This window comes from Podarcis raffonei, chromosome 6 (assembly GCF_027172205.1).
Source record: "Podarcis raffonei isolate rPodRaf1 chromosome 6, rPodRaf1.pri, whole genome shotgun sequence".
Classification (NCBI taxonomy): Eukaryota; Metazoa; Chordata; class Lepidosauria; order Squamata; family Lacertidae; genus Podarcis; species Podarcis raffonei.
The window spans coordinates 21,595,999-21,668,087 of NC_070607.1; the positions used below are offsets into that span (position 1 = coordinate 21,595,999).

Below are 72,089 nucleotides of genomic sequence, written 5' to 3' on the forward strand. Positions count from 1 at the left end.
TTTTGCTGCTGCATCACAAAGTTGAATTAATTTAAATTTAAATTAATTTAAAGACGCTAGGTGTTCCCTCACCCCTTTATCTATCTTGGGCTGAAGCTCTTTCCTTCCATCATTTATTCTGTTATAACCAGGTTGGGTACTACTTTCCTTTTAGCTGAACATAGAGCAGGCATAGACAAACTTGGCTTTCTAGATGTTTTGAGACTACAATTCCCATCATCCCTGACCACTGGTCCTGTTAGCTAGGGATGATGGGAATTTTAGTCCCAAAACATCTGGAGGGCCGAGTTTGCCTATGCCTGACATAAAGGCAAAGTAGGTTTGAGCAGTTACGCTTTTTCTCATGTCTCTGAATAGCATTTCTCTGTCTCCTCCACACAGATAACCTATTACTTTCTTGTTCATCCTCTTGCTTCAAACATAGCTGAATGAAACTTAATTTTAAGTAAACAGGTGTTGGTTTTATTCGGTCATGCATTCTTGAATGCGTGCATTTTTATTTGCATTTACAACAATTCGTGTTCTCCAATGAATTGGCACTTGAAGCATTGTACAAAAAGAGGTAAAAATGTAAAAACATTATCAAAACCCTCCATTAAAAGCCCATTAGACAACAAGTTAAAATACAAAAGCATAGCCTAGTCCAGCAATTAAAATCCACAGGGTTGGATTGGGGGTGGGGAGGCAGGTAGAGGAAGCCAAACGTATTTATAATTACAGGATAATTGCCCAAAAACCTAGAAATGTCTTCTTCTTCTTTTTTTAAAAAAGACATTAAAACAATCATTTTAACAATCAATTAATAAACATCTTCACTTCCTGTTCAGGGGAAATAGCAATGGGCAGCATGCCTGCAATCATTATTTCCCAGTTTCTTTGAATTTAGCGGAACATGCTTTCATGCAAACTTCTTAACAGAACTGCCTGGAAGTGGAGATGTCCAACCCCTATCCACCCCTGCGCACCCTGTAAAACATACTAAAAAATACCAAAAATCTTCCTGAACAATTTCTGCAGACACCTTGTCCTAGTGGGACCTGCAAATTTACCTTGAATTTTGCTTTGGGCAAAATTGGATGCCACTTCCCCTTCTGTCCCCACCCGATCTGCCTTCAGCCCAGCACTGGAAATGGTTGAAGTTGCACGCTACATTTTCCACATCACTGTATTTCTGGAGACAGTTGTGACACCCTGAAGGAAGGTGAAACAGACCATTTGAAAAAACCACTGGGGGGGGGACACGAACTGGTACATTGGTTTTGTGATAATGATTTGACACTGCAAAGGGTTTGGATGCAAAGGAATTAACAGTGTACGTGGCTCTATAATTTATTGGGTACTTTACTGAATGGTTGTATTTACTGCAAGCATTCACATTGGCCATTGGGGAAATATTGACATAAAGGTCAAACACTGAGTAATGACAAATGAGGAATAACTGGTTCAGGTTTAAATAGGGAAAGGTTGCATTCAGCATGGTTTTCTTTTTTTTAGTGCTAGTGCTTAATGAGCTGAGAGTGCTGGAGGATGCTCTGAGCTCACATTCACTGTCAGGTTTGTTCATTCATCAAGTTACACCGTTACAGGTATGCCGTGTAAGACTTTGTAGAAAACATGGCAGTTATCAGATCACTAGAAAAAGGCTTGTCTAGGCAACTTCAAAAGGAAGTGAAGGGGAATGGAAAATTTCCATCCTTCCCACCACCCTACGTACAACTGCCCTACATGTTCACTATGACAAACACTTCCCAGATGAAGAATGTGGCCTCACCCCACTATTGCAGCTTACCTGCATTGTGGGGCAACATCTTCACCAGTAAATGGAATGGCAAGGAGGAAAGAGTGGGGACATCTTCTTCTACCAATCCACCATCTTTCCAACCATAATTGAAACCATTGCCATGGGGTGGTCAGTAGGGTACGCTAACCTTTTTCCAAAACTTGCCATTCTTCTGACCAGTTTTCTAGCCCTTATCTTGTGCTTTGAGCCCCAAAACCCATCCCAAATGGAAATAAAGACACAGTGGAGACAGAATTTAGTTTAAATGTTAATGGGCAAATTTTGGCCACAACTTTATGAAAATACACAATGTGACTGGTATTGGCTTAGGCATTGGTATCAAACTATATCTGGCTCCTGCCCCACCCTGCAGGGAGTTTGGAAGGGTAAACAACCAGCAGGGGGATCTCCGTCAGTGTATATTGACTGGTGCTCACCCCTGGGGGTCCCGGGGGTCCTGGCATGGCCCTAGTTCCTAGCTTCGGACGAGATCCAGACCCCCAGATTCCTTTAACGGAATACCCTATTGGAGGGGCAGGTGATGGCCGCACCTCCCCTCCCCACATTCCCCTAAACCAATGCCTAACCGCCAAACCTTACAAAGTTGTGACGGTTGCTAAGAGGTAGGTAAAAACCAAGTGGCCACAGCCAATCTGCCACATTGGAAAAATTCCTACCTGGCCCCCATTCCAAAAACAGACGACCAAACGAAGTCCAAAGCAAGGCCAAACATGACCTAATTAACTGGTGGGTGGGCAGGTGTTTGGCAGCGCGAAGCAAAAGGAGGTCCGTACGTTGCGCTACCAAATGGATACCCCCAACCCCCAACCTTGCCACGCTGCTGATTGGCTAAAGGTCATTGGCATAACTGTGGCACCACTGGCTTGGATTGGGGCAAGCCCTGCCCACAAGCTGGTTAGGGAAGAGTTTCAGGGCCGAGCACAACATGGACCCTCTGTTAGGAGGATCCAACTTACTAAGAAGGATTGTTCTCGTTCCTCTGTGTTTGAGATGGGAGGTGAAGGAGAGAACGAATTAGGCATTTTCCTGTCTGAAAAACTTGATCTGGATCTCTGTATAGCCTTATCCTGGTTTGTAGTCCTTGGTCACATGGAAGTGGCTTTCAGACAGTTAGGTGTCTTCCTTTGACCTCTGGTTTTTGCATTTGGAAAGCTGCTGCAAAGCCTGAGTTTGATGTTTCTCATCTTATTGCCATTTAGGGTTTCTGCCAAAAGTTTTAAAAGGTACCTTCCATTTAGTGCTCTGCTGATGCCTGCAGATATCCATTACCAGCAGAGAAGTGCAGTGACGTAGCATGTGTTGCCAGCACCCATGCGTAGGGGGTGGGCTGGGGGGGTGGGAAACAGATGTGCTTTCAACTGCCTAATGGCATCTGCATCACCAATTCAAAGGAAAATAAATACCGTATTTTTTGCTCTATAAGACTCACTTTTTCCCTCCTAAAAAGTAAGGGGAAATGTGTGTGCGTCTTATGGAGCAAATGCAGGCTGCACAGCTATCACAGAATCCAGAACAGCAAGAGGGATAGCTGCTTTCACAGCGCAGCCATCCCTCTTGCTGTTCTGGCTTCTGAGATTCAGAATATTTTTGTTGTTGTTTTCCTCCTCCAAAAACTAGGTGTGTCTTGTGGTCTGGTGCGTCTTATAGAGCGAAAAATACGAATATAAAAGAATCTTCTGGACAGTCTGGGAAATGCTTCATGATTAAATAGAAAAGTTCTAAATTTGAGGAAACACATCAAATTTGTTATTGCAACTAAAGTAATTGGTTTCTCATGATCTTTTTGCCTTTATCTTTAATATTTAAATTGTTGGTAATTTTTCTCTCTCAAAAATGTCATACATTTTGAGTCTTTTTGTAAATTTCCCTTTTTTTCTTTTTTATGTGTGGCTTTTTCAGTCTCCTCTCAGTTATTTTAAATAGCACAACTTATGTCAGCCACCAAATGCCCCCTGTATTCAAGAGCTCAAGTAAAATGGTACAAAATTAGAGTTGCTAATTAAAAATCTGTGGGGTTGGCATCTGTTTAATATATATACTCTTTCCACAGCTCAGTAACGGACCACCTCGAAAGTGGCAAAAGGTCCATGTTAGCCTCTTTAAACAAAGTAATTATGAAGTACAGGAATATGGATGTAAGTCTGGAACCTTTCCAAATGGAGCCATAAAATATGCTAAGTGGTCCTGAGAATTAGAATGCTGTAAAAGTCAACTTTACAACACAGACTGTTTTAGGAAGGAATTAACTTTGTGACCCTAAAGGTTTTTAATGCACCTAGCCAGTAGGAAGAAAGTCACTAGATAATGAAAATCTTACATGAACACCATGAGAGAGTGACAGATCCACTTTCACTGGTATAGATTAATATAACACGTACAACCTAATTAAGGAATATTTAGTTAGCTGAGGAGATCTGTACAATGTTACATATTTGAGCAAATGGGAAATACCTGTGGTTTTGATTGGGCACTTGTTGGAACTGTACCTGATTCTGAAGTAATGTTTTAATTAAGCTACTTACTTGCTAATAGGTCAAATTGTATTTAATTAGTTATGTCATGTTTACTTAATCAAAGCAATTGAGTTATTTAATAATTTTAAATATCAGCATAACCCCAGCATTATAAGAGAGCCTAATACTAGAATGAGTGCCAATTTATTGTACCACTGTTAAACATTGCTGCTTTTTTTATAGTATTATTGAATAGTATGGGTGAGAGTCAAAAAATAATGAACTGAAAAAAGAAAATTTCACAAGAACTAAGAAGAGCTTGGTGGATCACTCTCCTCTCTTGAAGTTTGCAGCAACTGGTATTCATAAGCATATCTATTGGAATATCATGGAAGACCTTCATTATTTTGAGGAGTTTCAGGTGGCCTACAACAATGCCCCTTGCACGCCGAAATAAATCCTGTGGTACTGGATCTTTAATTCTGTTTGTTCCATAAAATGGTAGTTTTTAAGGCTTAGTTAGATATCTGGAGATGCCAATCTGTTGAAATTGGCATCTTTTGCTCTGGGAAGTATTGGAGGGAACATTGGCTACCCTTTGAAGCATTTAGTCTTTCACTCTGGTGGAGAACTGGTGTGTCACCCAAACACCAGGTATGTAACCCCAACAGTACAAAGTTATCTTTTACCCCAAATGCTGGAAGAGGTGGCTAGTACCTTAACTAGTTTCTTCAGCGTGACCAAATAGTATATAAGCCCTAATAGCACCCTTGCTTAATGAGAATACCGCTGCACAACTTAGGTTGGCATGAGGGCTGCATCCTGGCTGTCAGGAGTCTGTACCAATTTCCATTCAGAGGAGTTTAGACCCTCCAAGTGTCCTTATTTTCCAGGGACGTCCCTGATTTAGAGAAGCCGTCCTGGTTTCTGACTTGATCCTGGAATGTCCCACTTAGGGTGTCTCTATTTTCATTGGAGAAATGTTGGAAGATATGGAGTTATCCGACCCCCAAGTGGTCTGAAGGCAATCCTGTATTGGGGTTTTTTTAAAAAATTAAAAAGCCTTTATTATTTTATTATGTTTTAATATATGTTGGAAGCTGCCCAGAGTGGCTGGGGCAACCCAGTAAGATGTGTGGGGTAGAAATAGTAAAATTATCATTATTGAATGGGACGTCCCTATTTTCATCGGAGAAATGTTGGAGGGTATGGGAGTACTTCCAAACAACACAAGGAGGCATAAGATATTTTGCCTTTGTTCTTTATATCCTCATGCCGTGAATAAAACCTGCTAAAGAGCAGGTTCTTTATTGCCTACAGGAATCAAAAGGAACCACTGGCCCTTTGGCAATAAACTGCTTCTGACCATTGTTGTTGTTGCTTTGCTTTGTTATTTGGGACCTGCAAAAAAGGCAAAACAAAACACAAACAAACAAACAAAAGCCCACATAGATACATTAAAACCAAGGGGATAGCTAGTAGCCATTGATTGCCAATCACCTCATACTTTAAATTAAAATGAATGCCCAGTGATGTATTTCTGGAATTCTACTGAGCAGTATCCAATGTTGCGTGAGAGAGGAGAAGCTCACACTACCATTTCCCCCCCTCTCTCTTCCCCACTGCAACCCCTATACGAGGGGTGGGAATTCCAGTCCCGTCCCAGTGGCAGGTGAGCCAAGAGGCAACAGTGGGTTGAGTAACAAATGTCTTACCTTCATACAGTAGACTAGGTTCCAGCCACACAATAATCGGAGGTCTCTACACACATCTCACTATCCAAGCAAACAAGCTGTGTTCTCAGCAGTTCAAGGACACAAATCAGCCAGACAAAATCATTCATGGAGTACAGGGAGCAAGGATGTTGAGGGGATCTGGCCTGGGTGTAAGGTGTGTTACCCAGAGAGAGGGCACTGCCTAAGGAGACTGAGAGAGCGCCACATTTGGCCCAGGGTCCATGGTTTTCCACCCTTGTCCTATATCCTTGAAAATGTCTTTCCAGAGAGTATGGGGAAACTTGGGTGTGTCATATGGGGCTGCAGACTCTCTTGTTCCATTTTCATTTCCAACGGCTTCGGTTCCCAAGGCTATCTTCCACTTGATGGTCTTAATTTATCAGCTAACCTGGGGAAGGGAATCAAATGGGACAAAGTTCTCCTCAATGTGCACTGGAGCCATGTAATAGTGAGGTAGTGTAATTTGCCAGGATGATGTAATCAATCAACACAAGATAATATCACCAAGGCAACTATTTGTAAACAAACACTAAACATCCATAAAAGTGGCAAAAGTAGTTTCTTTCCCAAATAGGTTTTATCTTAAACAATAGCAAACACAGTAAATAAAGAGTCCACATGTGATATACCAATGGTTCAGTGCTTAGACGTAGTTCCGGTAATCTGATGTTTCGTCACTAAAGAGCTTAATCATCAAGCTTTATAGTAAATAATATACAAGAGAAGACAGTATATAAACGACTTAAAGCAGGGGTATATCTGTCCCCATCTGCATGTTTCCATCTGGAGGAGAATCGAAAGACATTATACTTCCGTTTGTTAAACCTCTTCCTAGTGTTTGTTTACAGATATTTACCTTGGTGATATTATCCTGTGTCGATTGTAGTAGTCATTATATCACCCTAATTGTTTTAGGATGATGTAAGAGCTGTTTAGGAACGGCACATTGCTTTGTCATTGATATGAATGACCCATGAAATATGTGTTTGTGGTAGAGATGCAAAAGCATCCTTTTGTTCTCCCCAGATGAGGTTCACTCAAAGTGAGAATGCACAAAAGGTCTTAGGCACCCACCACCACCACCCCTCCCTTCCTGTGCCCCCCACTGGGACCCAACACACATATCCAAGGCTGAAAAAGGAGAGTCAGGAATGGGTGCTCCAACTCCACACAGTGGAGCATGCTTTCCCACTGAGGAGGAGTCGTAAACTGCAGTCCCAATATCCTGGCAGGAAATTGTTGCTATTTGCTAAAATTTCTGCTGATGGAGGGCATCTTTTGGTATAAATTGATGCAAGCAACATCAGTTTCCTATCTGTGACACTGGGAGTTGTAGTCCTAATGCCCTCCTCAGTGCAAACTCTTGCTCTGTAATGGGCCTTGCTACATCTGGACCTGCTCACAAGTAATTGAAAATGGGGGACTCACTTTCATGATCTCCCCTGCCTCGTTGCTCATTTCCTTTATTTAACAGAGATTTATGTCCTGCTTGATTGTAATGAAACGTCTAAGTCTTTTATGAGAAATATTTAAAACATCAATAAAAGCAATTAAGCCCAAGTAATTTAAGCATTACAAGATAATTGAAAATAGCATATCCCTTTATTTAACTATACTTGCATACCATTTGATTGTAATAAAACAGTTTACAAGAAATATTAAAATTATCAATGAGAAAAGTTTAAAACAAGTGATTAAAACATATAAAAGTTAATTATTTTTCATTTAAAAAATTAAATTTCCAGTTCATGACATCCCTAGCATATTGTATTAAGTTCTTTGTTTAGAAAATAGAAAAGGCAATGACATTTCTTTCAAAACAAACAATCCTACTCAGGAATTCTGTAACGCATTTTACACATTATATATGAGTGGGATATTTTTAACCAGCCTTTTTACAATATGGAATGCAAAATACAATTATAATAACAATTCACAGTAGAAACAGGTGCAACAGTAGCAATATTTAAACTGTATTGGGGAGGATGAGTGTTCGTCTATTATCAATCAACAGCTGTGAAGCAATTGCCCTTTTAAAATTTAGTTATAAAATTGCTGGCAAGGAAAATATTAAGGCAATGTTTGCTAATTTAAAAACGGAATCACTAGCAGATGCTCAGCAAAGTACATTTTTCATTGACAACTTTCCTTTCATTTTTTCTTCCATAAGCAGAATTACAGAAATGACCAGAGAGTCATGCCCATTGTTTTCTTTTCTTTTGGGTTGGGTTTTTTTGCAAAATGTGAACATATGTTTATCTTGCAAAATTACTAAGCTACTAGAGACAGCATAGCTTTTAGAGAAACGCAAAAATTAAATTATATAGCATATTCTAGTCTTTAAAAGCGCAATGTGCTTGCATATTGATATTTCACTGCTAACTAGAGGATGTGCGTTCATTTCAGAAAGCATGAGCAAATGAAGCAAATGAGACTTGATTTAGTTGATTTTTCATTCATTCAGAAATGATTGAACAGAGGGACAAATGGATATGACTCTGGTTCATATAATTCAGAGGGTGGGAGAGATTACCACTTTCTGAGTGGAGGTAGCAGGGGATGAGCTCAGAGGTTGATCTTTTCCCAGAATATCCCCCAAATGTTCCCTATCAGTAGTGGTCTGTTCACACATTGCATTCAACAACTGCTCATGGAATCTGTGTACACAACAATTGAGCTGTACACACATAATGTTATTCACACTAATACTCAATAAGTATATAGTCTGTGTACCTATATACACCTATATTCCAGCTGAACTATTTAAAATTTTAAAAGATGATGCTGTTAAGGTGCTACACTCAATATGCCAGCAAATTTGGAAAACTCAGCAGTGGCCAGAAGATTGGAGAAGATCAGTCTACATCCCAATCCCAAAGAAGGGCAGTGCCAAAGAATGCTCCAACTACCGCACAATTGCACTCATTTCACACGCTAGCAAAGTTATGCTTAAAATTCTACAAGGAAGGCTCAAACAGTATGTGGATCGAGAACTCCCAGAAGTGCAAGCTGGATTTAGAAGAGGCAGAGGAACCAGAGACCAAATTGCAAACATGCGCTGGATTATGGAGAAAGCTAGAGAGTTCCAGAAAGACATCTACTTCTGCTTCATTGACTATGCAAAAGCCTTTGACTGTGTCGATCACAGCAAACTATGGCAAGTTCTTAAAGAAATGGGAGTGCCTGATCACCTCATCTGTCTCCTGAGAAATCTCTATGTGGGACAAGAAGCTACAGTTAGAACTGGATATGGAACAACTGATTGGTTCAAAATTGGGAAAGGAGTACAACAAGGCTGTATTTTATCTCCCTGCTTATTTAATTTATATGCAGAATACATCATGCGAAAGGCTGGGCTGGATGAATCCCAAGCTGGAATTAAGATTGCCGGAAGAAATATCAACAACCTCAGATATGCAGATGACACAACCTTGATGGCAGAAAGTGAGGAGGAATTAAAGAACCTTTTAATGAGGGTGAAAGAGGAGAGCGCAAAATATGGTCTGAGGCTCAACATCAAAAAAACGAAGATCATGGCCACTGGTCCCATCACCTCCTGGCAAATAGAAGGGGAAGAAATGGAGGCAGTGAGAGATTTTACTTTCTTGGGCTCCATGATCACTGCAGATGGTGACAGCAGCCACGAAATTAAAAGACGCCTGCTTCTTGGGAGAAGGGCAATGACAGGCCTAGACAGCATCTTGAGAAGTAGAGACGTCACCTTGCCAACAAAGGTCCGTATAGTTAAAGCCATGGTTTTCCAAGTAGTGATGTATGGAAGTGAGAGCTGGACCATAAAGAAGGCTGATCGCCGAAGAATTGATGCTTTTGAATTATGGTGCTGGAGAAGACTCTTGAGAGTCCCATGGACTGCAAGAAGATCAAACGCATCCATTCTTAAGGAAATCAGCCCTGAGTGCTCACTGGAAGGACAGATCGTGAAGCTGAGGCTCCAGTACTTTGGCCACCTCATGAGAAGAGAAGACTCCCTGGAGAAGACACTGATGCTGGGAAAGATGGAGGGCACAAGGAGAAGGGGGCGACAGAGGACGAGATGGTTGGACAGTGTTCTTGAAGCTACAAACATGAGTCTGTCCAAACTGCGGGAGGCAGTGAAAGACAGAGGTGCCTGGCGTGCTCTGGTCCATGGGGTCACGAAGAGTCGGACACGACTAAACGACTAAACAACAACAACAACACCTATATACACAGGGTGGCGCTGTGGGTAAAAGCCTCAGTGCCTAGGGCTTGCCGATCGAAAGGTCGGCGGTTCGAATCCCCGCGGCGGGGTGCGCTCCCGTTGCTTGGTCCCAGCGCCTGCCAACCTAGCAGTTCGAAAGCACCCCCGGGTGCAAGTAGATAAATAGGGACCGCTTACTGGCGGGAAGGTAAACGGCGTTTCCGTGTGCGGCTCTGGCTCGCCAGAGCAGCGATGTCACGCTGGCCACTTGACCCGGAAGTGTCTCCGGACAGCGCTGGCCCTCGGCCTCTTGAGTGAGATGGGCGCACAACCCTAGAGTCTGTCAAGACTGGCCCATACGGGCAGGAGTACCTTTACCTTTACCTTTTTATATAGTCTGTGTACCTGCATACACAATAACTGAGCTGTAAGAAAAATCACCAGGTGTACAATACCTGCACACGTGTAAAGGCAGCTTATACCGGTGTGCAGTGTAACATGTGAACATCCTCTAATCGGAGTTGTTCTCTGAAAAGAAAATGATCACCACCTGGAGCAACTGCTGGATTGAGGTAATTCTTTTTTAAAAAAAATAAGCTGAAGGAAAAGAAAGAACCCCAAGACAAATATGACTAATGGAACAAATTCAAACTAACCATGATAAATAACTTTTGTGAATAAATAATGAAACGAATACGATCTTTAATCATGAAAATGGTTTTAGATATAGGGCTGTGGAATAATTTTTCCTAACTAGAGAGGCTTGAAAACATGGCATGTGGAAACAGCGATCCTCGTGATGTTGTTGGGTTCCGACTCCCATCATCCCTAGCCAGCCATGGCCACTGGTCAGACAAGAAGGGAGTTACTCAAACAACATCTTGAGGTTCTCAGGTTTCACATCCTTGCTTTAAAAACCATGCTGCCCTAATAGTGCACTGAGGTATATTGGTTTTTTGCATGTGTGGCTGAAGAAGCGCTTTCATCTACAAATTCTTCTGTCCTGTTGAATGCATCAAGCATTCAATGCCCCTTGGTTCACTGTCTGTGGTACTGGTCCTCCCACCTGCCTCTGAAAATAGATACGGGCAGTAAAGGACCCCTGGATGGTTAAGTCCAGTCAAAAGCGACTATGGGGTTGTGGCGCTCATCTCACTTGCAGTCCGAGGGAGCTGGTGTTTGTCCACAGACAGCTTTCCAGGTCATGTGGCCAGCATGACTAAACCACTTCTGGTGCAACGGGATACCATGACGGAAACCAGAGCATGTGGAAATGCCGTTTACCTTCCCATTGCAGCGGTACCTATTTATCTACTTGCACTGGCATGCTTTCAAACTGCTAGGTTGCCAGGATCTGGGATAGAGCAACAGGAGCTCACTCCGTCGCAGGGATTCGAACCGCTGACCTTCCAATCAGCAGGCCCAAGAGGTTCAGTGGTTTAGACCACAACACCACCTGCATCCCTTCTCAGCTGGTGGAGAGTAAAAGGTACACTGGTATTGCCATTATTTTCATTGATTATAAATTAGTAATTCTTTATTGTAATTGAGAAGTGTTTATTGTTTAATTATTATTTGCTGGTGTTTAATTTTACTGTTTACTACAGTGGTGCCTCTGGATGCAAACGGGATCCGTTCTGGAACCCTGTTCACATCCTGAGCAGAACAAAACCCGCGTCTGCACGTGCGTGGTTCGTGATTTGCCACTTCTGCGCATGCGTGTCACGTCATTTTGAGCATCTGCGTGAGCAGCAAAAGCCAGAAGTAACCCATTCCGTTACTTTCGGGTCGCCACGGAACGCAACCTGAAAACGCTCAACCTGAAGCAACTTTAATCCGAGGTATGACTGTATTAGATTCAAATGGATTATTGAATATTGTTTTATTTGATATAAGTTGTTTATTTTAAAGTTATTGTGACTTTAACATTGAATCAGATTGTCATTATTCATGTCTGAGGTTTTATTGTGTTTTTATATGTGTTGGAAGCCACCTGGAGGGCTGGGGCAACCCAGCCAGATGATGATGATGATGATGACGACGACGATTTCCTTAGACCACACTACAGCTGAAATATTTGGGTAGGCAGGTACCACCTTGCCCCAGAAAACAGCAGGTAAAGTGGAAGGGAGTATTCTAGGTAGCAAGAAGAGGCTATGCCACAGTTGTAAATTCTCTAGGAAATGACTGGGGAAATATGTATACATTGAGTTCAGTACACCTCCAATTTTAATTAGGTAAAATAAATGCATTTTGTATATTTTAAAAATGGAAAAAACCCTTACACAGCTCAGGACCACAATACCTCAAGGACTGTCATTTCTGGCAGTTGTTACTGTGCGCCTCTAAAGTACCCATATACTTGCTCCTCAGTTTCACAATATTACTATATTTGACCTATGATATGAGGGGTGGAAAGGGGACGCGGGTGGCGCTGTGGGTAAAACCTCAGAGCCTAGGACTTGCCGATCGCATGGTCAGCGGTTCGAATCCCCGCGGCGGGGTGCGCTCCCGTCATTCGGTCCCAGCGCCTGCCAACCTAGCAGTTCGAAAGCACCTCCGGGTGCAAGTAGATAAATAGGGACCGCTTACCAGCGGGAAGGTAAACGGCGTTCCGTGTGCTGCTCTGGCTCGCCAGATGCAGCTTGTTACGCTGGCCACGTGACCTGGAAGTGTCTCCGGACAGCGCTGGCTCCCGGCCTATAGAGTGAGATGAGCGCACAACCCTAGAGTCTGGCAAGACTGGCCCGTACGGGCAGGGGTACCTTTACCTTTACTATGAGGGGTGGGGGAATTAGATCAGGCCAGGAGGCTGGATCTACTTCTACTCCCTAGACTGGGGTTTTCAGTATCTAATGAAATTCTTGGTTTTTGTTTGCCTGTCTAGGTTTTTTTTTGTTTTTGCTTTTTTTTGCTCAAGCAATAATCTCCAAACTTACCTGGTATTTTGTACAGAAAGAAATTTAATGCCAAATGTGCATTTCCTAGTAAGAAATCAACAATTGGTATGCAGACATAGTGAAACATTTCATTAGGGTGAAAATCATCATGGGAAAAGATAAAGTCATTTCTGCAGAAAATATGAATTTGTGGTATGAAATATTATAACACCTCTCCCTTCTGTCTATACACCTGCAAGCTGCAACCTTAATACAAACTCAAATATTTGTTTAGTTTTATATAGAATCTCTGTGCCTAAGCCACTCATCCAGTTGCAAAGCACAGAATAGGCATCTGGAGGAAGGGCGTCTGCTGGGAAAAGAACGCTCTTCTGAGGCATTACGTTTTCCACTCTCTTTGTCTTCTAGACTTATTTTTCCTTGTAAGGCTTTCTTCCTACTGCCAAGCTCTAAATAAGATTTTGCACAATGACGATGAGGCAAAATGGAGCAAACTTAGGGTACCTTCCACCATTTGCAGGAAAATACCATATTTTTCACTCCATAAGACGCCCTTTTTTCCTCCCAAAATCTATGGGGAAATGTCTGTGCATCTTATGGAGCGAATGTGTGGCCCCTGGGGCTAGGGGGGGACGACCTGGGCTTCCCCCGCCAGCCCCGACCTGCTCTTTGGGGCTGGGGCTGGGGGAAAGCCAGGCTTCCCCCACCGCCAGCCCCACAAGCTCCTGAGCAGCTCTGGGGTAGCCCAAGAAGCCTCCGCAGGGCAGCGGGGAGCCTTCATCTTGCTGCCCTGGGGAGGCTTCACTTTTGCAGGAGGTGGGGGAAGGGACAGAGTGAGGCTCTCTCACTCCCCCCACCTCCTGCAAAAGCCCCCAAGAGCTCATATTTTTTTTCTTGAATTCTCCCCCCAAAAAGTAGGTGCGCCTTATGGTCAGGTGAGCCTTATGGAGCAAAAAAAGACGGTAGCTTTATCTCTGGGTGAGATCCATCTCAGTCATACTCTGCCAGACCTACTGAAAACAATGGACTTAAGTAATAGAGCAACAACATGAAGCTTTGTCAGAGTGAACTGCTTACTGTAAAACACCTCAAAGTGATTTAACAAGAAATGCATCAACAATTCCATAACAATTCCAGATACACAACAATTAAAATGATTTCATCCAATATAGATACAGACTGCATAGAAGCATTATCCATATTAGAAAAGTTTCCGTATGTGGAAATAATAACCTTTCAATATATTTTGAGAATAAAAAAATTAGCTCCTGAACCAATAAATTTGGAAAGAGAATTAAAAATTAGTTCCCAAACAATCTGGTTTACTTCTTGCTTTGAATATATTGGCTTCAGTCCATGAGGTATCATACTATTTCAAACGCCCCCACTCCGGAACAAATCCATTTATCAAGATAATTATATGATCACTGCGGCATTTGTACAAAAAAAATGTCCTCCAGTTTGAAGGCAATGTTGTAAATTAGGATAAAGGAATAAGTCGCTGATAATGATAATTAAAGTGACTTCAGTATCAGTCAGGTATGTTAGTCATGGTATTTTGTGGTGGTGGTATGTATTTAGGGTGTGTATGCATCATTGCCTAAGGCCTAGTTTTAGCTAGGCACATTCTTGGAAGGTCCCACAGCTTCTGAAAGACTAAACAGGGCTACACTGCACTGCTCACTGTGCCGTGTCATCAGCATGTGCCAATTATACTCAAGGGCATAGATTGGTACAGACATTGACCCAAATATGTTGGGACCCAATTTCTTAAGGCAACACAAACTCAGGATTTCAGCTACAGAGATATTTTGAGGTGAACATCACATCCCAATCCAAGGCTTGCAGGCAGGGTTGGAGTGGGTATGATGCAGCTGGTGTGATGCAGGTGTGGGGTAATGGCAACTTACCTGCCACCTGGAGAGGAACAGCGGTTGCTGTGTGATGTGGTGGTAGTGGCAGGGCTATCTTTCAGCTTCCTCCTCTGCTGGGGCTTGCCCACTTTTGCAGCCAGTTGAGGGAGAGCTTGCAGGTACAGTTTAGGGAGTGGACCAGAAGGAAAACTTCTTCTCTCTGGTCTGCTCCCTGGTGTATCATCATCATCATCATCATCAACCTACCTTGCCCATCTGGCTGGGTTTCCCCAGCCAATCTGGGCAGGTCACAACATATATCAGAAGATACTAAAACATCAAACATTAAAAACTTCCCAATATAGGGCTGCCTTCAGGTGTCTTCTAAAAGCCAGATAGTTGCTTATTTCTTTTTAATTTTTTTAAAATTTTTAATTATTTTTTCATTAATAACAATCCAATGCCAAATCACAATACAATCAAAAGAGCCAATTAAGCAGTTCCGAATTAAACATTTTTGGATGACTTCCAGTGTTCTGGCTATCAGGAGTTGATGTTATTCCTTGATCCTGTACCAATTCTCTTAATTAGTCCAAGTTCCACAATTCCGATCTTAATCCTTTGTTCTAGATTGCTTATTTCTTTGACATCTGAAGGGAGAGTGTTCTACAGGGAGGGCTCCACTACCGAGAAGGCCCTCTACCTGGTTCCCTGTAACCTCGCTTCTTGCAGTCAGGGAACCAGCAGAAGGCCTTCAGAGGAGGACCTCGGTGTTCTGGCTAAACGATAGGGGAGGAGATGCTCCTTCAGTTATATTGGGCTGAGGCCATTTAGGGCTTTAATTTTGAACAACACTTTGAATTGTGCTTGGAAATGCACTGGGAGCCAATGAAGATCCTTTAGGACTGGTGTTATATGGGTCCGGAGGCTGCTCACAGTCACTAAGCTATAAGAGTCTCAGCCTCACTCAAAGCCAGACCTAAACCTCAGTTGACACTGGATTCGCTAGAATGAAGTTATCACAAAGAGGCCTCCAAATGGTCAGGATGAAGGAAGATTTGGCGAAAGTCTAAAGAGTGGTGGTGGCATTGGTGTGTAGGGTTTTTCAGGTGGTCCAAGTATGGTAGCAGTGGCGCTGGGTGGAGGCCTTGCAAGCAGTCAAAGCTCTTGAATCCAGGTAATGGGGCAAGGGATGGGAGTGTGGGTTTCTCTTCCCCTCCCACTTTCACCATAGTACCAAAAAGGGGGGGACTTTTAAGTGTCGCTTGCTGAAATAAAGACTCTGTGGTCAATACTGTTGGAACTGCAGACCTGGAGGGGAGCTGCAGAGCCTGCGTGAGTCAAATGCACATGGAAGAAAATTAGGAAAGCCATGCAGCACCTGGGTGTTGATACTCAGGCACTGACTGATTCAGCACCCTGGCATCAGATTTGACAACGGGGCCCTATACAGACCCAACGGGGTGCATTTTTCTCCAATAGGTAGTTAGGTTTGGTTACTTAATATATAAGAGACGTGGGTGGCGCTGTGGTCTATTTTTTTTTTTAATAAAACTTATTAAAATTTCAAAAATTATATAAAAACATAACAAAACAAAAATACAAAAATACAAAAATAGAAACAGACAAAGATAAAGTCGAAAACACAAAAAAACCAAGTATACTTTCTATCCCTTATTTTCTTATAACTTACTTCCCCGACTTCCTCATACCTCCCCTTTCTGTATTCCAATTTCCAATTTGTTAATTCAGCAAATCCTTTCCCTAAGTTTCAATTAATTTTTTAGCTTTCTTTTCTTTTTACTTATCCGTTACAGCTGAAAACCACATAAGTACTAAACCAGCGTCATACTAACATTCATTAATTTTGCAATGTTTCTTAAGATAGTCCTTAAATTTCTTCCAGTCTTCCTCCGCTGTCTCTCTCCCCTGGTCTCGGATTCTGCCAGTCATTTCTGCCAGTCCCATGTAGTCAAGTGGCGCTGTGGTCTAAACCACAGAACCTAGGGCTTGCCGATCAGAAGGTCGGCGGTTGGAATCCCTGTGACAGGGTGAGCTCCCGTTGCTCGGTCCCTGCTCCTGCCAACCTAGCAGTTCAAAAGCACGTCAAAGTGCAAGTAGATAAATAGGTACCGCTCCAGCAGGAAGGTAAACGGTGTTTCCGTGTGCTGCTCTGGTTCACCAGAAATGGCTTAGTCATGCTGGCCACATGACCCGGAAACTGTACGCCCGCTCCCTCGGCCAATAAAGCAAGATGAGCACCGCAACCCCAGAGTCGGCCATGACTAGACCTAATGGTCAGGGGTCCCTTTACCTTTACCTTTACTTAATATATGCAATAGCATTAGAGATTGGTTGCAGATGTGACCGGTTTGACAGCAAGATGGCAGGGAGGGGCATGGGGTTGGATCCTTAGTCTAGATGGATGGCAGGTTGGGAGTACCTGCCACTCCCCAATCCAAGGAATCAGGGTATCCCTTTAAAGGGATCCAGGGAGTGGTGCTTCTGTCCAGACACCCTGACGGAGACTGATGGGCCATAATGGTGACCTTGAGGGACAGTCGTTCCAATTTGATGTACATCATGGGGCAATCCTTAATCTTCGTTAAAGACTGTCAGATAATCAACCAGCAGATAGATTGGTTGATTCAGGATACACATTCAATGCCTGTGCCAAAATCTGCTGACATCTGCAAGCAATAAAGTTGCGGCTGGTTTAAATCCTGAGTGGTTGCCCTGTGTTTATTGCAACTTCACCATGTCTTTTTTTAAAAAATAATATTTATTACTTTTAGACCTTTCAAAAAGGAAAAAAGGAAAGAAAAAAGAAAAAGAAAGAAAAAACAATACAGTACAATATATAAACAATACACAACACAACATTAACACATTAAACAAAACGAAAGCAAAAACAATTCAAAAAACACACATCATACCATCTCAATACCCTCTCTTTCATTCCCTTGTTTCATCGACCTCCTCTCACCTCCCTTTTTGTATTCCATTTCTATTAATTATTTCAGGAAATCCTTTCCATCTTTCTCTATTTTCTGTCATATGGTTATCTTAACATATTTTAACCTTATTTTCCATTAATACTATAGTACTTATTTATGCTTGATTCCTTATAACATTTCTACTTAAGCCATATAATTCCATTCCAACGTTTTTCTAACACTCATTAATTTTACATTATTTCCATATATAGACTTTAAACTTTTTCCAATATTCTTCCACCATCACTTCTCCCTGGTCTCGGATTCTGCCAGACATTTCCGTCAATTCCATATAGTCCATCAACCTGGTGATCTTCTGTCCGAGGCTCTTAACTCTTTTCCAAGTCCCTTCTGCAAGCCTTCTTCATATTTATACATACACTTTACTTTGTCTTCTCCTGATCTTATTCTTATTTTCCTTCCTTTGATGCTGAAGAGTAGATCTCAGGGAAATTCCCACCTAGCAATGCTTTTATTCCTTCTCAACAGGTCAGCCAAATCTCCATAGTTAAAACTAATATTCAAAAGATATTTCAGGACGTATTTCAAAGTTCCTCCAGCAACTTCACCATGTCTTGGCCTGCAAGCCACGGCTTCGCTACACCCGAGCCCAGAACAGATGTCTTGTAATCTCTCCCTAGAGACATTTATAGAGATCACTGTAGGCTGTTTCAGTTCCAGATAGGCATTGCACAGTTGAAAACTCCTCATCACTGAGGATGAAGCACAGTTCCTTCTCAGGATGGCACCACAATCCAAATTGTACTGCATTTGGTTGGGGGACTGTAGAACTTTCTTGTTCTGCTTTGTACTAGAGCTGGAAATAAGCAATTTTCTTAACAGCATGCTGCATTTACAGACTTACAGTGGTACCTTGGGTTAAGTACTTAATTCATTCTGGAGGTCCGTTCTTAACCTGAAACTGTTCTTAACCTGAAGCACCATTTTAGCTAATGGGGCCTCCTGCTGCTGCTGTGCCGCTGCTGCACAATTTCTGTTCTCATCCTGAAGCAAAGTTCTTAACCTGAGGTACTATTTATGGGTTAGTGGAGTCTGTAACCTGAAGCATATGTAACCTGAAGCGTATGTAACCCGAGGTACCACTGTATTAGATAACATAAATACCTTTCTTTGTCACGATAAAAATAAAGATTACTGAAGCAATCCAAGTGAGGTTGCATTTGTGGTTTCTGTACTTGTAAAAGTTGCTCCTTTTTTGCTTCCTGTTTTGCACAGTCTCTCTCTCTCTCTCTCTCTCTCTCTCTCTCTCTCTCCATTCTACTGCTTTCCAGAAGACTTCAAGCACAGTGAGATGTCAGACAAATGGTTCACCATCTAGGTTAGTTACTTTTTGGTCCACCAGTCACTAGGTCTACTAACTGCCTCACATTGTCAATCTTAGCTTTTTTTATTGACAAACGTATTGATTTCCTGATTAATGTACCACTCATTTATTGGTATTTTCCACAGGAGATGTAATTTTAATGTTTGTATGATCAATAGCTCCATCAGCACCTAGAGTTCCTACAGTTAGCCCACATGGCTCTCACAATAGGGAGTTGTATATACATATACAAGGAAGAAGTTGTAAACATTAGTCAAGCAAAAGAAAATTGATGGGCTGCATGGATTCCTATTGTGTTTCCGCCCAGGGAGATAATGCCAAAAAAGGCACCCTCATACACAACCAAAAGGGAGAAAATATTCCAAGTAATTTCATTATGGAGAAAGAAAAGCAGTGGGCACTAATGGTTTGGAGTTGAATATAAATGCATGGCGAGTAATTACTTCTCGCATTCCCACTGAAGAGCCCCTTCATATCAAATTGTGTAAATAGTCATAACGGAAATTATTTTTATTCCATTTTAGATTATGAAATGACATTTTAAGCAGCCTGGTTAGTTAACTTTGTAAGAGTAATGGAATTCTGTGGCTGTCATGGGTGTTTCTATAGTTAAGGCAATTCATAAATTACATAAGGCACCTGAAGGCAGCTGCTTAAAATGCAGATAAAGCTGTTCTTTTTTCTTTGAATTGTAATCTGTGTGTTTTTTCCCTTCTCTCCCCTCTCCACCAAAAAACCTGCTTGTTGCCAAATACTTTACTTTTGCTTATTATTTTTCAGGTGGAAGCAGTGGAGGAAGCTGCTTTTTGCATACAGATATAAAGAGTGTGATGCAACTTTATTTTAAGGAACTGATCCATGCAAATGGATTTGTGTGATTCCAGTGGAGTCCCACGTTACCATAGCACTACTTGCTATGATCCCCGGATATTCACTGACATAGCAGTGCTGTCCCTTAATGCCTACCTTAGTTTGTACTAGGCAAACAGTCATCTTGTAATGCAGCCAGTGCTGGATTTACATATAAGCTAAACAAGCTATAGCTTAGGGCCCCATTCTCTTGGGGCCCCCCAAAAAATTTAAAGGAAAAAAACCTGGATGTACATTTCCAAAATATAAGATAAAAAAACAAATAACATAAAACCTATATACAGTTAGAGCTTAATAATTATTTCACTATTAATATGCTTCCTAATTGTAGTTCACTATTAATATGTAATAACAAAAATCTGGCCTTATCCCCTTATGGGGGACACAAGAGCCCTTATAGAGTCCTTTGTAGGTTCTCCATTGGTCGGAGGAAAAAGCAGAGGCCAACTAGAGAATATTAAGAAGCAAAGCACCTTGTAAGCCTGATCTTTATTGAACTGTTGCAACAGGGTGCTCCCCTCACACGCAGGAAAAGGAAGAGGACCCGGAACCTCCTTAGATGTGTCCTAAGGTGTGTCCGCCCTCATATAGACATTTTAAATTGCCGATTCAGGTCAGAGCTAAACAATACAAGTTGAAAGCGTTTGCAGATGATCTAGTTTTAACTTTGCAAGAGCCAGACACTAGTACAAAAAAAGTTTTGGAGATAATACAAGTCTTTGGTCGAGTGGCAGGTTTTAAGTTAAATAAACAAAAAACAAAGGTATTGGGAAAGAATTTAACAGTGGAGGAAAGAGAAGTTTCAGAGTGAAACCGGATTAATGGTAGCAAATAAGGTGAAATATCTAGGGGTTAACTTAACAACTAAGAATGTGAACTTATTTAAAGACAACTATGAGAAATGCTGGACAGAAATTAAGAAAGATTTGGAAATATGGTCAAATTTGAGACTTTCCTTGTTAGGCCGAATTACTGTTATTAAGATGAATGTTTTGCCAAGAATGTTGTTTCTGTTTCAAACATTGCAGATTGTGGACAGAATGGACTGTTTCAAGAAGTGGCAGAAAGATATATCGAAATTTGTCTGGCAGGGCAAAAAGCCCAGAATAAAATTTAAGATATTAACTGACGCAAAAGAAAGAGGGGGGTTTGCCCTGCCGGACTTAAAACTTTACTATGAAGCAGCAGCTTTTTGCTGGCTGAAAGATTGGCTACTTCTTGAGAACACAGACATTTTGGACCTAGAAGGGTTCAATAATAGATTTGGTTGGCATGCATATATATGGTATGACAAGGTAAAAATTCATAAAAGCTTCAAAAACCATATTGTTAGGAAAGCATTATATAATGTTTGGATTCGTTATAAAGATTTGTTGGAAAATAAAACCCCTAGGTGGCTGTCACCAATGGAGGCTAAGGAAGTTAAAAAACTTAATATGGAATCTAAATGGCCAAAATATTGGGAAATTGTAGAACAAGAAGGTGGAAATGTGAAATTACAGAGTTATGAGAAACTGAAGTTTAAAGTAAGAGATTGGCTACACTATTACCAGATAAATGAAGTCTTCAAACAGGACAGGAAAATCGGCTTCCAGGTGGAGAAGTCAAAGTTAGAAACAGAATTGTTAGAACCCAATACGAAGAACCTGTCTAGAATGTACAACTTGCTGCTGAAATGGAATACACAGGATGAAATGGTTAAATCAGCTATGATTAAATGGGCACAGGACATTGGTCATGACATTATGTTTGCTGACTGGGAACAGTTATGGACCACCGGTATAAAATTTACGGCATGTAATGCCTTAAGAGAGAATATTATGAAAATGATTTATAGGTGGTACATGACCCCAGTCAAGCTTGCAAAAATTTATCATTTGCCCAATAATAAATGTTGGAAATGTAATGAAACTGAAGGTACTTTCTATCACCTTTGGTGGACATGCCCAAGGATTAAGGCCTTCTGGGAAATGATATATAATGAAATTAAGAAGGTGCTTAAGTGTACCTTTCACAAAAAACCAGAGGCTTTTCTCCTGGGCATGGTAGGCCAATTGGTGTCAAAGAAAGATAGGATGTTTTTTATGTATGCTACAACAGCAGCAAGAGTTCTACTAGCAAAGTATTGGAAGACACAAGAACTACCCACACTGGAAGAGTGGCAGACGAAGGTGATCGAGTATATGGGACTAGCAGAGATGACGAGCAGAATCCGTGACCAAGGGAGAGAGACGGCGGAAGAAGACTGGAAGAAATTTAAACTTTATCTTAAAAATTCTTGTAAAATTATTGAGTGTTAAAATGTCATAGGTAAAGCATAACAGATTTGCAGCGATAAATGATTGGATAAGAGGAAAGAAAGAGGTTAAAGAAAGGAATTAATAAGTAATTTGGATCAGGGGTTGCTGAAAAAAAGCTCAAAACAGGGATGCAGAAAAGGGAGGCATGGGGAAGTCGCTGAAATTGGGTACATGAAAAAATTTATGAAATTATATATGTTTATATGTTTGTTTGTTTGTGTTTGTCTTTTGGATTGTTTTATATTATATGTTGAAAAACCAATAAAAATTTTATTAAAAAAAAAAAAGACATTTTAAATTGCCATCCCTGGAGTCCAAGACCACCCCCAGAAACATCATACCTACATCACAGAAAGGGCAGGCTAAAGCAGAAATCTGAGTGGGTTGTTTACCTCCTGTCTGGCAAGTTACCTGTTAATGCTTACTGGATTGATACTCTGGGGAGCCTGGCCAGTCTTTTGTAATGATAAATACTTAGTTCCTGAGCCAGATCACAGGCTCACCCTATTCATACACAGATATACCCTTAAGACAGGATTTGTGAAGGAAAAGACAATGGGGAGGCTCCTCCATTTGACCTTGCAGAGAAAACAGATCCTGAAGCTGAGGCTCCAATACTTTGGCCACCTCATGAGAAGAGAAGACTCCCTGGAAAAGACCCTGATGTTGGGGAAGATGGAGGGCACAAGGAGAAGGGGACGACAGAGGACGAGATGGTTGGATGGTGTTCTTGAAGCTACCAGCATGAGTTTGATCAAACTGCGGGAGGCAGTGGAGGACAGAAGTGCCTGGCGTGCTCTGGTCCATGGGGTCACGAAGAGTCGGACACGACTAAACGGCTAAACAACAACAACAAAATGGAAAAATGGGTACATGTGTATTGCTAACCCCAAGAGCTTTTCTAAAGGACTCTGAGCTCCTTACAGAGTTAATGGTTAACTCACTGTTTGTTGTTCTCTGGTAGCTAACCTGTGAGGGTTGTAAACCTGGGATCATGTGAGAGGTGTTGGGTTGCAATCTCCATTTTGGATGGAGTTTCTTTTGAGTCTTTTGCCTTCCAAAGCTGAATGGAGTGAAGATGCAAATGGAGTTATCTCTCTAAATGCCACAGGGAGAACAATGCAAGTAAATGGCTCTCCTGAAGGGAGAGCAAACAGCCTGGAAGCTGGAAAGCAGACCAGGGAGTAAGAGAGACCTTTGCTTATAGGTCTGTTTGGATTGTTTCATATTTTGTAACATGGTGAGCCTGTGCTAGACAGCACAAGATATTGTATGGATATTTTTGATGTTTTAAATCTGTTTTAAAGAAAATTCTGCCAGTAAAAGTTTAAATAATATTTCTATGAGTCTGGATATTGTTTCATTTCCAAAGGAGTTAGTTCTTATGCTGCCAGTCACTTCAATCTGTGCAACATTTAATATCTGCAACAGAAGGAAGAGGGGAGTGGAACCTAGGTGTAGTGGAGCTCCTACACAAGCATCCTAGCAGCTGGGTCATTGAGAGAGGGGAAGGGGTAAAGTGGCAGGGGATTTGCGCAGTGCAAACACAGAGACAGGAATGCTGGGTTGGTTCTGCTCGTGTGTTAGCACTGCACCAACCTCCCTGCCACAAAAACAGCAGAGACTCACTTCCCGGGGTGGAAGTTATGGAAGGCAGCCAGGGGAACAGAGGATATCTCAGTCAACATTCTGCAAATGTGTGGTTGCTGATTGGCTAGCTGCTTTGCTTGATCTTAACCATCTATATGTCCACAGTGAGGCAGGAGCTAGTCAATCAGAAACAGTCCAACTACAGAGTGCTGACAGTAGTGCTTGCCTCCCGCCATGCATCATTTGCTAGTAAGGAGAGTAATTCCCTCTCCCCTCCAATCACTGCACAGCAGCAGACATTGCCAGACCCTTCCAGCTGCCCCCACTGCTAACAGCAATACCCATATATGCTGGTATTATTATTATTATTATTATTATTTGGGGGTGCCTCTAAGATATTTGGCAGCAAGAAAAATGCTCCAGATTAGAAAGGCTATGTAGGTGTGAGGATAATAGAAGACGGAGTAATTATATGAAGGCCTACATATATTTCCCCTAAAGAAGATAAGTGAGAGCTTTCCCATAGACTCAGAGAATAGGACAAGAAGCAATTACAGATTTGCATTATGATAAGGTGGATTCAAATAATAAAACAAGCAGAGTGTAGAGGTGACAGTCTATCTGTATCAACCCCCCCTTTCCTTGAAAACATCTAAAGAAATGCCTGGTTGCTTTAAATATAGGCCAGACATAGGGCATTCCTACGATAAGGCAAACAGTGGGCACATGAGGAATTGAAATGCAAGTTGCAGCAAGGTTGGGACTGAAGTGAGATGGAGTGCTAAGGAAGCTCCACAAGCAAAGAAATCCAATGGTAAACTCAACTGCAGGCCAGGATCTGGGCTTCAAAGTTTATACTGGGAGGGATGAGTCTGGGACAAGAGTTTGCCGGCAGAAGGGCTGTGAAGCAAAGGGCAGGATGCTGGCAGACTAGGAGAGGAGCATGTAGAGACAGGAGTTGAGGATGCAGGAGAATTTCATTCAGTCTGTATTTTAAAGCAACCTATCCTAATTTTCATCAGACTAATACATAGGTCAGAATGCAACTGTCCTTCACATTTCACACTTCTCCTCATTTTATGAGTTCTTGATTCAGAAAACATACCACAATAAATATCAAATAGTATTTTAGGATAAATATGTATGAGATAATATATGTGTTTAGAACATACAGTGGTGCCTCAGGTTACATACGCTTCAGGTTACAGACTCCGCTTCAGGTGGAGAAATAGTGCTTCAGGTTAAGAACTTTGCTTCAGGATGAGAACAGAAATTGTGCTCCGGTGGCGCGGCAGCAGCAGGAGGCCCCATTAGCTAAAGTGGTGCTTCAGGTTAAGAACAGTTTCAGGTTAAGTACGGACCTCCAGAACGAATTAAGTACTTAACCTGAGGTACCACTGTACTTTGTGTCAAAATACATATTTAATGAAAGAAAGGGGTGAATGTATGAATGGACGTGTGTGCATTTGATGCAGTCACCTCAGTTTATATAAAAATTTGTCACCTCAGTCTATATAAAAATTCCCAGAGATCAATTTTTTCAAGCACCCCTATATTAGACTTACTTTTTTGGGCTCTTCCCTTTGAAGTAAGTGTTTGTTCCTTTCCACCTCATCCAGTGCTATACCAGTGCGGCTTTGAGTGCCAAAATTAGACAGGGGGTGGCTGCTCACCCCTTCCCACATGGGCGGTGGTTGTGGTCCCTCACTCTCGGCCGCCATCACCAGTGGCCAGATCACAGGGCGGGACTTCCTTGATGCTAGCTTCAAATGGGCCAATCAGAGCTTTCCCTGATGAGCAGTGCCTTGCTGGCTGACTGGGCATTGGCTGCTGCCATGCCTGCTCAGGCAGCAATGCTGTAAAAAGCCAACCACACATGTATTCCACATCGCAGTTGAAGGGGGGAACTCCAGTGAACAGACAGAAAACACATCCTAAAAGATTATGTTTGTCAGATCTGACTCGTTTCTTTTTACAAGTCTAAACAAATGACTGCTGTGGCACAAGACATGTCTGGCACAGCTTGATGCACAAATCATGCGATGTGGGTCAAAGGAGATCGGTTGTGATTAGCTGTCACACTCGTGTGCTTACAAATAACATCTGCGCTGTTCATCTCTCCCATCCAACCAGTTTTGTTACCCTGTGCTTTTAATGGAACATATGAAATCAATATGAACTATGCAGTGGCCAAATGATCTATGATTTGAACAGCATGGGTTTGATGAATACTCTTTTTAAGGTAGACATATAAAGTTCAATTTAAATGAAATAATTAAAATAAAGCACCAGCGTGCCACAGAAGCAGGAGAGAGAGAGAGATAGGGAGGTCAAGCTAACAGATCTGATTATATCAAGGGGTCCTTCTGACTTGTGTTTGCCACTGAACCTCACTTCCCCAATTTATTTTATTTTTATTTTGTACTCGAGTGATTGAAATTGATGTGGAAACTTTTCAGGATAAACAAAGTTGAAACTTTCAAGCATGATTTGGTGTTACCTAGGTAACCATTTGTAATTAATTTTAAGCACCAGCTGCCTTGTGATGAGCATGAAACCTGACAAAGGTTCTCCAAAGGACTGTTTACCCATTCCATTTCCTCAGCTGCACTCCGAAAACTATTGGAATTTTCTTTCAGTACCATGAGCACCATGACAACAAATGAAGTGATGCTGAGGGTTTTTGAACCAGAAACCAGGAAGGGGAAAATAAAAACCCACACACAGTGTAGGGAAAAAAAACATATATTATTTTTAATAGCACAGTTAGCATTTCAGGATATATGGAGCTACAGTTGTCTCATCTAGCCTGGTAGTGTGTTAGCCCAAATTGGCTAAAACTCCGAGTTGTGGCTTAAGAGGCAGACAGCTAGACACAATGTAGTCTCTGCATTTTTTGTTTCGTTTCTTTCCAAGCAACAACCTCTCAGGCCTTGGGTGAAATGTTCTCCACAGAAATTCTTGTGGGGCTTGTCGGTAGGACACAACAAATAACCCTAAAATCTAATTTGGTGCAGACTGTTAAGAGGCTGGCGCTATACGTTTCACATTTACAGCCCAAACTGGACTGCAGGGGGTTCAAAATGATGAGAAGAGATCTGCAATACAGTGGTACCTCGAGCTACAAATGCCTCAGGTTACATACACTTCAGGTTACAAACTCCACTAACCTGGAAGAGTTACCTCGAGTTGAGAACTTTGCCCCAGGATGAGAACGGAAATTGTGTGCCAGTCTCTAGTTAAGAACAGTTTCAGGTTAAGAACGGACCTCCAGAACAAATTAAGTTTGCAACTAGAGGTACCATTGCATAGCAAAATGGTTTGTGGGAGCATCATGAAGTGGATTGCTGGATGGACAGCGCAAAATGATACAGCATATAATAGCAACCTTTATAGAATCATAGAAATGTAGAGCTGGAAGAGACCCCGAGGACCATCTAGTGCAAACTCTTGCAATGCAGGAAGATGCAGCGGTCTCTCTACCATCTGTTGAGGGACGTAACAGGCAATTTCAGTGCTCAATGACACAGTTTCAGGTGGACACAAACACTCAAAGTCACGGAGCTGACAGGGAGAGCAGGTCTGAGAGGGAGGTGTGAGGCTAACATGCAGTTAGTTTCTTTATTAAGGTAAGGGAAAAAATACAAGGAGGCTTATAAGGCCAGTGCTCCCCCATGAAGAAGTTGCTCAAATTGGTATGCAGCCCCTCCTTCACTCTCTAGCCTTTTGAGTCAGGGCTCCACCCCTATAAACTTCTGCTACTGTGAGCCCTAGGAGCCTATCTCTGTGCCTGCCTGGCTCATTGCTCATTAACATGTAGCATCTTTTGCATTCTAGGAGTAAGCGGGGCCAGAGACACGTTAGCAGAGAAGCTGTCGTGATAGAGCTGCAGGGTCTGGCTCGTCTATGTAGGAGCCTGCATCCAAACTAGGAACCTCACTGCCCTGTCCTGCTTCTGCCTCTTCATGATCCCTCAATCTTCCTGCTTCTAGTACCTCCCAGCTTGTCCCCTCCTCTGAGATGGCGGCCGGTATCCCATCACCAGGAACCAGGATCTAAGTCATCTTCTTCTGTGTCTTCCCTGGGGGGCTCTTGGATGGGCGGCTTCCACCACTCTCCCACATCCATTCAGCCCCTGATATCCAAGGAGGATGCAAAGCAGCAGCAGGGGTGGGGGTGGCTAGTGAGAGTTAATAAAAAGAAAGTAACTGCAACAAAATGTTCTCAATACAGACTGCTTTTTCCCTGCTCACAATGCAAAAATTTCCTTGTCCACTCAGAAGTCAGCTGCATTGAATCCAATGGGGTTTCTCCCAGGTGAGTTGGCCTATATCTTGGGCTTGTCCGAGACTAAGCCTTTATACTCCACCAAGGTATTTACTCCCCCTTCCTCCCACCACCTGAAACTGAGTCTTGGAGAGATTACAGTGAGAAATGGCTGGGTTTCTTTTTCTCATCACTGGAGGTCAAAACAGGGTCCATCTTCAGTGAGGTGTAAAACATCTTCATCCCATTAATGCTGGCAAAGGTAGAATCAGATGAAGATCTGATCCTTGGTAGTCAATGATGACAGAAGGCCCATCCTGATTTAACACCACAATATGATCAGCACTGTGTGTTTTGCCTGCTGTATAATGTATTATTTAAAAAGGCTGATGTGTTGTTAATGACTATGACTGCACAGCTGTTTGAACCTCGGTGTGAGAATCCACTCCACGGCTAAACAAAGCATTTGGATAGTTCTGAAAATTTTGAAGGATAATGTTTGAGGACTCAGAGCATTTGCTGCCTCGGGCTATGCTCTGAAAAAGGCTTGGCATTATGCTGCCCAGGAATCCACAAAACAGTTTTAAAGAATCTTTGGGGAAGTGGAGAAAAGTCTGCTTAGAAGTGTTTGACTTTTAGTATTTCTGACTACACATAAGATGAAAAGTATTAAAATAGACTATTACCATATCTAAACCAGTTCAGCGTCTGTTTTACAAAATCTCTTTTGGGGTTGCTTTAAAAAAAGAAAAACTTTAATAAAAGAAAAATACCATGGAAAGATCTAGGGAGAAAGAAATACAATTGCCATATTAAAACATAAGTGAAAACTGTTTAGGGTTTATATTAGATTCAGCGGTTTATCTGAGAATAGCAATAAAAAAACCCTCTAATAGGTTACTTTCAAATTTAATGATACATACTTATGAAATCACATGCAGGTAAAGCAGAACGTTATGTTTGGTTATGGAGAATTTATTCATGCGGCTGAGCTGCAGTCTCTTCATATTTGGTTTTTTAAGCAGATCCCTGGCAACATAGCTTTCTTTTCACCCAGGAGGCTTACTTAGAATGATTGTCTCTTAATTGCCCTCCGATTGGAGTTGTTTACTGCCAACAGTCAAGAATTAACCACAGGGCTAAAAAAATCCCAATTTCCCCCTCACCCACTCAGAGCTGCTTGTGCCTCTGCTCTTATAACCCTTGAGGCTTATATACAATGGGAAAGCACCCTATTAGAAAAGTTAACCAACAAATTCAAACTAGCACAGGGACAAGCAAAGGAGGCCTTCACTCCAGTGTGACTCCTCTTTATCACATATACAGCACAACAAGACAATGACCTATCCCCCCAACAGAATACAAATCAGCATGGCTAATCAGAACCCACAACTCCTCACCCCTCACACATTCAAACAAACCACACTGCAGCCAACCGAACGCAACCAACCAAGTTCTGGACCTTCCAATCTTTTGCAATGGCAACAAGAATAAAGAAATATATAAATAAAGGACCTACCCACACGGTGATAACACAAAACTCCTGCACAAACATTACTCAATAGAATGAAAGATCAGTATGCCCCAACTCTCTCCCCCCTCTCTTTTCGCCCTCAACAACACAATGCACATGACAACAGTGTCTCATACTGCATGTAAAGGAATTGTGAAAAAGACTGTGAATTGAAAGTGAAGACACTATGTGTATTTTTTGTTTGTTTGTTTGTGACGCAAGAAAATCTTTAATAAAAAATAATTTTAAAATTTTAATTTTAATAGAGGTGTTAGAAAACATTTGTGAATCGGTGTTCTAAAGTCCAAGGTGAGGTTATTGATATTGCTAAATTTAAGGGTTGTCAACAAATGAAAATATTTCCACTTGATTAATTATATGCCTAAATCAGAGGCTGGGGAAGCTTTTTCAGCCCAAAGGTCGCATTCCTTCATGGAGAACTTTCAGGGGGCCGCATGGGTGGAGTCAAAAGGGATGTGAATGACAGGTCTGAGTCTTAACTTTGTACAGTAGGCAACATCTGAGTAGTGACGTACTTTGGTGTGTGATGCCACAATTCTGTGCCCCCCTTGCCTTCCATTGTTCATTGTTTTGGTGCCCTCTGTGGTGCCCTCTCAGCTTGGCACCCAGTGCATGTGAACCAGACGTGCTCTCCTAAATCTGCCTCTGGTCTGGGCCATGCAAAAGCCAGAGGACCCCCCACACCTGTCTCCAACCAGGCAAGAAGGAGGCATCTTTACAGTGAGAATTCACATCATCGTCATGCAAAAGCAGTTGAAGAGGGTGCAGAGCTAGGCCAGTGAGGGGCACAAACCAGGAAGAGGGAGTGTGACCTAGGGAAGAGGCCCGGAGGATCACACTTGGACCATTGGCTGGAGATTATTATTATAAACAGTTCAAGCAAAACAATGTCTTTGTTCAAGTAAGTAACCTTCCCGGGGCACAATCCTGGGCACTTTGTATGGAAGTCCTGGGCTGCCCAGATGACAAGACCATCCTCTTGGCCTTGCTGATGTGGTTCAAAGGAAAGCAGAGCAATATATTGGGCACCAGCTAGGCTGCAAGAGTTGCCGGAAGGAGGAATACAAGGCACCATACAACCATCCTAGGGACTCCAGCCCAGATTTGACAGCTTCTAGGATCTACAGGAGGGAGCTAAGTGCAGGGTGGGGACAAGGGTGGAACCCCCCCCCCCAGAAGGAGTATGGTGTGTCCCCCACCAGAAGTGCTATACCCCATACACCCCACATCCCATATATTTTGTGGGTTTTTCCACATCTTAGAGTTAAGTGCCCAGCTTTCTGCGCAGTGATGAACAACTTGTTGTTCTCCAGATGTTGCTGGACTCCAACTCCCATCGGGCCTAGCTAACATGGCCAGTGTTCTGCAATAATGTGAATTGGAATCCAACAATGTTTGGAGGGCCACTGGTTTTCTATCCATGCTTTGGCACAAGGCAGGTACGTTTTCAGGATCTTCTGGCAGACTGTCCACCATCCAAAAGCAAGTTCTTCCTGAAGCTTTCCCAGCACAGGGAATGCAAAGGCTGCTTCAGTAGAGACAGAGAGTAACTTAGCTTTTAGGAAACGGGGGTATTGTTTTTCATCCTTAACAAAGAAGTGCACCGTGAGACTACTTTCTCATCTCCAGCACTGTTTTGACAGCATATAGCACATCTTGCTACGTGCTCCTTTTGTTGGTTTCATTCTCCTGGAGCATCAAGTGCATGCAAGCTGAAACAAAACGCAAAGGGGAGGTGGGAGTGGGAGGACAAAGGCAGCCCTGAACATTTTAATTCCTCTGGTCCCCTGTGAGAGACAGGCTAGTCTTGGGCATCCTCGTGCTCCATGAAAGACATTTACTGAACGGGGAGGGGGAGGGGGCTTGGAAATCAGCCATTTTGTCTTGTGGCATGAGAGAGAGAGAGAGAGAGAGAGAGAGAGAGAGAGAGAGAGAGAGAGAGTTTTTGATTATTGAGAAATCTCTTTGATGGCTTCCACTTGCATTTGTGAAGAAATATGCCCACACCCTTGGCGAACCCCTCATGACAATAAGGAATTGCAAAGAGTCCTCTTTCAGCTTACAAACCAGCGCAAATTCTTTAGCCATGGGACATACAAAGAAGTCAGAGATTGCTTTGTACTAGCAACACAGCACAGCTGGAACGGGACACAGTAATAAGGGTAGCTTCGAAAGTTATGTGTGGATTTAAAACAACAACAACTGGCTAATGTAATAAACATTGTTCTCACTTCAGTCATCGATAGGTCTTTTTGATGCACATGTAGCTATGCATGAAGAGCTTGACAAGGCTTTGTGTAGCTGCTGTGCTGAATATGCATATGAAAAGATATTTTCCTCTTCCTTCTTTGCACCTCCCCTTAACAAAATCTGGGCAAGCTGAGGAACTTATTACATTTGTATGCTGTCCTTCCTTCAAGGACCTTAGGGTGGTGTTCTAGTTTAACCTCGCAACAGCCCTGTGGTATTGGTTACCACAGAGTCAGAGTCAGTGACTAGGCAAAAGTCATCCAGTGAGCTTCATGCCTAAGCTGAGGTTTGAACCTGTCTCTCTCCACTTCCACAGAATCCAATTCCACAGAATCATAGAACTGTTGGAAAGGATCTTGAGGATCATCTAGTCCGACCCCCTGCAATGCAGGAATATGCAGCTGCCTCATATGGGGATCAAACCCACAACCTTGGCATTATCAGCGCCACACTCTAACCAACTGAGCTATCCAGGCTCTAGCCTTTGTGAAAACGGTGGCTAACCTGTACCCCCCCCCCGGCAGGCTCCAGATATCATAGAATCATAGAACTGTAGAGTTGGAAGGGACCCTGAGGATCATATTGTTGGATTCCAACTCCCAGCAGTCACAGCCAGCATGGGCAATGATCAAGAATGGTGGGAGTCATAGCTCAACAAATATTTGAAGGACCACTTTTGCTTTATATCACCCTGTCTCTCGGTCTTAGAAAAATGAGTGTGGAGGAAGAGAAATAAAAGGCAATGGTGATAAAGATCCAAGTTGTATTATGATGGTCCACCATGAATTGCCCTGAGCTGTTAATATAAAATAAATGCCTTAGGTGAAGGATAGCTTCTAAATTGTTGTTCATTTTATCATCCCTGACCATCAGCTGCACTGGCTAGGGCTGGTCTGAGTTGGATTCCAGCAACATCTGGAGAGCTACAAGATATCCAACCTTCTCTTAAGTTAATCTGTAGCATCTGGGACTACACTGATTCCTATGATGGCAATTGGAGGAAACTGACCTCATTACTGGTGGTTTCTTTCTTGTGCTGTAGGTACTGAATGGTATGTGAGGCTCCCCTTGACACAGGAGGAGGTGGCTTTTGTGAATGGGGGAATGCCTCTTGCTGCTATCATGGTGTTGGATTTGAGTCCATCCTCAACTTTTCCATTTGAATCAAAGGGATTTTAAAGGCTATATTCTATCAGTGGCTCTGGTAAGAAGGACTAATCATTGTCTATCTGATTTTACAAACTGTCCATTGTTCTAATTAAGAATGAAAATAGCTAAGAGGAGAAAGAAAATAAACATCTAACTCAAATTCTAACATCTCAAAATATTCATGCCATAACCAAAGAGAAATTCAAATCGTGCAACATAAAATGGGCAGATAACCTTGTGTGAAATTTCATTTAACAGTATGTGAATGCGTATTTGAATGGGAGAAGAAAATAGTCTTGGCAGAAGACGAGGGAAGGAGACAGCTTGGAAAGAAAAGAGAATTAAAGGAACATAATGATGCAGCAAAAAGATACAAACTACAGATAAGATTTGGGGAAAGTAGGTCCAAACTGAAAAAGGAAGAATGGAAACAGTCAAGAAGAAAAATGAAAAGCAAAACAATATAGGGAAAGCATGTTTGTAGTGGGTATTTCTTATGCTTTAATGAATCCCATCGGTTATCTCTTCTGGCCATTTTAATTTATACTACTGGGGTCAATATATTCATATGATGATTCCAAAAAGTTGCACAAAACATTTTCTCCATATATCCCAATGCATAACTCACCAATTTACTGCAAATCTGTTGACATTTCTGAATATATTATTGGTAATGAGTCATGAATGAGAAATTGCTGAAATGTAAAAGAAAAACAAAAAACTGAACCTTGGGAGGGCTACTGTGTAGTAAACACTGTTTTGTATTCATTCTAAGAGTTCCTAACTTGCTATTTCCAGATCTATGCACAGATAATATTCAAATAATGAAACTTAACTCGAGAACACAGAACAAAATGGATTTAAATCCCTTCCTGCTTGGAACATGATATATATGTTTGTCACTGTGATTCTTCTTGTTGTAGCTTTTTGATTGGCCTTTGCAAATCTGCAATTCCCTCTGCTCAACCTTTTCAGGTTAGCCTGTTTTGAAATAAATCCCACCAACAATTAGGCAGAGGAGGTCAAATACTATCATTAGTAAACTAGACCTGGAAAAGCTTCCACAAGTTAGGCATGCATTTTAAGTGTTGATTAGAATGGAAGCTACAGCTCCTGAAGTTTGTGGCATTTTTTATTTTTTTGGAAAGCAGCAATCAGGAGCTATACCACCACCGCATCTGTACACACAATATTTAAAAATAAAATAATAGTTGTGCTCCTATCTGCAGAGCCACTACCAGAAAAGACTGTTGCTTGGCCCCATAGCTTTTGGCCTGTGGGATCCCAGAGAGGTCTATCCTTTCTCCTAGGCAATGCAAAAGCTGGGAATTTGCAGCAAGGCATCATCAGTATGCCAGTGGCACACAGCCAGGGGCGGAGGAAGGGGTGTGTGGTGGGGTCGGGTCGCCCTGGGTGTCACCACTGAGGGGGTGACAAAATGCCGGGTGGCACCCACTGTGGGGCCTGCAGCATGCCCGGCTTATGTCCAGCTTAGGTTGGTTCACCAGCTATGGCCATGATGAATTGGCACATCGTCTGAGGAACTTTTTTGCATGCCCCCTCCATGAAAGGTCTGGAGGGCAGTAACATGAGAGCAGGCAGTTTCTGCGGTAAAAAAATCTTTAGCACTAGGCAAAAACATTCCTTTGCTCCCAGGCCTTTGGCTAATGAAACAATCTATGACCATTTAAACTGTGAGGGGAGGGGTTACTGATTTCATTTGTTACTGTGTTATGTATTTTCGTGTTTTGATATTGTCAACTGCCCTGTGATCCTAGAATGAAAGACAGTATAGAAATTTAATAAGTAACGAACACAACAATAAAATAGTGGGACTCTGATTTAGAAACGGCAGCCAGATGCTTGCAATGGGTGACTGACAGGTCTTTGTGCTGAATTTCCCCCACCTCTCACCACTGTTCCAGTTTTGCAAATATCAGATGGTTATGTTTGACCTTCAGATAACTATTTTGTCAATATCAGCTTGCAATATCATCTATTTAGACATGGGGTGTTAGGGAAAGGTAGAGGTGCTTGCCTTCCATTGAAATCAGTGGAACTTATTTATAGCTAATTATTTTTTATTTTGGTCTTGGATTCAAAAGATGTGATGGGAACACTAACATGAGCCCAATAGCATCACTAGTCCTTGCAAAACAATAGCCTGTGCAAAGGTGAAAGTATTTTAAAGGTCTCTGGATCCAGAATGCTCATTCTGTAGCATTCTGAGTTTCGCTTCTGTCAGAGCAGGGCAACTGCTTCCTTCTCACATATCAGAAATTGGTAACTGTTAAAATACCAGCCCTCTCTATCAAATAAGATTTCAGTGTTGGTGTAACTGGGATGGAGCTTGCAGTGTTGTGGGGGTGGGGGAGGGAGCCGGGGACGCTGATAGCAGAAAGACGTATGCAATCTCAGAAGGTCTTCGGCGTGGCATTCTATTAAAATCTAAATCATGTACGCCACTTGATTAAAAAGCGAAGAGAACCTTGGGTGGATTTTATGGGATACCTGTGGTTATTGTGCCTCATTGTTCTCATAAAGCAAGCACTCACTTCCCTGGGGAGCCCAGATGTTCAAAGAAAGAACAGCGCAATCTGTTGTAGGTCAAAAAGGCAATAGGCTTCATTTTGGCTCCACACCCAAATAACATTCTATTTAGCATCCTCTTCATGGATTTATGAACAGTCACACAGGATTCTGGCATTTCTCCCCCATGAATTTTTTATCGCCTCCATACATGCACACAAAAAAGCGCTTGAACTTGTACCAGTGAGGATTTTTTCCCTCCTGCATTAATATTTTCCATCTAATAAAATGGAGAGCAAAAGGCAATTATGCCCATAGTTGGTAAATATCATTGCCTAAGCCTATTATAATAACTCAACAAAGGTTTATTTTATGATGAAATTCAATTTAACACTTGAAGTTGCTTTGAGTGAGTCTGTAGTTTGAGGAAGAGTATTTGGTTTCGTCCTTTTAATACTCTGTCACTGTTTTCATTATTGCACATCCTGCACCTGAGAAGCTGCAGAAAACCTCTGATTAAATCGGAAAGGTGAAACATGGGCAAACTTATCAGATAGATCTGCAAGATCCTGTTAACTGAAACACCTATTTCCTTGGCCTAAGTCAACATTTAAAAAATTTAATTAAAAATAATGCCAAGTGGCACAGTCTTCCCCAACCCAGAATTGAGCTGAAATTCAATGTATTTTGTGGGCGGAGGCTCAGATGCTATCATTATATAACTGATATCGAGCAGAGCAATGTAAATAGAAATGTTTTATGAAAAGGTGTTTTTGTAAGATTCTGAAAGTTTCCAATGCAAATACTATCTTATTATTATAACTTATTCTGCTTAAAATATAAATTAAAAATAGTATGGTATCCCAAGGGAGTGGTATAAAAGAGCAGACAAGAAATGAAATCATGTGAGGGGAGAAATCCTCCTATGGCCCCAGATAGTATCAATGACTGGCAGATTTTCATTTTCTGGCAACTCTGAAAAGTTTGAAGGTGCCAGTTAGTTCCAGTCAGACTGGCTTGTTTTTGTGTTCCCACTATCTAGATTCCCCACTATATTTCACCTAATGTGAAACTGTGAAGCATTTTTGAGGTTCTTGCTTGAGATAAACATCTCGGGGATTTTGAGGGAAACAAAAATTTCTCAGAGTTGCGTTCCACACATTCCTAGCTAAAATGACTTTATATCATTTGAAGGACTGCTATCTTATTACAGAGGTGGTTTCTATTTTTAGTGGTTTTGTGTATAAGAATAATTTATTTTAACCATTTATTTTATTTATATCTCACCTTTCCTTCATGGTCCCCCTGCCTCCTCAGATATTCCCCACAACAGAGAGAGAGAGAGAGAGAGAGAGAGAGAGAGAGAGAGAGAAGATGTGCACACCATATTTCATTTCTTGAGACGACTATTTAAGAAATTATGCACACCACATTTTGGAATTTAGCTTTCAAAAGAATATTGTCAACCAACAGGTAACGGTAATGGAGCTGGACTGGAAAGAAGCCTTTTCTTGATTGGTAGTGGCAAGCATTGATGTTGTAAATTTGCAGCACTGGAGTTTCAGAGAACTAATTGTTACCCTGTGAATTGCTTTGCACGCAAAGTAGTACAAGGTTACTGCAATGTTCTCTCCAGCTCAGGGAAACTGCTTTAAAGGTCACCCTTCCTTGCCGTGCATGTCAAGTTGAGAACTTGACTTTCACAGTGGCTTTGACACCTAACTCGGCTACCAGCTCAGAGAACTTAAAATGTCTCTCGTAAGTAGAATCAGACTGAGAAGAATCTTTATTTGCATCAGCGACTAACCATAAAAATAAAATAAAATACCATGTACTGAAGGCAGAGGGGGGAAATGTAACTATACAAAATTCATTCTAGAGGTTTACATCAATAATCAAATAATAGATCTTATTCTAATTGCCCCTGCTAATTTTTTTTTGCAGTTTTTGCTGTCACCTGGTTATCCTGATCTGCTACAAGAAAAGACACAGTAGCAATGATTGAGCGACCAGGTATGGATAGTAGTACAGGGGTAATAATCCCACTCCTCAAACCTTTATAAAGAGTGCAAGCTAGCAGCACGTAAGCTACTGATTCAATACTGCCCTCTCCACACAAAAATAAGCATTTTTCCAGGAGAAATTTTTGAAATCGACCCTCAACTACAGCTGAAGGCAGTATATTTAATCTTGCAAAAGGAAAAGCGCGCCTGTATTTTGGAACTGTTAAATTTTGCAAACAGGGTGCCAACGTATCAAAATGACTAGGTGGAAAATAATCATACCAGGGATAGAATTTCCTTATTGTGGCAAAATTATTCTGTCGCTCGATATCGTGTATCGTAAGTACTTAATGTTACCTCAGAGCACAGTTGTGGGTTGGCTGGAGATGCATATAGATGGCACTGTATAGATATCGTTGTGGTTTTGCTTCAATTCTTTCTGGGTTTTTGCTTTTAGCAGGCAGACAATGAATATGCAAATTGGCTGATGTTGCTGGCACAGATCAGGAGTGTAATATCCCCACACTACTCTCCCAGGAAATTGCACTATATCTTTTCACTTTCCCTCAGAAATTCTCTTTGGACAAGATTCAGCGGCAGCTGAAGGAATATGTGCAGCAACTGTAAGCCCTAAAAAATGAAATCCTAAAACTGAATGTTATGCTTCATGTTTCTGAGCTTCCTCCTTGCATGGCTATAGTGAACTCGAGGATATATGGCAAAGATCACATTATTTGCTTTATAGTGTGATGCACATAATACATTCCTCATTTGGTGGTAGAATGTGCAGGCATAATCTTCTGAAGTGCTTCACTCTCTGCTTTTACCTTTAAACTGACAGTGCTTTGTAGCAAAACAAGGAATCTGAGAGTGGAAGCCATTCAAAGCCTAGGTGATTTGCCATTCTAAAAACCTTCTTTGAAACGGCTTTCCTCATGAATACATATCTGTACCTACTTTAATATTACGGTGTGCAGTAACAGACACATTCCTACAAATCCAATAAAAATATATGTATATCTTGTAATATATTTTTAAAAGTGCTAATACAGCTTAAGAGGAGCAAAAGAGTCCCCTGAGCAAAAACATTAAAGAAACCCTGCAAAAAAACAGGAAAGAAACACAAAGTAGAAGCCGCAGAGAGTAGCAAGACAGCAAGTTGATGTTATCTGCCAGCCGTCTGACACAGCCGCCATTTTATAGCTTTGGGCAAATGCCCGTTGGAATAAAAATGCATTTACATGCCAGCAAAAAGAGTTCCATGATGTGGGAGCCACAACGAGCCAGCCTTTTCCTTGCCTTTGCTAATTTATCAAGGTCTTTGTGCGCAATTTATGGGGCTTCAGTCGATGAATGAAGTATTGGGCTATATCCAATGAAGTCACTGCATGAGCAGAATCATTTATTGCACAACCAAACTTCCGCTCCCTCTCGTCCCCTTACACACCCACCAAAATCTGCTCTAAGGAGTTGAGGAGAAAGTGGCAACTTCGAGTCACTCTGTGAGTTTCATGGGAGACAGAAGATTTGAACTCTAGTCCAAGGCCAGCACTGGCATCTACTGTATCATCATCATCATCATCATCATCATCATCATTGGCTCCCAACAGAATATTAAAAATGCGATAAAGCATCAAACATTAAAAACTTCCCTAAACAGATGTCTTCTAAAAGTCAGATAGTTGTTTATTTCCTTGACATCTGATGGGAGGGCGTTCCACAGGGCGGGCACCACTACCAAGAAGGCCCTCTGCCTGGTTCCCTGTAACCTCACTTCTCGCAGGGAACTGCCAGAAAGCCATTGGAGCTGGACCTCAGGGTCCAGGCTGAACGATGGGGGTGGAGATACTCCTTCAGGTATACTGGGCCGAGGCTGTTTAGGGCTTTAAAAGTCAGCACCAACACCTTGAATTATGCTCGGAAACGTACTGGGAGCCAATGTAGGTCTTTCAGGACCAGTGTTATATGGTCTCAGCAGTCACTCCCAGTCACTGGTGACTGGGAGTGGCTGCTGAGACCATATAACACCGGTTATATTAGTTGTAGTTTCTGGGTCACCTTCAAAGGTAGCCCCATGTAGAGTGCATTATAGTAGTCCAATCATATGCCAGGCGGCTGCTGATTAGTTTTTCTCTCTCATAATCCTCTCATTAAATGGATGGAAATGTGCTTATTTTAAAAATAGGTTTTAACCATTTTAGCGAAGGCAAAAGTAGAATGCAATTGGGAGTAGTCAATTGTCTATATTTGGAACTAGAAAACCAGGTAGGGTAATTTCAAAAGGAGGTCTGGGGTAGCTGTGTGAATGTGATTGTGCTTAAAGACTTGCCTGGATTTGATCTTATAGTTTACTTCTCCAGGCAATGGTGGGTGTCACAACTGTCCAGGTGCTATTTTTAGATCTACCTGTTTTGCTTTGCCAAAGAATTCATGCCATTATATTTTTGCAGCTCAGTTATAGATTCACAGGAAAATATATATTTAGTATCATCGAAGACTTACCACTTTATATGAAGTTCAGCCACAGTTTGGCTCCGTGTACCTATCTGATGTGATAATAGCATTTTGACAAGGATCCAAGACATCTGAGTGCATACGCCAAACTATATCTCCCTCAAACTATAGTTCCTTCTACTGTATCAAACTGCTTTAGATCTAAAAGTCTCTCAGTTTAGGGGGGTGAGATGAGAATGGGGCTTCATAAATCTCCTCCTAACAAGACACACTACTGAAATTACATACCCTCCAACATTCCTCAGATGAAAATAAGGACATTTCTCACTCCCTGCACCAAATGACTGTCCTCAACTGCCCATTTTTATTATCAGCTCATCTACAGGTCTGTGTGAACAACATCTTATACCATCTACAGGCCTGTGGCATGACTTCAAGCAAACCATAATAAATTTATGTGACTACTCTCCTCCCCACCACCCACCAATAGGAAATGCAGGGATGATATACCTTTTATGATTGTTAGGGTTAGTTAGATGGCATTTGTTAGATGAAGGTTTAGTTAGATGAAGGAGGAAGAGGAGGAGGGGGAGGAGAGGAAGGAGAGAACTGCCATAATGATAACTCCCCCTCTACCCAGAACTGCAAAGTATAATTTGATATGCTTAGGATTCATCTAAGAATCTACTTCTGAAATTTCATGAGGGCTAATTAAGTTTGAACCCCGATCATTTTTGTGGCACCCAAAACACGAGCAATGCCCAGCTAACCCCACATATTAAATGAGCTGTTTTAGGACACATATTCATAATGCAAGAAATTTTATGGTTTGTAAAATATCCATAAACCAAATTATAAACGTTTTATATTATTAGCACGCATATTCCCACACAGATATAAAAACTAATGGCTATGAAAACACTCTGAGGCAAACATAACTCACTATAAATACATCATGTCATTTAATATTTAGTGGGTGGTTACAGTAAAAAAAAAAATCTTCAAGACATTTGTGGTGTAATTGTTTTTTATCTGCTTCAGCCATTGAATGGAAAATAAATGAATTGCAAATAATAAAAAGGTTAATTTTATCAATATCAGCTTTACTGGAATTGGAAGAATAGCAGGGGCAAGATTGCTTTTCTGTGAGTAACTCCTGCAATGGCACTTCACAAATTATAATTAAAGGTATTACGACTCCAAACCTTTCCAAAGCCTCCCCAGTGTGAGATAATTCAAACAGGTTCAGCTATAAAGAAAAATAAAATAAAATAATACAGTATTTCACAATGATACATTGGACTGCTGTTCACTGCGATTACACTAAAGAGTCTGGAACCTAGGAATTGATTTTTTTTCCCCTGAACTACAGTACACTGTAAGGGAAAGCCCAGTTATTTAAGAAACTGCCTGTTCAACCATAAAAATAATCCCATAGAATGTCATGACATTGCCAAGAGAATAAAGAAAAGAAAAGCCCAACCCAGAGCTGACTCAGATGTTCAGTGAAGCATGTGAGATAGTCTTTGTGGGACTGCACTGCCTCTACAATACACACCAGGGCAGGGGGAGATATTTATTTGACACCACCTCCACACACAAAAATCTCATGATTATTCTTACTGCATTACATTGTTATAGCATTATACTAATGAGTATTGCTTTTAATTTTATGGGTTTACCATAAACTCCTCTGGTCATTTTTGTATTGAAGGGTAAATAAAAAGAAGTCCTCTCTCTACCATGTTGGCTTTGCATATATGGGGAAAATTTGATGAGAATTGCAATGCTCACTGAAGCCATCACATTCCTTTCTGGAGGTCCTCTGTTGCCTAACTGTTTTGGGTCCCCTAGCCTTTCATAATCTGCCTGGCAAAAGTGTTGCAGGCCCAGTCAGAGTCATCCTGCCCCCCATAAGCAGCTAGATAACCTGTGGCAGAACAGACTGTGACGTTAATATATGAGAGTGCTGGAGGTGAAATAGTTAAACAGGTTACCCAATCAGAACCCAAGGGGTGGAGTCAGAGGGACTATAAAACCAGCTCTGGGAGGGGCGAAGGGAGGAGTTCGTTGGGAGTTGGGTGGTTGGTTGGAGTGGGAGTGAATTGGGATAGAGTCTGTGGGGAGGTTGAGTTAGTGTAGAGAAATAAGCTGTCAGGAACAGTTAGGAGCTAGGAAGACAAGTAAATATCTGAGAGGTGGTTTAGTGAGTGAGAGCAGGTAGCGGAAGTTATAGGTCTGGATAGGCCCCCCATGATTGTAATTGACCGATGCCATTTATGAAGCCACACACTTGTTAAACTGTAATAAATAAACAGAAGTTTATGTTCCAATTTAACCCTGACTGGACTCAGTATTGTACTAGGCAGGGCCTGGGTGGTGGCAGCGAGAAATAAAGTGGTGGCACAGGGATCAATAGACGGTGAAAATCTGGGGACCCTGGGTGATTGCCACACAGACTCAGACAGACAACCACTTGGATTGAAAATGACCACCATTTATTGATTACAGGTGTAGGTAGGTCTTTGGCTCAGGCATTGGGTGTCTTTCTATTCCAGCCTCCTGCTTGAGGGCTGAAACTGCTGAAGGGACATGCCAGGATTATGGCCTCCCCAAGATGTCAATCTACTGAGGAGGCCATCCTAAGGCCGCTGCTCGAAGCTCTATGGCCCATCTGCCCCATGTGTGGCTTCTGGACAGAGACATCTACCAAGACCCCTCTAACAGGGTACCCTGAATACGCTGCAGGATCAGTACTGGGTGATGCACCACTTCACCCAAGTTTGAAGGCTAGGATTCCACCCAACAGCCCATCTGAACCTGGCTTACTGGCCAGGAGCTAATGCTCCCATGGTTGCGACAGCCACCAAGATTTCCCTGTCAGCCATGTGGGTCTGGCTGGTCAGGGAAGATGCAGAGAGCAAGGGTCTGCCGCAGATGCCCACTGGGGAAGTGGTGAGCATTCATTATATGATTGCTAGTGAGTGTCAGTAGTCATTCATGAGTCATCATGCCCGCCTGATTGTGGTAAAGCTAAGACCTGGCCATGTTCATTGCCTCCCCCCTGAACTCATGTCTCTAAAGTGTGTGGTCTAAACCAAAATGCACCAGGACACTGATGGAAGGGGTGGGATGTAAATACTCCCCAAATGCAAAGGCTGTGAAAGACTATTAGGACTATCCAGGCACTCCAAACAGAAGGCTCGTGTCATGATACAATTTCTTTGGCACAAATGTTTTCTTTTTTTTCTCCGACTCCTATCATCTGAAATAAAAGTATTAAAATGAAAAGCTGGCTAGGCACACTAGGATCTTTAGAAGCCAAAGAAAAAACACAATAAGAGAAGCTAACTGCCTCTTTTTTTCCACAAGCAACACATTAATGGCGTCCGGTACTTAACACTGAACTTGTATTCAATTGATATCTCCATCATTAGGGTCTCCTGCAACCTTTCTAGAATTGCAGAGAATTTCCATATATTATCTTAAGCATAAAGATCTTTTGGTGCTTCAGTAAAATCATCATCCTGACCATTTTATGCTCATTTTGAATTTTTATTAGCTTCAGAATGTGTAGTTCATGTGACTTATTCTCTTCTGTGTTACTTTTGTTTCACCTTTGATAACTAGCAAGTGTATATAGCTCATTGTGGGATTTTCTTTCTTTCTTTTTGTCCATGTGCAACAACCTTTTCCCATGCATTTTTTTGCAAACCCATTTTAAAAACTGCAGCCAGAGACTGAAGTTCAAACAGGAATGTAAGTCATCTTCTACTTCACTGGAGTGATAAAAAGCCATTTCTGATTATTTTGGTTACAGACGTTTCACCCGATATTTTTCTTCCTTACATCAACCATGCATTCCATCCTGTTGAGCATATAACATCTAACTATAGAAATCAACATATTTCTTTCTGGTGACTGAAATACTGATAAAATTGACAGTATAAATGGAGTCATCCATCACCATTTCAAAACCAATCTCCAGCCTTAATGGTGGCGGTTCTTGTCTGTACAACTCAAAGAGAGAAAGAGAGATTATCCTAAAAGTGGAGTCTATGTACGCACACTTGCCTTTTATATTTCATAATATCTATCTCCTTGATATTTCTAATTTTATACTTGGACCATCTGGTTCATTTTATCCCTACTGATTCCTTATTAAAGAGTGTTGCATGTAAATTGAGATCTACATTGATTTCATCAGCTCCGTGCACTTTGCTCCTAGAAAGGCACTTTGCCAATCTATTATGGAAAACTTCTCCTTTTTTTTTCACTTTTAAGAAAGGGGGAAATGCAAGAATCGTATGACTTTGTGGCATGGAAACTTCCTGCCAACAGAAATGTCTATAGTAAGCTCTTTCATCAGGTCTTGATCTACAATAATGGCACCAGTTGGCGACTAAGGTAAACTGAGCAAAGGGCTCGCCCACCTAGACTCACTTAAAGGTAAAGGTAAAGGGACCATTAGGTCCAGTCGTGGCCGACTCTGGGGTTGCAGTGCTCATCTCGCTTTGCTGGCCGAGGGAGCCAGCGTACAGCTTCCGGGTCATGTGGCCAGCATAACTAAGCCACTTCTGGCGAACCAGAGCAGTGCACGGAAACGCCGTTTACCTTCCCGCCAGAGCGGTATCTATTTATCTACTTGCACTTTGACGTGCTTTCAAACTGCTAGGTTGGCAGGAGCAGGGACCGAGCAACGGGAGCTCACCCCGTCGTGGGGATTCAAACCGCCAACCTTCTGATCAGCAAGCCCTAGGCTCTGTGGTTTAACCCACAGCGCCACCCGCATCCCACAGACTCACTTGGGTCACAGGAAAAGGGCCCTCGAACCATTCCTCCCTAGTGAGAAAATGAGGAGGGAAAGGTCATGGCTAAGTGTCACAGCATCTGCCTTGCATGCTGAAGGTCCCTGGCTCAACCCCCAGCATCTCCAGGTAAGGCTGCAAATGATTCCTGCCTGAGATGCCAGAGAGTTGCTGCCAATCAGTGTAGACAATACTGAGCTAGCCTGATCAATGTCTGAATGGTGATAAGGCAGTTTCTTATGTTCCTAGAAGCACTGGCAGAGCCCTACCCTTTGCACCAATCAGTTAGTCTCTTAGCTTTGCTTTTCCTTGCATGACAAACCTATCACCTATCTAGTGGGGTAGAAGAGCTGGGAGGGGAATCATATCTGGCAACCAATTTGCCCCTTCAGTTTCAGATAGTACAGTGGTCCAGTCATGGCTGACTCTGGGGTTGCGGCGCTCATCTCGCTTTATTGGTACAGCTTCCGGGTCATGTGGCCAGCATGACTAAGCAAACCAGAGCAGCACACGGAAACGCCGTTTACCTTCCCGCCGGAGCGGTACCTATTTATCTACTTGCACTATGATGTGCTTTCGAACTGCTTGGTGAGCAGGAGCAGGGACCGAGCAACGGGAGCTCACCCCGTCGTGGGGATTCGAACTGCCGACCTTCTGATTGGCAAGTCCTCGGCTTTGTGGTTTAACCCACAGCGCCACCCGTGTCCCTTAGTACATGGGTAGACGAGTCTAAAAAGCCCGGGATTCAAATTTTCACTACCCTTTAGCGGCTATGGTGGCTCATTTACCAGAAGTGATGTATTTAGCATTAATTCTGGAAGTGTATACTCAATTTTGACTAAACTCAGCCTCCTAGGAGGCTTAGTGTGGTCAGCATCAGGTATACGCTTAGTAGTAGGCATTGCATGGCAACAGTGCACGCAGGAGGTGGCTGGTTTAACACTGTGCAACTGAATTACTCTGACTGGGTCAGCGGCAAGCAGTGCAGGTGCAGATCCAGGAAACCTGGGACTTGCTGTGAAGGGTGTGTCTTCTCCCTTGTCACCCCCATTCAGCAGTGATGACCACTTGTTGCCCTCTTTCCAGCTTCATTGTCCGTTGAGGGATGAAAGCCTCGGGATCAGTCCCTTGTAATGATGAGCATGCACTGTGACTCCTTCCCTGAACCATCTCTGTGGGCTAGGGATGAAGGAGACATTTGGTTCCGTTCACCTATCTGGTTCCCACTTCCCAAAACGATGCACAAACAGAAACACAACCACCCTTCAAAATCTGCACCTCTCCGAATTTTGCAATGCAGTTTTCCTGCTAAGTAATGCGTACAAAAATGCAGAGGTTACTGAAAATAACCTACCAGAAATGCAGCATATTAGGGGATATATAGACTTTGCAAAAATGTGCATGTATTAGGTTAACTTGCATGCACAAATTATGAGAAATTTGCACTGATGAATTTTCAATTTTTAAAGACACAAACTGTTATGTTGAACTGAACTTAAAAGACTGGGGAAATGAGAAAGGGAAAGAAAGCAGGATTGACAGTTTCGCCCGTCCCTGCTGCACACTAATACAAATAGCCCTGCTGCTGCCAGCTCCTTTTGCACCTCCACCACCATGCCACCCATGATTGGGTACATGACGAAACACTTTTCTTTGGCAAAATACCCAGAATGAGTTTTGAGTACCACACGGAACTAATAGGAAACATTTGTTTTAGTGAAAACAATCTGCCCTGCATTTTCCAGGCACCGCTATTATTTATCTCTGCCTTGTTACATGCTTCCAGCAGAGATTTATGCAGTTGAAGGAGGTACTATGGATTGATTTTATTCATTCTAGTGTGTAATGGCCAAAATATGTGTTGCGAGGCTCAGTGTCTTTATTTTTTATTATTATTTAGCATACCAAATTAGTATTCTAAAAGGCTGTCTCTTCCTCCACACACCAATCGGGGAAAAGAATAGCGAAACCAGGAAATGTTCTCAGAAGTTATATCTTTACAGAGCTATTCTCTCCTCCTATCTACTGTCATCAGAAGGCATCCTTTGAGCCAGAAACACACAGTTCTTATTCCCTGATGGATTCTTGAACTGCGAAACCCAGAGATGAGCTCAGAATTAAGATAACTCTGCTGGTGAATGGAGAAAAAAGTGTTATCAATTCATATAATATGTTTACCTATGTGCAGATGCACAGGCATGGATAGCTGTGAAGATTCAAGTTTGCAGGCAACTTAAAAAGAAAAAAACTGGCAAGATGAAAAATTTCCAAGGTGGCCATGTGTTTTACTTTAGCAGGGCACTTCTCTGTCTGATTGGCTGTCAGAGGATGGTGCTCTGTTTGAAGAGCACTATAATTAAAGGTGACTTAAAGGTCTGAGTTATTTGTAGTAACAGTAGTAATTTATTATTTGTACCCCGCCCATCTGGCTGGGTTTTCCCAGCCACTCTGGGTGGCTTCCAACAAAGATTAAAAATACATTAAAATGTCATACATTAAAAACTTCCCTGAACAGGGCTGCCTTCAGATGTCTTCTGAAGGTAGTTGTTTATCTCTTTGACATCTGATGGGAGGGCATTCCACAGGGCGGGAGCCACTACCAAGAAGGCCCTCTGCCTGGTTCCCTGTAGCTTCACTTCTCACAGTGAGGGAACCGCCAGAAGGCCCTCGGTGCTGGACCTCAGTGTCCGGGCAGAACGATGGGGGTGGAGACGCTCCTTCAGGTATACTGGGCTGAGGCCGTTTAGGGCTTTAAAGGTCAATACCAACACTTTGAATTGTGCTCGGAAACGTACTGGGAGCCAATGCAGGTCTTTCAGGACCAGTGTTATATGGTTTCAGCGGCCACCCCCAGTCCCGAGTCTAGCTGACACATTCTGGATTAATTGCAGTTTCTGAGTCACCTTCAAAGGTAGCCCCACGTAGAGCGCATTGCAGTAGTCCAAGCGAGAGATAACTAGAGCATGCACCACTCTGGCAAGACAGTCTGCGGGCAGGTAGGGTCTCAGCCTGCATACCAGATTGAGCTGGTAGACAGCTGCCCTGGACACAGAATTGGCCTGTGCCTCCATGGACAGGCTGCAGTTGGTTTGCATAGCTGTGTCTGAATGATGTCACATATTAAAACCAAAAGCCTTGCACCTGACAATGCTTAGGAATTCTAAGAAACACCCTGCCCTCCCCAATCCAAAAAGGGCAGTTTTGAAGTCAGTGGTAAAAACCAGGTAATTTTTTTAAAAAATGCTTTATTAGTTGAAAATTGCATAACATAACAAAGATGATCAACGAACAACGAAATAAAAATATACAGTCTTTCCTTCCTTAATTGATTCTTGCTTTGTACATCATTTTGTAATTCATTTTAACCAAAACCCAGGTAATTTTGAAAGGTTCTGTCTGCTATCTTGATTCAAAATGGCCTCCAATTGCATCCCAGCATAGACAAAATCCTGCTCCTTGATCTCCGGAACCATCATGCAAAATTTGGTTACGTTTCCTTAAGAGGCGTCAAAATGCACAGCGAACAAGCAAGAGATTATTATTGGAAATGAAATTTGCATATCAGCTTTTTAATGAATCTTTGGGGACTTTTGATGTAACTAATTCTGTACTGTTTGCATCATTACGCCATTAAAAGCTTTCTCCCCTAGCTTGTTTTCAGTTGTGTGTGGATCCAGAGCTGGACCTACCTCAGGATCTTTTTACTGGAACAGTCAAAACACAAAGATGATTTAAAATAGCTGCAAATTACGAAGTGAGAGGCATAAGCTTAAAATAACAGAGGTGCCGGTGATATAACTTAAAATCACCCATCTGAAAATGGAAATGGGTAAGATGCTTAATTGGGTCATATTGAGAGGGGGGAGGGAGTCATATTCTTTCACACTGTCATGGTTTAAAATATCCAAGATACCACACAAAACAAATTACGACATTCACACAAATACATGGCTAGAAAAGATGAGCGCGAGCCAGCAAAATTAAGCACCTTTGTTTCCTGGTAAGGATTAATTCCATATAACTGAAGCCAATAGGATTTAAATTGCTTCACTTTGGCCAGATTGTGATCCTGGACAGGGGCCATAGATCAAAGGGAGAAGCATATAGTTTGTATACAAAAGGTATCATGTTCAACCCCCTACGTCACCAGGTAAGGCTGGAATGATGCCTCTAAGAAATGATGGAGAGCCATTGCCAGTTAATGGAGATGACATTGAGCTCCATGGGCCAGTGGTCTGAGTCAGCATCACGTAGCTTCCTAGGTACTTAGTGCCATGAATCCTTTTGTGCCTTTAGCATGGAGTGAGTTGGGGTGCAGAAGCAAGAACACTGGGAGAGTAAAAAAAGGGTTAAAATGGGCCACAATGGGTGCAGCTTCCACAGATTTTGGCATGGCATTCTGGATCGCTGATTGCCAAACTACTGGCTGAAATCCAGGGCCAGCCCACCTATAAGGCAAGGTGAGGCAACTGCTTCGGGTGGCAGGATCCACAGGGGCAGCAGATTCAGCATCCAAGGAAAACATTGCTCATCCCTGCTGCTGTGTTGCCAGTGGCAGCTGCAGTGCACTGCACTCCTTGGATACTGGATCTGCTGCCTCCTTGACAGTCCTACCCTCCGAATGCTGCCTCCACAACAGTCTCTCAATGAATAGGAGGCACTGCTCGTCTCCTCCCACCCCTGGTTTCCAATGCTGATCTTTATTTCTCCCCCACAACTTTGTTCCTGGCGTAGATCTTCAGTCCCTTTTTCTTCCCTGGTGGGCGGGCACCATTTTGTGCTTCACTTCAGGTGCCAAAATGCATTGTGCTGCCCCTGCTGAAACCATAACCAGCCCACATGCTGGGGGAACACAAAGGATTAGAAGCAGTAGGGACTGCTCCATTAGGGCAAGTGGGACATTGGCCCACCAAGATCAGTCTAGCCTCAGCCAGCTCCCACCTGCCTCACTCCATATTTACAATAGCCTAGCATGGGAGGCACTATTTCTCACTTTCTTCATCTTTGGGCTCAGTGTTGCCTTCAAAGAACTTGACAGGAAAGTGGATGGGGACAAAAGCAGCATTGATTGGCTCCACTTGTCACTAGCTTTGGCTCTGCCGTATTGTTGGCCTTCCTGTCTTCTACCCTACCAGTCCTGATGAGCACCAGCCATCACCAGTTGGAAGGTAAACTCAGGCCAACAATGGTTCATACTGATAAGGTGGTCACTACTACCAACTTAGGGACGTGGGTGGCGCTGTGGTCTAAACCACAGAGCCTAGGGCTTGCCAATCAGAAGGTCGGCGGTTCGAATCCCCACAACAGGGTGAGCTCCCTTTGTTTGGTCCCAGCTCCTGCCAACCTAGCAGTTTGAAAGCACGTCAAAGTGCAAGTAGATAAATAGGTACTGCTCCAGCAGGAAGATAAACGGTGTTTCCGTGCACTGCTCTGGTTCGCCAGAAATGGCTTAGTCATGCTGGCCACATGACCCGGAAGCTGTCTGCGGACAAACGCTGGCTCCCTCGGCCAGTAAAGCGAGATGAGTGCTGCAACTCCAGAGTCGTCCGCAACTGGACCTAACGGTTAGGGGTACCTTTACCTTTACTACCAACTTAGGAGTGGAGATGAAACAAATGAGCTGGTCTGACCTTGAAACAACACCCCTAAAACCTCCCCCTATGGGAAGCCCACCTTTCCTGCCCAGTGCCTCCTATTCCAGCCAGTTGTGTTAAAGGTGAAGGGCAAGATGGATGAAGATCCAACTCAAAACATTGCTATGTGGAAGGCAAAGCCCTTAGTTCACTAGGCCAGTCACAAGGGTGAGGAAAAGTCCACCTTCCAGTGGCTAACATGAAACCCAGGGAAGGTGGCTAAAATGAGTGTTGCAAGACCGGAGTGTGGGCAGGAGACAAGGTAAATCAAATCTACTCTTCCAGGTGTCATAAGAAAGCTGCAGAGATAGTGCAGGATAGTGTGCACCCCAGAAATGATCTCTTTCAGCTTCTGCCTTCTGGAAGAAGGTACAGGGTTATAAAGACTAGCTGTCTGAGAAACAGTTTCTATCCAAATGTGATTTTGGTTTTAAAAGCAGTGTAAGGTAGTCTCTATGGGAGTATATTGTATTTAATTGTGGGGTAGCAGAGTTTTTAGGGGGCTAACCAGGCTGGGATAGCTGGGATAGCAGACTTTTTGGTTTGAAAGTCTGATGTAGATTTTTGCAATTTCGTTGTTCTGTATGGGGCAATGACAATAAAGATTATTGTATCGTATCATAAAGAAGACACTTGCTAGAAAGCAGGATGAGCCTCACATTTACACTTTAGGAATAGTCCAGCTGGAAAATGGTTCCTCTCTGTCAAAGCTTCACCCTACGAATCTAGCAAGTGTAGCCAATTGGCTTCAGGATGTAGAATGAGCTATTGGGTGGCCAAGCAGTAGACTAGGCCCACCACAGCCTGCACAAATGTGGCTCCTTAGTGAGGAGAACTTGGGCATTTTTACTACTATTATATGCACAGAGTCAAAGAAATGGCATTTTCATTTCTGAACTGGTGAAAACCTGCAAGAAGCCCCCCTTAACCTGAGAAACAGAGAGAGTATCATCTAGATTCTAACAGCCTGATCTAAATCTGTTGATGCCTGCATGATATGATCTCTTGTGGGACTCAGCTTCCTGTGGGATTCTGACACATGCCATACTGTGAAATACCCCACCCCCTCTCTCTATATATAACAAAATCTAAAGGCACTTCTGCATACACCCCATTGAAAGAGAGACTGTAGTAGTTTTACATGCCCACATATGCATTGGTTGTGTAAATCTTGTCACTGCTGTTAAAGAAACAAATTGAATGAATAATCATTGCAATCTGAACATTCAGAAGTCTCTCCCTGGGCTCACAGTGTGCCCAGTTGTGCAGATGTCTCTCTCATGAATGTTCTTCAGGACACTTCTTTGCAATTCAAGCTTCACACTGGGAATTGAATATCATGAAATCTATTGTATCCCTCGACGCTTTTGGTTGTTGCATGTTTGTCCCCCGTCCCCCCCTTAGCACTTTCTCCATTCAATCTGCTTCTGTGTCCTGACAGCATTTCAGTATTTGCTTTAGCATTCCTTAAGTGATTTCATCCATTGTCTTCGGGTGGTTCCCCTCCATGACAGTATTTCACCACTTGGTTTGTTTCTCTGTGTTTTAACACATTTCCATGAATTTTTCAAAAATGTCTAAGTGGGTATTTCAACAATCTTTGGGTGGCCCTTGTGTAGCGATTCCTGGGATGCCTTCACCATCTCCTCATTCTCATCATGCACCCTTTTCAAGTGCATGATATATCTTCTGTCTTGTTCGTGTGACCAGGGGAAAGCAATCAATTACATTTGTCTCAGCAGTGAGTCTTCCAGACTGTATTTAAGCCTTTCCCAGCCCATTCAGGAGTTGACAGGTGACATGTCATTACATGTTCCTTAACTGATCACAGGGAGCTCAATCTATTTGACACGAAGCATCCCTTCACCCCCTACCCCACCCCCTTCCTGATAGGTGCCTTTCATAATAATGCTTGTTGTTGGAGAGGGAGCAGGAGACAGAGAGAGCTAGACCCAGCCATGTGGAATATTCACTGTTAATAATTTCAGGAAGACAATGAAGGCATGCTTTTTAACAGATCCAGTCACTGTCAAGATCAAACCCACATGGCAACGTGCCAGAATTCCTAGCATGATACTAAATTGTAGTGAACAAAGCTTTATTTCAGTACACAAGTGACAATTCATTTAACGATAAGGATGAAACAGAATGATTTGGCCATTTTGTTTTGATGGGAAAAAAATAAGAGAGACTCATTTAAGTTGTATTCCTTTCTAAAATATGAAAGATGTCATCTTATTAGTTCTGCTAACCAGGGCAATCAATTTATATTAGAGGCATAGGATATGGCTCAAAGGAATACGCTGACATCTTTACTTTCACAGCGCTTCTTTTCCTCACAGAAATATATGCTGCTCATTTCCCTCATAATATACCTGCTCAGTATGAACGGGTAATTGTGTTGTGGGAAAAGGACTATTATATTGGAAATGGATATCAAAGTCTTAGGGACAGCCGCTGGAGCTGTGGTAAAGTCAGCTCATAACACCTTTTCCAGATGATGACTTAGCACAGGCTCAGTTTTCACTGACCCATTCAGTTCTGTGGAAGAAAGTTACTGGTTTGCAGCATAGAATAGAGTAACCACATCTCCCTATTCCACACACTGCAGCAAAAGGGCACCAGCAGTATACAGCTGCCTCCTAATCAGCTCACTATAACAGCATACATTTTTGGCATGCACTGTATCTAATTCCTATCTTAAACATCATCTTTCCTTGGAGTGTGGACTTAAAGCTATAAAGCTTCCACAGACAGGTACAGACATTCTGCGGGACAGTTACGCAGCTTGTAGATCCAACCCATTTTAAAAATTGCTAGCTTAAAAACATAGGGTGGTATTTGTGGCATTTGCCCATTCTTTTGGAAATGTCTGTACAGGGGGAGAGAAAGGGTTAATAGGTAGACCAATAGAAAAGCCCAGAGGCGGAGCCTACCTGGTTTTAAAAGGCTTAGCCAGAGGTTTAGACAGTTGGGAAAAAGCAGTTGGGAAAGCAGTTGGAAGACAGATGGAAATAGAGAGACAGTGCAGTTGGTTCTTGTGTGAAGGGAGGGAGGAGAGTTAGAGACAGGATAAAATAAGACTAAGAGGGTAAAGGGTAACAGCGTTTCAAATGCATTTAAAGTTTATTTGCGTTTGCAATATACAATTTTCATTGTTAACTTGAGAACCCGGCTGAGACTAAGCGTTTTACCGGGGAGAACCTGGTTGGTGGCAGCGGATTAGTGGTGTACGGGTCAATAGTCTGTGATACGACCGGGGGCTCCATATGAACGCCACAGTATTCAACTAAGTTTTACTCTGAGTAGATGCGTTGAAATTAATGGGTCTTGGTCGTGTTTATTAATTTCAGTGAGCCAATTCTGAATAATACTTAGTTGAGTAGCACCCAGAAATTCTAAGGCATAGTAGATCGCAAGTCTAACTTTTGGCATTCTGCTGAAACATATAGTTTAAAATTATGTGGCAAGTCATTACAGGGTTAGAAAGACATGCTGCAGAAGAACCAATCAAATACTGTAAAACTACAGTGCTATCTATTACATATTATAGTACCATGCAGTATCCATTCTCCCAGGGAGTCATAATGTAGCAACCTTCTTTCTTTTTTTAAGCCAGGTATGCCAGAATCATCTGCATAAAACTTCCATTTCTATAAATCTTCAGTAAATGTGCAAAAATTTCTAATCCTTCACTGAATATAATGCAGCTAGTTATCCTTAAGGCACAATGAAAAAATGCCATGATGTGAATAAAAATTATTAGAGTTTTATATCAGGTAGAACACATTATTACAGTATCCAGAATGCAACAGTTCTGATTTTTTTTTTAATCGTCTCAAAACTGTCTGTCATTTAACCATCTTGCTGAGTGACACACTAGATATTTATGATGGCAGCTGTGTCTAGCAACATATTTTCTTACGAGCAGGTATTAGATGATTAATATTACACCCCTTGCGTTGCTATAGTGAACTCACGGTACAAAGTCACAAGGACACAACGGCTGCTCATAGTCTCTTGTGAGCATGTCCGAAATCTCTTTCAAGCTGGCATAAATGTTTTCTTACAGAGACTTTAAAAAAACCTAGTCGTGTGTTTGAAGTTGCCCTGTGTGACCGTTAAGAAGAGGATAACAGTTTCCAACGGTGAAATCTCTAGATAATTTGGAGGTAGTAGGAGGGGGGAAAGAAAGAGTTTCGGTTTGTGTCTTCAATGGAAACCAAGTTGAAATGCAAAGCCAGGGGACACACTGATCCACATTCCACAGATGCTTACAACGGAGACACGTTGAGTAGGAACAATTTCCAAGGGCAGCTAACTTCCTAGAACTTCATTCTTTTTAGGCAAGAAAAATAAAAAGAAGGGACAGAAATAGCATTTTTGTGTTTACAATGGTTACAAAGCATGTCTATGGAATGCCACAAAAATGCCAAGTCCGGTTCAAGGTTCAACTCTTCAGAAATGTGCAATTTGTATCTAATGGTAGGCTTGTGCTAGCTGGACTGCTTCTCCACGTACAAGACAGGGCCCCAATTGCTCCTACCTAATGGAACTAACGGTGTTGCCCTCCCCGTACTATTTTTCTAGAAAAAGAGGTGCCAGAACTCACCACGAATGCATCCCTTGTTCTCTTATCCCTCTTACCCACCTGAGAGGTGCAGGAACTGAGTTCTGGTGAGTTCCAGCTGAAAAACTCTTCTGCTCAGTGTTGGAGAATCTTGTGGAACACTGTGGGATAAGGCATAGAAGTCTGCAAATGGTGGGATAGGGTTTTCTTTTTGTTTTGGCAAAACTGGTTTGCCTTGCACAAGTGCCTCCAACCACCATACAGCCCAAAAATTCTTTTGATAATATGTTGTTTTTTAATCCACAGCTAAATAGTAGAGATTAGAAGAACAGCTGTGTTGAGGCTGCGATTCTGATGAAAACCACTCCTCTCAAGCTGCTATTTGCATCAGGATAGAATGCTCCATTGGCAGCAACGGCTGCTTCCCTTCTGACATAAATAGCAGTGTGGGAGGGGAAGGATTAAGCTGTCTAGGTCATTACTTGAGTTCTGCTCATGCAATGGAATGTCTCTTCCATCTCTTCCCCATGCATGCCTTCAATACATCCCAAACCTTCTCTGGTGGCTTGGGAACCCCCAAAGCAGGGGCTGCAGGACACAAGGGATGGGGCTGGGAGCACTGGTGGAGGAACGGGGGTGCGGAGGGAGCAGACTGCCCCCGGCACCGCTATTCCAGTAGGGTGCCATTGCGGCGCCCCCGGACATGCACCATGCACCCCCAGGTGTGCTGGGTGCCACGCCCTCATGGGTGGTGCTCCATGCCCCCAGAACACACGCCATGCCCTTGTGGGTGGCATGCCACGCCCCTGGGATGTGCACCACACCCCAAGGTGCCAGCCACGCCCCTGCCTGCTCTCCGCGCCCCGGTAGTGGAGCATGCAGCTTCACCGCTGGCTGGGAGGAAAGCAAATTCCATTCTGTAAGTAATTCTACTTGGGATCCCTTGCACCTGCCTATTTATTGATCCAATTCAGGCCACATTCTATTGCAGAATAAACAGCAGCAAACTGATGTGGCAGCTTAAATACTAATACTTTTATAGTGGGATGAGCTTTTGAAGACAAAAGCTATAGAGCACCATGTTGAGTATAAGGAAGAAATAATGGATGGCTAGAGTGATTGTTGGAGATCCCAAGGGGGAGGCCACCTTGACATCTGCATGGCTGTCAAAAAGCCAGACGGCAGAAGGCAAACTTTCTAGCTGTAGCTTATGTCAAACAAATTTAGAAGGCAGAATAATTAGACTCCGATTCAGGTCTGCTGAACGGAGTAAGGCTTTTCAGTTACAAAAGGGCAAGGAAAAAATAGCAGGAAGGGATGTGAAAACATCCTGATGCAGTGGTGCCAACTTGAATAAAATATGGGGGGGGGGTCAAAGTAAGCCATGCCCTGCATAATCAATCATAAGACACAGCACATGCACACCATCTGAACAGCAATGCCCATCAACTTTGGGGTGTGTGGCCCCCTCAAATGTTTCATTGGTGGGACCACAGGGTCTCAGCTCCCAGAAGTTGGCTCCAAGGTGCTGATAAGTGCTGTTAGGATCATATGGCCAAAGATCTTCCTTCATCAGGGGATCAGGAGGCACTGGTAAATGGTAAATTTGTGCACCCACATATATTTGATTCCCTAGATGTGTTCATGAAAGTTTAGGATGCCAAAAGTAAAAAGAATATTATTATTTTTAAGAATAGTACGGTCCATTGACTGCCATGTGCCAGCATACCCAATACAAGACATACCTGGCTATTGACAAAAGGGGGCTCATTAAATGCCTAAGCCCCCCCCCCACTAACTCATCTCTTCACATGCAGAAACCTATATTCGTTGCTATTTTGCTAGAAAAATCCCTCTCTAATTCTCTTAAAATGGCAATGGCACCCACCTGAGAGGCACTGGAACAGAGTTACAGTGAGTTTTGGCTGGGGGGAAAAAAGTCCTGGGTAACCCTAAATGTTGTGAACATAGACTAAGTTATGAACATAGACTCTGTTCATAAGATGGAATGGATCATTCCCTGAATAAATGAATGAATAAATTAACCTACTTTGACCAATGTGATAACCATCTCACTATAAATCAGTGGGCACAGCTCAAGCATATGTAACATTTTTTCTCACTAATTAGGGAAAATTAAGATGTCAAGTTATGATATGATGCAAAAAAGACATTTCAAATTAGAAATGGGTGATAGTTAGATATGCTGTCGACCTGATGCAACAAAACGTATCTGCACTTAATGTTACAGATGGTTTCATGCATGGATCCCCCAACCCCCTGATTTGTGTTGTTTTTATGATACAATGGTATGCTCAACATTTGATCACAATCCTATATTGGCTAGCAGTGTAATCCTATGAATGTGTACTCCATGCTTCCTCAACCTCGGCCCTCCAGATGTTTTTGGCCTACAACTCCCATGATCCCTAGCTAGCAGGACCAGTGGTCAGGGATGGTGGGAATTGTAGGCCAAAAACATCTGGAGAGCCGAGCTTGAGGAAGCCTGGTGTACTCAATAATGTCCCACTGTGTTCAGTGGTTCTGACTCCCAGGTACATATGCCTAGGGTTGCCTCCCCAAAGTGTTTGGTTCCTATAACTCATGGCATTCTTGTGTCATATCTCATATTAGAGATTTGAAAAGGAGTGTGCCTGATAAATACAGAATACTTTAGATGTTAGAAAAAAAGTTCTTGGAGAGCAAGAAGACAAATTGTCACACAGGAGAGACCAGCAGGTAACTCCACTAATAATAGAAATAGTTCAAGTAGCTAATAATTGTATGATAATATAAAAAATCAAGCATGTCAACAGTCTGAGGGCAAGGGCTTCAAAACTGATCACGCTTGAGATTTATAGTTCCTTATTCTTCTATAGCATAAATCTAGCAAACAGGAAATGAAAGCTGCATTTTTAGAAAGCCCTTTCCTCTGCTTTGGTTTTGCATCCTTGGCCGCAATCACTTAGATCATCCAGGGAAATTCCACCTGTGGCACTGCACCCTACAGAACAGGAAATGGGCATTTTTCCTGTTGCCCCTATACTGTAGAGTGCCCTTCTCCTCTGCCATATGTGAAGGAGCAGCCATCAGTTGTTTCAGACTTACCACCCTGTCTTTCCTTGTCCCATAAGATTGGATCCTGTTTTACTTGTTTGAATCGTCTCAACTTCTGTTTTGTTCACTTGAATGTACTATTTCTATATTACTGTTTCATTGGCTTTAGGCTGTGTCTTTTTGCTGTGATGATTTCTTGTTGTTGCTTTTTTGACTGTGCGCCGCTTAGAGATTTTGTAAAAATATTAGGAAGTACAGAGATGTTTTAAAATAAATACATAAGTTTAAAAAAAACCCAAAGAGGCTCCTCTAGGTGTCCACAAGGAAACTGAAGGTGATGGGAGTAAGCAATAGCTAAGAAAGGAGGTGCAGTTTGCCTCGTGACACATACCGTACTTTCTGTCTATTAGATGCCGCCATGTATAAGACCCCCTCCCAGTCTCAATTTTAAGAAAATGAGGGGAGATGGCCCAAAGTTGTTGAGCCTCTCCCCCCATGGAGCTGTGGGCAGGAAACACTCCCTAGATTGGGGTAGGCAACCTAAGGCCCAGGGACCGGATGTGGCCCAATTGCTTTCTCAATCTGGCCCATGGGCAGTCCGGGAATCAGCGTGTTTTGACATGAGTAGAATGTGTCCTTTTATTTAAAATGCATCTCTGGGTTATTTGTGGGGCATAGGAATTTGTTATTTTTTTCCTTCAAAATATAGTCCGGCCCACCACATGGCCTGAGGGATGGTGGACTGGCCCGCGGCTGAAAAAGGTTGCTGACCCCTGCCCTAGATCATTTCCTGCACTTAGTGGCATTGGGGAACCGGTGGGCAGGCGGACACATCGCTTCCCTCCCCCACACAGCTGTGGGCAGGAAACACTCCCTAGATTGTTTCCCATGCACTGCAGCATCAAGGGAAGTTGCGCTTCAGCCAGCCAGCCGGTTGGCCAGAGGGCACCTTCCCCTGATGCCGCTATGTGTGGGGAAACTATCTAGGGAGTGTTTCCCTCACCCAGCAGCACTGAAGGAAGTAGCGCTCCAGCCAGCCATGCCGCTGCATGTGGGAAATGATCCAGGGAGTGTTTTCTGGGTGCAGCAGCATGGGGGAAGCTGCGCGCTACCAGCCAGCACCCCCAGATCGCTCCCTGCTTGCCGCGTCATTGGGAGAAGCTGCACACCACTAGCCAGCACCCCGAGATTGCTCCCTGCATGCAGCTGCATCAGGAGAAGCTGCGCGCCGCCAGCCAGCACCCCCAGATCGCTCCCCACACGCAGTGGCATCTCCCCCCCCCATGCCACTATCTGTGTATTGGATGACCCCAGCTTTTTGACATGATTTTTGTGTCAAAAAACCTCGTCCAATACACGGAAAAATACGGTATATGTTGTAATTGTGCAGAGGTCATTGGGTTCTGGCAGGCCCTGCATCAGCACCTCGGAGAGCTCCTAGAATTCCAGTGCCTAGCAGGACCCATCAGTGCTGATGCCTGCCCTGCCCAATCCTTCCTGGCAATGCCTGTCAGCTGGGTCTGTGAATCATTGTATAAATTTGGTTGTCATGGAAGCATACAACCTCAGACACAGTGGAACTTGGTGGGAACATAGGAAGCTGGCTCATACTGAGTCAGACCATTGGCCTGTCTAGAAAAACACAGCCTGCAGTGACTGACTGACTGACTAACTGACAGTGACTCTCCAGGGTTTCAAACAGAGGACATTCCCACCCATACCTAGAGATTATAGGGATTGAACCTGGGACATTCTGCATGCAAAGAAGATGCTCTGCCATCATTCTGCCCAGACACTGAGGTCCAGGTCTGGGGGCCTTCTGGTGTTTCCCTCACTGTGAGATGTGAGGTCACAGGAAATCAGGCAGAGGGCCTTCGTGGTTGTGGTGCCCACCCTGTGGAACACACTCCCACCAGATGTCAAGGAAATAAATAACTATCTGACTTTTAAAAGAAATCTGAAGGCTGTTTAGGGAAGTTTTTAATGTTTGATGTTTTATTGTGTTTTTAATAGTCTGTTGGAAGCTGCCCAGAGTGGTGATAAATTATTCTTATTCTTATTCTTATTACCACTGAGCTATAACCATTTCCCATCTGCTTTAATGTTGTATTTAAAATGTTGAAACCCACTCAGAGGCCTATAGGTGAAGGGTGGGTAAATAAAAATATTAATAATCGTAACAACCACTCTCGCCTGAACATATTCAACTTCCTTTGTTACTAGACCTGCCAGCAAATTTTGCGGAAAGTGAAAGTGGTACCAAGTCTGAGGGTTCTTCCCGAAGCAAAATCTTTGAGGAATTCTAAAGAAAATGATTTCAGTGACTAGGAATATTTATTACAAGGAGTTCTTCAAACCACTATTTCTGAGCAAATCGCCATGGATTAAATGAAGCGAATGCCTCCACCTCTGTTGGGATCAATCCCCTGCCTAGCCCTCAGCTCCACACTTGAAATGTTAACAATCCAGTGACAGATTTGCCTGGCTTATTCAAATCCTGACCCAGTTTCTCAGTCATTAGGTTTACAGCGGCAACAATGAATGTGTTAAGAGTAGAAGCTCCGGGTTTTGCCACACATACGAACAATGTTAGTTTCCAGCTATGTGAATGGGAAATTAAAGAAAAGCATTCCTTTTCCAGTTACCTATGAAATGACTTTCAAATATGAGAGAGCTCAGTAATTAAAAAAAATAATCTAAGGAGAATAGTAATATTTCCCTTTTAGAAAAAAGTATTTTAATTAAAGAGAGGGCTCTGTTGGTGAGGGGGGTTGTGGAATTTTTTTTTTAACAAGATACTGCAAAAATGTTAGCAGCAGCCTTGTTCAGTGTGTGTGTAGCAGGAAGCCTCATAAAGATAAGTGAGCCAGGCATTTGCATTAATGTTCTTAAGTAACACAGTTTAATATTCACATTAAAATGGACTCCATTTACTTTGGAAGCTTTTAGCATTGAAATGGTTAGTGACATTAGGCTGAGTTAAGAGAAGAATAAACTTGGGATATAGTCTGAATGAGATGCTCTTTCGACATTATCCCAGCTGTCTTCTCCATTCAAGCAGCTCTGAAATGGCTGGGAGAATGCTTAAAATTGGGGTGGGGTGAAAGTTCCCAGAGAAGAATGTTCTAACACTTTTTTGAAAATTTTTATTTACAAACGCCTCCCAAGCCACTGGAGAATTTCAGCTGTTCCCTGCAGAAGACTCAGTGTAAGGCAACCCTGACCCCATTCCTAAATGTTGGTTGCAACTTTGGGACCTTCTTTAATAATGTTTAATGCTGTCAAGAGAAGGAAGGGGTTTGACCCTCCTTCCAGCTCTCCCCTCTTTTTCCATTGCTTCCTTCAGCCACCAATATAAAACAGCACTATATTTTCATTAAACATGAAGTAAGCTGAAGAGGATTTTATTAGAAAAACACATGCACATATTCAGCAAAGTTGACTTCCCTAATTTCACTGCCCAAAATGGCCTGGAGAATCCTGGGAGACCACATAGGCAAAGCCCAGTCAATTGCTCCTTCCACGTAGACCTGGAACCGTGCCAAGAAAGGGACTGATTCCACAGGAAAGCTGCAGGCTGTCCATTCTCCACCCAGAGAATTGAGTCACTGAAACTTTCTCAAGCCACCCAGGAGCTTCTTACAGATAACCTACTCTATGGGTTATATGAGCAGTGATGAGCCAGAATGCTGATGGCTACCAGGAAGTTGTTAAATCACATTCTTGGTTGCAGACAGGACAGAAGGAGTTTGCCCACTGAGATTTAGTCAGCAAGGAAGACATAATCATCACAATCAGGCACTACATACAAAATTCCTACCCAGCTCCAAAACACAACTGGATGATCCCACACTGCTTTATGAGGATGGTGGGGAGGGGGGAGTTAGGATGCCATGTAGCCAAAAAAAGGAGGAGGAGGTGACAGTGCTAGTTTAAAAGGCCAGATATATACCCCCCATACCACCTAGAATCATAGAATCATAGAGTTGGAAGAGACCACAAGGGCCATCGAGTCCAACCCCCTGCCAAGCAGGAAACACCATCAGAGCACTCCTGACATATGGTTGTCAAGCCTCTGCTTAAAGACCTCCAAAGAAAGAGACTCCACCACACTCCTTGGCAGCAAATTCCACTGTCGAACAGCTCTTACTGTCAGGAAGTTCTTCCTAATGTTTAGGTGGAATCTTCTTTCTTGTAGTTTGGATCCATTGCTCCGTGTCCGCTTCTCTGGAGCAGCAGAAAACAACCTTTCTCCCTCCTCTATGTGACATCCTTTTATATATTTGAACATGGCTATCATATCACCCCTTAACCTCCTCTTCTCCAGGCTAAACATGCCCAGCTCCCTTAGCCATTCCTCATAAGGCATCGTTTCCAGGCCTTTGACCATTTTGGTTGCCCTACTCTGGACACGTTCCAGTTTGTCAGTGTCCTTCTTGAACTGTGGTGCCCAGAACTGGACACAGTACTCCAGGTGTGGTCTGACCAGAGCAGAATACAGTGGCACTATTACTTCCCTTGATCTAGATGCTATACTCCTATTGATGCAGCCCAGAATTGCATTGGCTTTTTTGCTGCCGCGTCATCACAGAGGACGATGCAGTCTTGCAGTGTAACCCTAGAACAGGGGTCAGCAACCTTTTTCAGCCATGGGCTGGTCCACCTTCCCTCAGACTATGTGGTGGGCCGGACTATATTTTGAAGAAGAAAAAATGAATGAATTCCTATGCCCCACAATTAACCCAGAGATGAATTTTGAATAAAAGCACACAATCTACTCATGTCAAAACACCAGGCAGGCCCCACAAATAACCCAGAGATGTATTTTAAATAAAAGGACACATTCTACTCATGAAAAAACCACGCTGATTCCCGGACCATCCGTGGGCCAGATTAAGAAGGTGATTGGGCCGCATCCGGCCCCTGGGCCTTAGGTTCCCTAGAAGGTGGGTAGAGGCAAAGATGTCGCTACTGGAAGATGGAGGAGTCCCTGATGGAACGGGCAGGACTGCAGTTCCCCAACATTCCCCTTTATTCAAACATCTGCACTTTGCTGAAATCTGCTCTCCATTTATCTCTTCTCATAGGCGAGACCACAAACCGAGCTTCCTCAAATCACTTTAAGCTTTCATTTCCACCGACAACCATTTGAGTCCTCCCCCTGCACTCTTTGTGGCCTGTGGCTTTCAAAATGAAGGCAAAAAAAAATGAGGGCTGAGAGCACAAAGCAGATTTGAGTTGTGTCACACTAGCCGCAGAGAGGAGCCAAGTTGTTTTCTTCCTTGCGCGTCTACTTTGTGATGCATCTTCAAAGTCATTACCGAAATGCAGCCTGTCTTCATTCACTTAGATATCCTTCATGTGAAGTGCACTCCAGAGGATGAAATTAATGATTACAGTAACAACACCGGTGTGCTCAAAAACACCAGAAGCGTAAGCAATGAAGGTCGCTTTTATAAGGAGCTGCTGTAGGCACCCGCAGCAGAATGCTGCATAGAGTTCAATCAAAGAGTCCCTCACACATACAGTCAAAAAAAGGAGAGGCCTGCACTTGACCTCCATATCAGAGACATGTCTTCCAAGTGAATGATATGCAATTGAACGGATGCCGAAAACCTGGTGCTCAGAGGTGCTGGAGCCTACAATTCTCACCGACCTCAATTAGAGATAAAAAGTACGCAGGAGCTGTGGAAAAATCAGACATTGCTATCCTCTATTTTTATCTTTGAGATCTAAGATGTGGCATAGCTGGTTTTCATAGTAAAGGCCTGGTTTTGTAGTAAAGAACGGGCAAGATGAAAGGAAAGAAAGGGTGGAAAGGAACACAGTGTTTCCTATTTACACCACCATACTAACAAATATGGGACTTGTGGATAATTTGTGTAGAGGGCATATGAATGCAGGGGATCAAGGGTGCATAGAGGACTTTAAATTCCTTTTCCATCTCTCCACAATGCATGTTACCCACTCTGAAGCAATCTCTCACGTAGCTGTGCATGGGGGGGGGGTTTGAGGGGTTTCAGGGGGTATGCTTTTGAAGACCACAATTTCTAACCCTCTTGAAAACTTAGCAGCTCCAAAACTTTAAAGGACATAAAGTTCTCTTGTATGTCTAAAGGAAGAGGACCCACACCCATTCTGTTTACTCTGCTCTGCAATTTCATTCTCTTCACACACAACTTCCTCCTTCAACATCCCAATGCACACCATTTAGCTAGAGATTGTGCCACCTGCAGCAGGTGTAGGCCTTGCAACTCCTCCTCTTCCTGGTGCTCCCATTCTTCTCTTCATGAGAACAGTGATATCCCCCTCTTTTCTTTCCACCCCACCATTCCTTTTCTCCCTTGTTCCTTTTCTTTTTTGCTGCTCACACTATGTCCATCACTCCCTCTCTGCCTCAGTGCCTCACTCTGAGGAAAGGCCAAGAGGATCCTTCCTCAGAGCGAAGCATTCTGGGTGATGTGACCAGGGCGTGGTGGCACAAGTTGCATCATGAACTCTTGCACATTGATAAAACACAACACAAAGAAAGTATCAATAGAACCATGTATATGGTCATATCAAGCTAGCGTTGGGTGTCATTTTATCAATGACACAAGTGCATGTGATGAAAATCAGTAAAAAAAGGTATAAAGTGTATTTCATCCCACAAGCAATTGCTGCTTACAAATGTTGGGTTGTCTATATGGTAGCAAGCCTAAACCATTTGCCCTCCAAATGTTGGTGGACTACAAATGTTGGTGGACTACAATTCCCACCAACTCAGATTATTTTTTCATGTTCGCTGGGGTTGATGTGAATCAATTTCCCAAGGGCCAAGTCTACACCCTGGAGTTGGTTTACTGAACCCATATTCCAAGTTTGCTTTTGATGGTTTTGCCCCTACCTATAGTGCAAGAGCTACTAGCATGAGTTTTGACCAAACTGTGGGAGGCAGTGGAAGACAGGAATGCCTGGCGTGCTCTGGTCCATGGGGTCACGACGAGTTGGACACGGCTAAATAACTAAACAACAACAACAACATAGTGCAAGAAGCGAATCTCCTCAAATGCAGATGTTTGGTTATTGCCATTCCATTGGTGACCTGACTGGAGGCATTCAACCAATACACAGAGCAATTAGAAGATAAGGATGAAAGATAAGGAAATATGTTTTCGTGAATTCACATATTATTAAAAGGAGAAGGGTGTGGTGGGCAGGTCAGAAGAGCCAAAGGATTGCTGAGTGGTTTACGAATGACAACAGTGTGATGTAACTGTGTACTTGTGATGGGAAGGATTGCTGTAATTGCTGTAATTGTCTGATTGGTTAAGTGGTCATCATTTGTGTAGTTGCACCTATATAAAATATTATGCCAGGCAACATCAAAGTGCAGCCTCTCTGATTTTGAGGAGGGCGACCCTATATACATTTGTATTCAATAAAGGCCTTTCTTTTCATTTGCAGCCTGCAGCCTTTTCTTTTGGGTTTCTGGGCGGGATACCGTCAGTGTAGGAACTCCTTTTAAATTTCTCCATATACTTATACTTGGTTATGCTTTACCAAGTTTCTGATCTCCTCCTCAAATTTTCTCCCTCTGCCCTCAATTCCCTTTTAAACAGCTTATTATTAGTAGCGCATGCCTGTGGGCCATGCTGTGTTCATTTTATCCTTACACTGAAGCAACTAGCCATTTTAGGCACCTCCTGATGAAAAAAATACTATTATTAACATAAAGCCTTTTTTTAAAAAAAAAGTTTAAAACATTTTTTAACTTTGTTCATGGCTTGCCTTCTGCTCTCGGGTTACCAGCTGACCATTAAAAAAGGCTTTTGGTTTTAACAGCAGCTTGATTGCTTGCCTCAGCCATGTCAGACTAACATTTGCCTTCTTTAAATTAAGAAGGGCTGGAGCAATGGAGCTCTTAATGAGCAATCATAATTGCCCTCTCTGGATTTCCCTGATCAAGGAGCACAGAGTGAAATATGTGGAAGTGAATGCATAATAATTCCAGCAGTGACACAGAAGAGTGAACATTATGTGGGCCTGGTGAGAGAAGCCAGGCCAGCTCTTAAAGTGATCTCTGCAGCATTGCCTAGCACAGATATGTCTAAAACAGCAAAGATTTTTCTGAGGACAATTTGGAATATAGATAAGGTATCCTTTACAGCATAGGTAAGCAAACTAAAGCCTGGGGGCCAGATCTGGCCCAATTGCCTTCTAAATCTGGCCCATAGCTGTCAAATTTTCCCTTTTCTTGCCAGGAATCCTATTCAGAATAAGGGAATTTCCCTTTAAAAAAGGGAAACGTTGGCAGCTATGATCTGGCCCGCGGACGGTCTGGGAATCAGCGTGTTTTCACATGAGTAGAATGTGTCCTTTTATTTAAAATGCATCTCTGGGTTATTTGTGGGGCCTGCCTGGTGTTTTTACATGAGTAGAATGTGTGCTTTTAGTTAAAATTCATCTCTGGGTTATTTGTGGGGCATAGGAATTCATCCCTCCCCCCAAAAAAAAATATAGTCCTGCCCCCCACAAGGTCTGAGGGACAGTGGACCAGCTCCCTGCTGAAAAAGTTTGCTGACCCCTGCTGTACAGCAACAGCGTCAGACATCACCACCCCCTCCACCCGTGAGGAATATACAGGGGAATCCCCACTTACACAGTGGTTGCATTCTGGGACACGCACAAATGGGTATTTTTCCCATTCCGCCTCTGCCCTTTCAGTGCCATTTTTGGCATGCATATGAGCAGGAGCGCACATGCTGATTGTCAGAGGAGGAATGGTGAAGACCCCCCTCCCCAGCCTGACCCTTCCAGAGAAGAAGAAGACAGTTCTGAATTACAAGAGGGGTTTGAGGGAGGTCCCAGCTCAGAGGAAGATGAGGAGAAAAATTGGGAGGAGGAAGAGGAGGAGGAGGCAGAGCTGGAGCAGCTGGCTGACACATTATCACTAGAAAGCATTCCAGACCCACCATCTCCCAGAGCCCAGCAAGCCTTAAAAGTAGGAGAGCAGAGAGAATTATATGAAAATGATGTATCGATGGTATATCATGCCTGTAAAAATGGCAAAAATGTATAGAACAGGCTCCAAGAAATGTTGGAAGTGTAAAGAGAAAGAAGGCACATTTTATCATAACATTTTTTTTAAAAGAAGGGAAATGATTTATAATGAAATGAAATGAAATGAATGTTAAAGATAACCTTTCTTAAAAGACCAGAAGCTTTTTTTGCTAGACATTATAGGTCAAGACTTGCCAAAGGAGCAGAAGAAACTATTTATGTACGCCACAACAGCGGCTAGGATATTGATAGCCCCAAAATGGAAAGACGACAAGATACCAACTAAAGAAGAATGGCAAGAAAAACTGATGGACTATGCGGAAATGGTGAACCTAACTGGGAAACTTAGAGACAAAGACGATAGAGAATTCAAAAAATTCAAATACAAGGTTCTTTTGAACCCTGTGACCTCCTTCCTTCCCTCCATGGATTCCATATTTGAATTTAAGTTTACCTCATCTTTTACCCTTATCTATCTATTAAATAACCATAATTATCACAAATAATTCCACATTACAAGTGTCCTTACATCCCTGCTAAAGATTTTAACTGTTTACAGTTTACCACTGTACACAGAGTACATTGTGCTCCTGGATGATTTGCAGAGCCCCCTCTTTAAAACTGGATGGCTATAAGAAGTGATTCTAGGGTGGCTTGGGTGCGAAGGAGGACATGACTCTTTTCTTACAATAGTTATATAAGAAAGAGTTTCATCAGGTGATGTTGAAGGGGTAGGAAAAATGACCTCTACTAAAATTTCCACTTGTCTATGAAAAGCTAGAGAGCGCCATTGTTGTTTTTTTCATCTGGCCATGGTAGAACATGAGACTCCTAATCTAAGGCTCGTGAGTTCGAGCCCCACACTAGGCAAAAAGATTCCTACATTGAAGAGGGTTGGACTAGATGGCCCTCATGGTCCCTTCCAATTGTACAATTCTATGATTCTGTTGTCAGCTGGAAGAGAATGAATGAATCCAAAAAGCTTCATGGTGCTTTCCGAATATAGTGTGTATATGTGTTAAAGGGAATGTAAGTTATGTGTATAATAACTGGCTATTATTCACATGATCCTTCCTTGAAGAGGGAACTGTGTGTATTTCCTGGTCAATATACAACATCTCCAATAGGCCTGAAGGAATGTGCCTATCTAGGCTGAATTATTACATTTTCTGGCCATTATGCATAATATGTTGCATATTGACTGAATGATTTCATATCTACAGGTGTCTTAACTGTTTTTATATATGCAATTATTTTATATATATTCTTATTGCATTGTGAAATCACTTTCAAATGAAATAATAATAAAAACAATAAAAATAGACTACAATAGAGCCACATAAATAAAACAACTGCTGTATGTGTTTTCAGAGAGCATATCCTATAACCAATTTCTACAAACACACATATATATAATTAAATCTGTAGCACAAGCTTACCTTTCTGAAACTTTCCCCCTAAGCAGTTTTATGAAAGTCAGACTCCCTAAGGAGGCAAGTATCTTAAAGGACAACGAATTTAAACTTTCAGTGAATTTAAACTTCTATTGCTAAGCACTATACTTGATCGTTAGCAGTAGTGAGCACTGTAGATTTCCTTCAAGTTTAGTCTCTGCTTTTTATAGCTTAAAGCAGGAATTCCCATAGATGCCTTTTTCATCTAGAGATACATTTTTTGAAACAATGAATTTTTAGATTCACTAGAAGGAAAAGGCCACCTTTCTCATGTGTATATATATATATATAATCATTCCCTGTTAAAGAACCAAGACAGGCTCAAGAAACAAATGAATGTGTCCTCTGCTCACAGTACCAGTGATTAAAACTGACCTTCTCCAATTAATCAAGTTAAGTTTTAGTTTATTAAAGTTTGTAGCCCTATTCATTTTATGTGTGCTTCACAGTCTACCACCACCACCACACCTCTTCAAGTCCCTGTAGATAAAAAAGCTGTGTAGGTGCAATTTGGGTTACACACCATGAACCACAGAACTGCCAGTGACAATAAATAAGAACACTTCATTATTCTCTCTCTTTCTCTAAGGGATTTCTAAAACATCTATCACCTTAGTTTCGAAACACAAAACATATAATAGCGACAACGGCAGAAGAAATAGCAAGGAGTGTCCTTTACATCAAAGGTGTATTACAGAGCTCTCCAGCACCAGCCAATATACCGTTTGAAAATAGACTCCTCTTTTTTTTTCCTTTGAGAAAGCAGGGAGGAGAAATAAATTGCAACTTTGACTCTTTTGCAGTCGCTTTGATGCCTTTTCAGACCCCATGTTAATGGAAGGGTTCTGATAACGGCGGATTTTCTTTGCGCTTGCAAAATGCAATGACTCCACAGAACATGACACCAGTTTTAGGGGAAGGGGCTGAGAATGTTAGTTTATTTTTGGACTGTGGATGTGATGAGCTTGATTCTCTATACACTGAACAGACCTTTTGGGTCATTTCTTGCTATGTGGTTGGAGCAGACGTTGCCTCATCTTGTTGCTGGGCCGACACAAGACATTTTGCCGCCTGAAGCTAGGGGCGAAATGCTATCCCCATTCTAGGGCTGGGAAATATTTGGTTTTCAGCATTGTGATATACCGAAATATAACGATGTCTAAAATAAGGATGGAGCCATGTAAAGGCAAACAGGCTGTTGTCCTGGCAACTGCTACTACTTAGGAGTCTAAAACCGATATATTTTTACTTACCTTTAATTAAAATACTTTATTGTCACTTGTACAACTTGTATACAGTGAGATTACACGAGCACCCCCCACTCAGCTCTCTTAGTCTTAATTCCCCTCGTTTACTGACGCACACTCACCAAACCCGAAAGTCAGTTGTCCTGTTGTTATCTTTTCATTCAGCAGCCTAACAGCCCATGGATAGAAGCTGTTCTTTACCCTGTTGGTGCAGCTAATCATGCTTCTATATCTTCTGCCTGAGGGCAGGAGATCAAGAAAGTGCTGGCCAGGGTGTGAATCATCCCTGAGAATTTTCCTCACTCTCCTGAGGCAACATTCTTCCGCTATTTCATCCAGCGGATTCACGGGACAGCCCATAATATCTTGTGCTGTATTCACCACCCTCTGTAGGCACTTCCTATCTGTTGATGTCAAACCAGCGTACCACACCGTGATGCAGTATGAAAAGACACTTTCTATTGTTGACCGATAGAAGGAGATCATTAAATGTTCATTGACATCGTTCTTCTGCAATACTCTGAGGAGATGGAGTCTCTGTTGGGCTTTCTTAACCACCTGGGTTGTATTTATTTTCCAAGTAAGGTCTTCACTGAGATAAACTCCTAGGAATTTAAAGGAAGAGACTCTCTCCACACAGCCCTCCCTGATGTACAGCGGGGCTAGTTCTCTTTAACATAGCGTTGCAACCATTATTTTATAGTGCAAAGCAACAGGGGCAGAAGGAATCATGAGAGAAGTGCTGACTGGCATCACGGTTTTTCCCATATCACAATTTTTTACATAGCACACACATACACACACATTGTGATTCGCGATCTATCACCATGTCAAATATTATGAAGCCATTATCATGATGGGGACTTCATACCAATTTGGGATGATGTCTTGATACATCTCTCATCCCTAGTAGTGACTCAGTTGTTTCTCAACCACATACTTAACAGCCCCAGACCTTCTTAGCTCTGACAAGATGGCAGCCTCATGCACCCTCAGGCCATACCTTGTATTTTCAGTAAAAAGCCACAGCTTTATTACTACTAAACAGAGATCTTTATACAGACTCAGTGATAAGCAACCAGTATTTTAGACATTTCCATACGTTTAATACATGCCGAATGCGCACTCAGAAATACAACACTTCTAAAATATATCAGAATCCTGGGAGAGAAATGGTTATTGGAAATGGTCATTACTCATGAACTTCCACACACAAAATTTAAAGGTCACCAAAAATTGAAATCTCAAAGAATATTTTCCTCCAGGGAAACATTATTATGAACCGAAAGCATTTCTGGAGTATAGTCTGAAGAGATCATGAACATCAATGCTACCGGACGCGCTAAATATTGCATGTCAAAGAAAACACTGACATGCCCTTGACTAATGTGTGTTAAAAGCCCAGAAGCCGACAAATTCGTATGTTTACCTTCTGAGAGACAGTAGATAATTACCTGCATGTCATAGTGCTTAACATTTAGTTCCTGGCAAAGTGAACACAATAGTAGAGTGCTACAAGGTCAAGATGTGATTAGGGGATGGCACTAATTACATGTCCTCGCGGTGATGGGATGAAGGGGAGCTATTTGGCCCAGCTGGGACAGAGGAAGACGAGGCAAAGAAGAGCTGTTGTCTTTTCAAGGCACAGGATACACAACCTAACCAGCTGACAACACACTGGCAGAGAGCCGGTTCTAATGACCTGCTTCCTCTGACTTCATAGATGTGGCCTGCTCAATTGTGGAATGAAGGCGAAACTCACACAGTGCTTATCAGTGGCACTACTGGGCACAGGGCTGAGACTCCGTAGTCTGACGTCCAGAAACACAGGCTGGATCTACACTGTCTAACATTATTTCCACCTAGTAGAACGATATGAGATATGTAATTCTAAAACTTGTTAATTAAAACTTTTTTACCTTGTTTTTGGGGGGGTTTTTTGGTCAAATGTAAGTAATACCCAGCCACACCGTTTTCCAAAACACTGTTTCTTTCCCGGCTGCTCGTCTCTCATTGCTCTGCTCTACCCTCTGGGGTCACATTTTAATTCTCCCTCCCTCCATGCCCTT

General features: G+C 42.5%; 1 non-coding gene across 1 annotated transcript; it reads right to left on the reverse strand.

The window, feature by feature from the left end:
* Positions 1-32,476: 32,476 nt before the first annotated feature.
* Positions 32,477-32,550, reverse strand: TRNAI-GAU (transfer RNA isoleucine (anticodon GAU)). The gene has a single exon. It is a non-coding gene; the product is annotated as a tRNA-Ile (tRNA).
* Between the last annotated feature and the right edge of the window lie 39,539 nt (positions 32,551-72,089).